Consider the following 72,089-nt stretch of genomic DNA (forward strand, 5'->3'; position numbering starts at 1 on the left):
CTTTCATTGGGTCCGACCTTCCTGTTTAACAACCAGCCGGCTTCCTGTCAGGGGCCCCATCGTTTGACACGTGTGAGCGACATTGACACCTCTTTGTCCATCCTCGACCTTCAAGGGAAAAACCTGCTCTACATTAATGCAAACATCCTGCCATCTTTTTCCTTTTCACCCACGCCTGTGAGATCAATACAGTGTGAAATAGTTCACAATTCAATTAAGTGGCATCGACAAATCTGAAAAGATAAAAGCAAAAGGACACTTGTCAGCATCTCAGAAATGACTGTTACTATCTTCAAGCAGCCTTACATTTGTTAGTGTCACGGTGACCAGAGATTGGAAGTAATTCGGCTGTATTTATCTACTGAGCTGTCATTCGGAAAAGACTGGCTTTCAGCTTGAGTGGCCATTTATTTCCGCTGCTTATTGAGCGGGGACTGAATGGTGGAAAACAAGCCTCTCCTGATGTGCTGAGGCCAGAGAGGATACTCTTAACATGGCATCCTGCTGAGTTTCACATGTAAGGGCAGACCACTGGAAGTAATGGAAGCAGAGAACAACAGATGCGGCTTTCTCAGTGAGTTTAAATGGGGATCCTTTATTAAAAAGGGGATGAAGTAACACTAAATGTATGCATCAGTGTAATCAAAACCAGAAGGTGGTGGGGAGCGGATGGCCTTCAGTGGAATATTCTCGGCTGCTGATTAGAGAAGCCATGTTAATGAGATTCATTGACAGCCTAATATGGAGAACAGCATGCCCCCCGCTGTGTCTGTCTGTGCCGTCCCTTTCTCTCGGTCGTCTTCCTTGTCTCATATTTTGCTATTTTTCACGCTTCCTCTTCCTGTTGCTCTGTCTCTTCGTCAGAGAGGGGATTATGTTTACACTGGACCAGAACAGCAGGGGAGGTCCGAACACTGTAATGATCACAGTTGTGGAGTCGTGCCTTTTTTTAATATTGTACGCTCTGCACAGACCTACTGTCTTTTATACCTGAGGGTAGAACACACACACACACACACACACACACACACATACGCACAGATAAAGCACCTTGGGACTTGGAGATGGTGGTGCCACGTGACAAGCAGGCAGCTGGCCCATATTACCAGAGTAATGACTAACGGGACACTGCTGTTGTTTTTTTTGCCTATAAGCGGTGTAACATATCCTGTCAGGTGCTGTCACTCAACAGAGCTTTTCGTTATGTGTGTGTGCGTGTGGGTACTGTATATAAGGATCCATCCCTGGGCTCAGTGGAAAGCTAAGCAGGGAAAGTAGTGGGCCCAGATGTTTTACCTAAATAATCTTAAGGATGAGTTCATGGAGAGAACATCTGAGGCAGAAAGAAACTCTTAATCCCGCCAGTTTGAGGACACGTGTACATATCCTTTTCATAGTAAAGAATGCTTGAGATGTGCGCAGATAAAGTGTGACCTAATTTCTTCTTTTTAGCACAAGAGCACTTGAAAACAAAGCTGGAGAGAGTCAAACATTGGCCAGATGCAGAAACAGAAACAAATGTGCTGGAATGGCCTGTGGGTGTGCTATGCAAAAATATTAGAGAGGGGGAGTTAAAGGGGGAGAATAAAGGGCGACAGAGAGGTTTCTAAAGAAATTGTTGAGACAATGATTGTGGATTGCAGAGAGGGGGGCTGGAGTTGTGGCCCCTATTAAGCAAAAGTGTGTCTGTGTGTAGGTGATCCTATTTCAGTACAAAACAAAGTTGGCCCGGTGATAATATCTTCCCCCAGGACACACACTTCCTCAGCCATGGTAGCTGAGCGGCTGCAGCATCAGCGTCGTGACGAAAAGAGAAAGGTTGGCAGGGGTCAGATGGAGGGATGGATCCCAGGAGGCTGCGTTTAAACTCTGCTCACACAACACTAAACTTCCCCCAGCTGAGGGTAAACAAGGCCACAGCACAAGCATCCTGGGAGAAGTCACACTTTGAGCATACCATTGCAAATGATAACAAACCATTTAGAGAATATGACAGTCTTTGTCTCGTCTTGACATTTCTATTTGTTTGAACTTATTGTTGTTTGCTCAATTTGATTGTGTCTACTGTCTGAGGCTGATGTCTGTTTGGATGCACTTATTTCTGCAATGCTCTCTCACTTGGGGAAAATAAAGAGCTGAACTACAACTCAGTATACAGTATATCATATTTGTTGTTCCCAGTTGGGTAACTCAGGGTTTGCTTAAATATACTTGGGTGTCACACTGGACTGCATAAGAATAAGGTCATACAAGTGTTGCTGATTTCAGTGCAAGCAGAGCATACATTTGTAAGTAGGAAAGTCCTCTGTCAGTGGTTTGAATGCATTATGGGTAATGTAGGAAACATGTATCGACCATGAAGAAGGTTGCTTGGCATAACACCAATACATCTGATTGTGTTGCGCCAATTTTGTTTTCCATTGTGAGTTTGACATTTTCATAGCAGTACAATGCTAAATCGATGAGTGAGATGAAGATGTTTGCAACCGTGAATTTAAACATTTCCAAATAATATTTTCACTTCTGTCTCCCTTGTCTCAGACGCAGCTGATGTTAGCTATCTCAGAGGAAACGCCCCTCTTCAGACGGACAGCAGGATGAGGTCAGCTGCGATCCACCGAAGTCCACAGCCGACCAGTTACTTGCCCTGCTCCTGAGGATCCAGCCTATCACTGCAGCAGTGGACAGAGAGGTCATGTGAGGCCAGTTAAGTCTTTTTATGAGGCCATACCAGACAGAGGGGGAGTGGGACGGAGGAACACTGTCTTTTATAGGCTACTGGGGATAGTGAGCTCCCATCTCAGGGCTATTAAAGGTCTCCCCTGCACGGAGAGTCTCACAGCCTGGGGGGATGGGGCGACACACGATGCACCTGGGGTCTACTGTATAGGGAGACAGAAGCTTAACCCATTCTCTCCTTAACCCTGATTTTCCCATACCTTTCTTTCCATCTCACCACTTATGCGTTTCCCAGTTAGCTTTAACAGCACCGACATTTTTTATTCTTTGTATCAAATGTATTCGAACTAAATGGAAGCAAAAGAAGAGGCTTTGCCCTCTCAGAGTAATAACTGAGATACATGATTCACTTATTTTAAATTCAGAATGACTTTACCGTCTCTATTATTAAATCCGGTTTCCAATGTCAATAATAAATATGGAAGGAAATACCCTTTAAGAAAAGACTGCTTATAACTCCTGAATCCTCAAAGTTTTAGTTTTCTTTGGTATTCCAGTTGTAGTTGTCTGCAGGCTATGTCTGGGTAAATGGTATTCAAACAAATACAGTCTAAAAAAAACGGTGCTCATCTGTAGCCCACATGTAGCTAACCAGCTTCATGGCATTATATTGTCTTTATTTTGTCTGTCTTCGTTCTTGTGACAGTTTATCTAGAGGCAGCAGAGTTGAACAGTGAAAGTGAGCTGCAAATATAAAGTATACTCTACCCTCTTGAGGTTATAGCTTATGGCTCTGGTTAGTTTTATACTCAACAGGCAGCCGCGGGGCTAAGTGAACTCACTCCACTTTTACTGACCTACACCATCTCCTCTGACAGGACTTTATGATACACCCACAGGAGGTGAAAGCCTGTATCTCTGGGGAGAATCCTTGTCTCATAAACCAGGATGTGATTAACTCTGAAACCGGTAAGGGAGATTGAGTGGTTGAGGCTACACCTAAATTCATTTTTTTAAATTTAACTCACAATTCTCCCCGCTTGTACTCCTGTATAAAGCCGTCCAGAGAGCCGAGCAGTTTGCTGCCTGCATGAGAGAATATTTGGCTAGATTGGCTTTGTCATTTTGATTTATATGGAGCTCGGTAGTGAGTGTGTTATTGTGCCATCCTGAGCCTGTTCTCCTGCCGCACCATGCTCTCCTCTCTGTGTTATTAACTTAGCATTTTTTGCAGTATAAAAAACGAGTAGTCACGGAGGAGGAACTCGGTAAATGATAAATTGTGGAAAGATTTTTTTTCTTCCTCCCCAAATCCTGCTGCTGATTGAAATCTCAATATCTTCAGCTTTTTTATGACAATGCGTGTAGCATAAGGTGGAAGGAGAAAAAAAGAGTGTGAGGAAGAAGGTACAAGGGAGAGTATCACAAACTCTTGATTTGGCATGCAGTGCAAGACACCAGAGAGCAGTGCATGATTGTCGAAGTAACATCCTCATGTTCACCTCTCGCTTCTCTGATGTTGGATGATCGCCCGCAACATGATTCCTCTCACCCACCCAAGAGAGTGATGAACACTGTTCACACAAAATCAGGTGTCTGATCTGTCAGCAACATTTCTTTCTCACATTGCAGCTCTGCCGTGTAACTATCTATGTTGCTAAAGCATGTTGTACAGCAAGATAAAAGGCATCTGGTTATTTTTCTCAGCATGTACAGTACACTGGAAGCAGGGGGGGGGGGGGGGTATCTGGCTCTGTTTCTGGCAAATAACCTGCTTAAAAAACGTGTTGGTAATAGAATAACTAATTTATTAACTGATGGGATAATAGATATAATCATTAGTTGCGTCAATCTTTTATATTGGTTCCATTTGCCAGTGATAACCTCTAAAAACAGCAAAACCACATATTTAATAAGGAACACTAAACGAAAAAGTGACACCGCTATCATGTGGTTATCTTAGCTTGAAAACAGGTGGAAACAGCTAACCTAATGTCAAGAATGACTGAAGTCACTGCTGCTATTTCTGATTGCTCAGTTTGAAATGCTTATGAACAGCGTAGGAGGGTACTTTATGTTTGATGTGTTACAGGCACAGTCTGTGCCTCGGTCATGTTTTATAGCTGGAATGTCTAAGGAGATGGATTTGCTCGTGTTTGCTTAAGGCATTGCTTGATATGCATGGAGGTGTATTTGTTCTTCTGCCTATGTTATTGCTGCTGGTTTTTATGTAGAGTCTTTTAAACTCATGTGGAGTGTTCCCCTCTTGATGTATGCATTGAAAATTAAATCACTTAACTAACCTTTTCAAGAAATAGTTCGGGATATACTGTAATCCTTTGTAAATCAGAACAAATCATTTTTGCATTTCTGTTTTTGTAGGTACTATAAAGCATTATATTATATAACTTGTTATGAGTGAGATTTAAAGGTGCAGGTAGTCTTTAGAAATAGCCATGCTAGCTGTGTCCTTGTTTCTAGCCTTTATGCTAAGCTAAGCTTGCAGTAGCTCTATAGTTACCGTACAGACGTGAGAGTGGTGTCGGTTTTCCCATCTATCTCTCGCCAGAAAATTAAGTGAGATATGTGTTGAATCAAGGAATCTCGCTTTCTCCAGTTCTACCAAGTCTCCAGTTGATCTTTTCCTATTTCTTTCTTTGTGCCCTCCCTTTCTGCCTCACTGCAGTCTGGACTTCTATGCCATGTGCTTTTGGGGTCTGTGGATCTCTTATCCACAGAGTGAAAGTGACAGGGCGGGACGGCGACTGTCCCCAGAGGGACTTGATGTCCTTCTGCCTCAGCAGTGTGCGAGAAGCGAGAGCCAGCCAATCCGAAATGAAAGCCTCAGCCCAAACTCACCATGACAGAGAGGACGGAGCCTCAGCCCAACCCTGATGGCGACTGGACTCTCAGACTGGTCTGATCAGGAGCCACGTTTACATGCAACACTGCACCCACATGATCCGAAAAAGTACCTTCAGGGACCTGAGTATGCTGGGAATACAATTTCCTCCACAAAGAGAGAGCATTATGTAAAACTGCTTTGATACTGCTGCATTCTCAACAGGTGCCACGCGTCTGGCTCCGAGCCACTGCCCAATAGTCTGTGGTGAGGAGATATAACATGGCAGCAGCTATAGAGTGTCATTGTAAATCACTCAGAGGAGTTTTACTGGCTCGTCTGCTGTAGTGCATATGCAGACGTGCTGGTAAACCTCAGAAGTCTGCTCTGTGATTGGAGAGAGAAATGATGGGCCCCTTGGTTAATGGCGAAAGCAACCGGCGGACGAAGCCTGTGTTTTTCTAGCTCATCTGGCTTAGATTAGAGCACGCCTGCACTCCACTGTCACAGTGAGAGTGGAGGGGAGATAGAGGCATTAAGGGAACAGAGAGTGAGGGAAGGGACAAAGGGGAGGGGGGGAAGAGAGACGGGGTTGGGGGGAGAAAAAACAATAATAAAGACAGAAAACAGCCAGGAAACAGAAAAAGCATTTGCAGCGGGTTTTAGGATTTGTGATGAGCTTCGGCTCTGTCACCCCGAGTGCTTAGCACAAGTCAGAGGCATAAACCCTTTAGATAAGCCTTGTGGAACAATGGAGGAGGAGAAAGCTCTTAAGACGAGACCGTGAATGAAAGCAGAAGGTCTGAGTTCAGGGAACAGAGCCAGGACGCCACTGCTTGCCCCTGACACGTCCTTGCCCGCTAACTGAGAGCACATGCCAGGTGAAGGAAGACAACATTCACCCTCTTCACCTTCAGAACATCCTTTTGCCGCCTCCTCCTCCTCAATCCTCCTCCTCCTCCTCCTCTCCTCCTCCTCCTCCTCCTCCTCCTCCTCCTCCTCCTCCTCCTCCCCTCCTCCTCCTCCTCCTCCTCCTCCTCTGCTAATGCACTCAGACACGACCCCTGACGACTCAGTTGCTCCCTGCACTGTCAGTGTAGGAAAGAAACACACACAGAGAAAAAGGTACGGGTGTCCATATCACTCTCTGCAGGTCGGTGTTGTTTACCAGCGTCTTCGCAGCATGCTGTACCTGCACAGTCACACAGACAAGTTAATGACATGCTGGAACTAATTGTCCCCTGTGCTGACAACTTCACAGAGAGCCATTTGAGAGGCTTTAAATTAGTTAACTAATTTCAGTGTTGGCAGTCCTCCTCCTCCTGTGTTATTTAAAGTGCTATTTTTCCTGTCTGTTTATATGTGTGTGAGAGTTAATTCAGGCTTTTAGAGAGTGAGCTGAGTGGAGGGATTTGGAGTGTTTTGAGCCCATCGCTCTGTTTCAGCCTGTTGTGAAGCCTTCGTGCAGACAGGCTTTCTAGGTCAGATCTAATTGACGACCTTTATTAATGACAGTGAGTTGCACGTGTGTGTGTGTGTGTGTGTGTGTGTGTGTGTGTGTGTGTGTGTGTGTGTGTGTGTGTATGTGTGTGTGTGTGTCTATTTATGTGTGTGTTCCTTTCCTGGTTTTTGCTGTCTCACTGTCCTTAAACACAGCTGAGACCCCCCACCACCCAGACCCTTAGAAAAAACCCCACCGTCCTATCCTGCTCCCGGGGTTCCTGCTGTTTTTGGGGCTGTGTGTGTGTGTGTGTGTGTGTGTGTGTGTGTTGTGTGTGTGTGTGTGTGTGTGTGTGTGTGTGTGTGTGTGTGTGTGGTGTGTGTGTGTGTGTGTGTGTGTGTGTGTGTGTGTGTGTGTGTGTGTGTGTGTGTGTGTGTGTGTGTGTGTGTGTGTGTGTGTGTGTGTGTGTGTGTGGGAACGTGTGTGGGAACGTGTGTGGGAACGTGCTGCTGTCACCACAGGCTGGCCAGACTTCGTACACACCCTTGTCTATTTTGCCTCTACATGGGGTATCTCCATCTCCCTCCCACTCCGATGGGGATGGGGGATGTTTGGGGTCGCAGTCTGAACAAATAACATCACCTCTAATGGGCAGACAGTACAGAGCAGTGTCCAATGGCAGTTTTCCAGAGTGCACAATGGATATGAATTTAAGTATATGGAAAAAATGAAAGCTTTAATAATATCAGGAATTACAGTTTTCAAACTAATTTGTCACTTCATTTCCAGCAATGGAGTTTGAAATGGAAAGAGCATTAGACAATTTAATCACATTAAGAATAATGCTACCATCGTTTTAACAGGATCCAGAAGGAGTGAGCACGTCATCATTTATACAACATTTTGCTCACCAGAGGTCTTGGAACGCAGTGATATTGCTAAAAATAAGTCAGATGTTTTAAACAATCTCATTTGTTTGCCAAACTTAGACTAAACATGTAAAAGAGAAAACAAAGGAGAACTGTAATCCCAAACTGTTATGAACATCCATCACAGTTTCTGGTGTACATGCATCGTTCTCTCCAATAAAGTGGTTTAGAGCATCTGGAAAAACTCTTTGTGTGTTTACAACTTGATTGTCTGCTTGTCTTTCTTCCCAAGATGGACCCAGATTTCAGCCGTTTAGTGAGTAAGATTTCCGTACTACTTTAGAATAGATACAGAAAACGTATAAAATGAAACCCAAACAGAAATGCATTAATTTTAGGAACAGGAGGGATGTGTTTCTACTTTGAATGCTGCCTTCTGAATGCGCTATAGTTGTCTGATGGTTATTTTTGGGCAAACCATTTTGGGGACGCTGAACAAGAACTCAACGTTTTCTTTAAGAAATCAAGGCAACAGGGAATGAGTGATTAAGAGGACACATTCTATTTTTGTGGGTGAAGTATTTCTTTGAATTGACCAAGGCTTAACCACTTTAAAGTCTCATTTAAAAACTAATTTTATCTCTGATTTACTTTAATCGACTTGATTTTCAATGCATCTTTTTTGCTTTAAAAGGCACTTTCAGTTGACTGCATTGAAAAGTGCTATAGATAAACTCTCTGACTCCTTCATGAGGTCATCACTGAGCTGGAAAGCGAAAGTCTTTGAGGAGGGCTGGAGGGACAGACCCTTGTCATTATAGAGGAATTCTCTAATCATGTGGAAAATGACTAACTGTATGATGCAAACCCTCACAAGCTTTTTTCATCAAGAAAAAACTCAACTTTTCCAGCTCCGTCTTCTGGTGGAAGATATTATGTATTTTCGTCACACAATGAGAAAAACTCCCTGTTAATCTTGCAGTACGCACCTAGAGTCAGTGCATGCATGCATGCTGATTCTCAAAGTAAAAAGATGTGTTACCTTGAAAGCTGAAAGTCAGTAAACTGTTCTCTCTGCAGCAAATAACTGCATCTGCTCAGCCTCCTAAATCCTCATGGAGCTGCTGTGTTCAACACACTTTAATAACCACACTTCTGCTTTCTGACACACGTCTCAGCTCTATCTGTGCTTCCTGTCTTTCATTTGTTTCTCATCCACCAGCTGTAGCTGGAAATACCCCCCCTTCATTCTCCATCCATCTTCTACCCCAGAGTAGTCGCTGCTCCCAGAGGAGATGTCAGTGCAAAGAGAAATCATGTGCGTGATCACAAAACTTCAATGCTCTGACAGGCCAAAGCCCAGAGCGCCAGCAACAACATGTGTGTGAGATGGATAGAAGTGAAGTAAGGCTGAAATTATTTGTTTGTTTACATGAGTGATAGTGTTCATATACATAATGATTCTTTCAAAATTACCCCTTCGACTAGCATCTGAAAGCAGGAGTGCAGTAAATCTCGGCTGCTTGTTAAGACAGTGTTTTGGACTCAGGCACACACTGGTCTGTGGAATGTGAATGTGATAGCTTGTAATTCCTCACATCTGCTCTGCTCATAAGCGGCCACATCTTTATATGGTCAAAGTATTCTGTGGCTCCTGCTATTTGGTAACAATGTCTCCAAGTGGCCTGAGATCATCTGATCATGTCCATATCCACATCTTGACATCAGTGGTATTCACAGGGGCAGCGTTGAGGCGTGTTGTGCGCACACTCTCTTGCTACAAACTCGTGTCCTTGTGACATTTTGATAACTACAAGTTTACATTAACATGCATATCTTCGCTAGAACACACTTAGAGCGCACATTGTCCCCGCTCTCCAGGAGAATAGCGCTATACTTTCGTCGTAGCAGCCTGAGCCTAAGTCCTGCTCGGCTCGCTCGATGAACTCTGTTGTCATGGCGACAGAGACGTTGTGGCAGTTGGAGTGCATCTCCTTGGAAAATAAGACCAGTAGCAGAGCATTATGCATCTACTCGTGCTGCCTATTTACTATTAATGGACATAAATATTGATGTGGTTTGGAAGATATTTTCACGGCGGAGGGGAGCGGAGGCCTGCGGTGCGCGCAGACATGAGCTGATGAAGTGCTCTGTGTCACGGCTGGGGCGGCGTGCTCATGTGTGGACGCACAAGTGCACCGCTCAGCACTCTTTAATCTCAAATGGCTGCAGGAATAATAATGTAGGATTTGATTGTAACACAGCAACAGGGCTTTTATTGTATTTGCCATGCATTGTAATCTCACTGATCTCCAGTGATGCTGTATATTAGGAGCATTCATCTCTCTTACAGAGCCCTGTGCTGCAGGATGGTAACTGAACTGGGTGCTCAAACACTAAAGTGCAACAAGGAAAACAATTTGTTGATGAATGTGTTAATTAGGTAATAAAACAACCCCTTCCAAATACAATATATTCAAAGACTTGAGTTTTATAAATGTAAGGATTTGCTGCTTTCCTCTGTTTTATATCACTCTAAATTATAATAAAAACAAAAGTAAATAATAATATTTGGTGTTTAGGCCTTCGAGTCAAACAAATCACGTATGTGACGATGCCACCACTTGTGACGGGAATTTTTCATGATTTTTTACATAAATACATGAATGAAATTAAATAAAAAGTAAAATATACATTTATTGACAATGGAAAGAATCATTAGTGATATAGATTTTTCCATGGTTAAATGTGTTACAGTTTTTCTCGATTGCTAACACACATTTTTTTTAATTGCTCAGTTTCTCAGAACACTAAACACAATTCACAAAACCCCACACCCAAAGTGCAAAACACCTCATTTCTGCACTCAAAACTACATAAACACTTTCCAAATGCAAACTTTTGCACCAAATATAACACACTTCATTCATAATACTAGATGGTTTGACCACCCAACTACACACTGCTGAGCATACTCAAGCAGTGGTTCTCAACTGGTCAGGCCTCGGCACCCACTTTTTCCTTTGTCAATAGATCGCGACCCGAAATTTTGAACCACTCAAATCTATTCAACAAAACATCGTGCTGTAATATATACGCTTTTCAGCATACAATATTAATTAAAATGAAGTACCGTGTATATATCCCTTCACAGAACTAAATAATGCTTTTAAATAACATAAAAAGGCACACATGCTAAAAACCCAACCCCAGAAGGGGGGGATTCAGCCCCAGGAGATTTTTTGAAATACTAACATATAAACTACCCATTCTGGTACACTGAGAAGAAAATATATAGATGTATTACTACCCGACATATTAATAATATGTTATACCATTGTTTGTTTTTCACTTTGTTCTGACAGCTGAACTTGCTGCTCCTCACAGAGAGAAGAGCAAAGAGGAGAGAGTCTGTGTGAATTACTTTAAATTGTGGGTAAGGGTAGATAGCCCCCATTGTTCTGTGACGTGTCAATCATCAAACCAGGGGTCATATTTCATTGTGTGTTAATTTGTATCTGAAGTTGTACCCATGGGTGTATAAAGAATAGTTCTACCGCAAAGTTATTCTCCATGGGGACTTCCGACAACAATCTTGATTCTGATTGGCCAGAAGAATCGAAAAAAACATCAGCAAAGATGTTTTATTGAGAAGATGATCACTACGTGACAAAAGTTTTCAAAACCGTTTATGGTCTCCCGTACTTCCAGTCCAACGCCTACTGCATGCACAGCGTTAGAAAATTGGGCCTTCAAAATAAAAGTTTGACTTTTTCCCCATTCACTCACATCTGCGACCCACTCGAAACGGGTCCGCGACCCACCAGTTGAGAACCACTGATCTAAAGCACTTTCATCTTTTATAGGCTATGCTCTGTACATAGAGGTTTCTGCAGAGAAAGATTGCTTGAGTATACAGAAATACAATAAAGGAAGAAATACAAATGAGTTGTTGAAAAAAATCACATTTTATTCAAAGATAACATTGTGCAACATACATCTCAGCACATAGTTACAATGCTTCGGTTCTCTCTAAGTGTGATGGCATTGTTTGCCAAAACCCAGTTTGTAACTGCTGCTTCCTGTGCCTCATTGAAAATCCCTACCCTTCCACCTCTTTGTTTCTCAGTCCTTCAGATAAACAACAAAGATATAGTGGTTGGTCAGTGTCTGTGTTGCATAAAAGTGAGTTTACCACAGTATATTGTGCAGGATTGTTGTAGTTATAGTATGCGACATGCCAACAATTCAATTACAGTAATGAAGTAAATACGTTTCACACAACAGATATAAGCACTGATATATCATGAGAGTATTCTTCTTTGTCCACGTCCTCTCCCTCCAGCTCTACCTCTACCTCTACCTCTCATTCTTCCTCCTCTCACTCTCACCCACCTCTTCCTCCTCCTCTCACTCTCAGACCAGCCCTTCCTCTTCCTCTTGCTTCCATGTTGGCTTCCATTGTTGCTGTAAGAAAGTACTCACCTGTGGTCTTTTTATAGTGCTAACATCCTGATTGTTGAGCCAACAATGATGCTACCAGGTGTTTGGTGAGGTGGAACGTGTTTCTTGATCATTGGTCCATGTGTGAGGCATTTTGAATATCAGTGTTTTAAACCTGCTAACACGTGACTTTACGTCAGATTCCTGTGTCTTACGTGGAGAAATGTGTGCAGTGGTTTTCAAAAAGTGCCATGTTGATTTGCAAATTGTGTGAAAAGCTGAAAACGTGTTTAGAGTTTTGGAGATTTGAGCTGATGTTTTGCTCTTTGAGTGTCAGTTAAAATAATTGTGCTTCATGTATAATTTTAGTGTGTTAGCAATCGAGAAAAACTGTAACTTAAACCCATTTAAAACAGCAATATAGCATATTTCATTGAAGTTATAATCATTTAAATATGAAGCACTTGGTGCTGGTATTGGATATTATTGCCTTTGGACAGATTCAGGCTAGCTTTTACCCTCTGCTTCCACTCTTTATGCTAACTGCCTGCTTCATCTGTACATTCATCTCAGTAGTAATCTTATCTTTTAAGTTTCAGTTATAATGTAAATAATCCTATTTCCCCATGTTGACCTATTCCTTTATCAATAACCTTGATGTTTGAGTTCTGATGTTGCTTACACTGATACTTCTTCTTTGAAAAACCACATTTGAAAGTTTCTCTTTCATTGTGACAGTGATTTTACAAGCCACCTTGAAAATCAAATCAAATCAAGTTTTATTTATATAACACATTTATAAACCATTTTTGGTCGAGCCAAAGTGCTGTACATAAAATAAAAATAGCCTATAGAGACACTTTACAGCAAATACAACAGCACAGATTGTTCAGAATATCAGTATGAGAAAAACAACACCCTCTGTCCTTAGACCCTCACATCGTACAAGGAAAAACTTCCAGAGAAAACCCACAGTTTAAGGGGGAAAAAAATGGGAGAAACCTCAGGGAGAGCAACAGAGGAGGGATCCCTCTCCCAGGACGGACAGACGTGCAATAGATGCCGTGTGTAAATCGAAGAGATAATACATTTTACAGACAGAATGTTAGGAAATGCATGTGTCTGTAATAAGAAGATGAATACACGAGGATGTCAGCTACAATCCTGTGGAAGCCATCAGGGAAGCAGCATGGCGAGACCCAAGGCAGGACCGCAGAGACAGGTTCAGCCACGACCCGAAGTCCACGACTTAATCCAGAACTCAGGATAGAGGATCCAAGACACAGGACTACAGCAAGAGGATCAGCCTCGACTCCGGATCCCGGCGTAGATAAAGATACAAAACAAGAAAAAAGATTTGGCTGGGTTCATCGGAACAAGAGAATACACAGACACAGACAGAGAGGGGAAAGGTCATTGGATAAAAGTTATTCTTGATAACCCTCTAGAAAGATCTCATGAACTTCCCCACTCAATCTATCAAGACCCGATCTATCTCTTCGTCAGATGCACTCCCCCTGATGCTGAAACAAAACAACGTTTAGACGGAGAGAGAGAGCAGAAAGAGTGATGCAGGCTGACATAAGATAAATAGAGTCCAACATAACTGTATTTGCTTTTCCTTTTTTTCCCCCTTAGCTTTTCATAAGTGGCACTCTCCGGATGCAAGGTCACCCTGTCACTTCAAGTGTTTGGGATCTATTTTTTATTGGCTTCTGTGCATCCTGTATTTCATTCATGTCGCCTTGTTCAATTTGTCTCTCTCCAGTAGGTTCCCTTCACACACACATCTTCCTTTGTCTCCGCTCTTTCTCTTAAGAATCTCTTGAATATGTGACATTATTTCTGGTAAAAGTATAGAATAGTGGGGCTCCTCCCTGAGGGCGTCCCACTGTGGGCTTTATAGCAGATTAGATCACAAGCAGAGGCTGTACAATCTACAGAGAGAGAAGACAAATTATCCTTTTTTACATTTCATTTGCATGCTTTTCTCATCTTTCCTCCAGGCCTTTGGGTTAACGTGACCCACCTCCCATGGCTGTCTCCCAATCTATCCTCTCCATAATGACTCATTTAAATGGCTTTGATAATCCGTTAGTACTTTGATTTAAATAGCCATTAGACGAGGGTTCACAGGGAATGAAGGCTGTGGCCCGAGTCTACTCTCCATCGCGCCTCTCGCTCTGCTGCAGAAAAGTATTTCTCTTTCATTAAAAGCATTATTCAAAAACAAAAGGAGCGCTCCCAAAAGGCTCAATTACAGCCTGATCAAAGCTGGACTAAGCATACGGTTTTATTTTCAGTATTATTAGAAAACAGAGTTAAATTATATGAATAGAACAATCAGTGACACTGAACGCAAAGTTAAAATGTATTTTCAAACACACAACAGTCCTTGTATTTCTTACAGCCTTACCGACTGTTATTCGCTTAATGATTACATGTGTTCTTAAACTATGTTTGTACAGGTTATATAAATACCACTAGCAGAGCCATGTTAGCTGTTATCCTCAGTTTGCAGTTGTATTAGTTATGTTAAGCTAAGCTAACCAGCTGGTTGTAGCTTTATCCAAAAATAAATGGGTGTCAATCTAATATTTGAAATCGGTGTACCTGTTAATCGGCTGACGATTGGTATCGTTATCATTTAACTAGTCAACTGAGAGAATAATCACTTTCCAAAATGTCAAACAAATCCTAAATAAAATGTTCAAATGCTTTGTGAGTTTTGCTACAAAGCACCACGGTACCTTATCTGGACGCTACAGGTCAGATCAGGTCAATGCCGTCATAAATTGTTTGAGTTTGAGTTGTGGGTGGTATCTTTTGATCAGTGTTTGTCTACAAGAAAACAAACAGTTATCTGTTCCAGTTTACAGTGTGCAGTTTGTCACATCCCTGTCAGCAGAGAGGAAACGCTTTTTTATTATTGAACAAAGCCCTCAGGCGCTGACATTTTCTTTTATCGTTAGCAGTAATTAATGCACTTTCTTCAGGATAAACAGTTAAATAAATAAAGGAGAAGCAGCTGAAGAGTTGAAAGCTCTTGACACGAGGTGATTGGTCGGAGCGGATTTACAAGACTCCTTGTAAATCTCAACCGAGTAAAAACAGAATAAATGGAGAGGGCTTGTGTTTTTATGTGCGCGGTATTCTCTAATCCACATCTCCCGTTAAAGTTCCATGTATCTGTCACTTTCAGAGTGGTATCGTGGAGTCTGAGCAAATTGAACATTCATCCTGAGGGAATATAAATATCACATCAAAGAATCAGATCCTTTTTTTATTAGGGAAATGTACACTGCAAACTGACTCAGGCTGCAATTATCTTCTGTTGGACTCGAGCTCATGACTTAAAAATGAGCATTTATATGGAAGACGGCAGTCAGGTGTTTCCACTGACACCGCCTGCTGAGTTTTGACATGAGAAGAAAATAAGTGTCGACCTCCATGCTCTGCTTTTCCTATTTGCTTTTTTTACCTCCTCTTTGCTTACCATATTCAGTCGGTCTTCCGTTTCATATGACATTTATTCTTCGATGCTGCAACAAATAGATCTTGAAGTACTTTGATATGACAGTATTTCGCAGCTCATTGGTTGAGCTTTGAATCACCACTGAGGGTGATCCAAGGTTAAATGTTCAATCAGACTCTCTACCTTCACCTTGTCGTGTCCTTGTGGAAATAATTACATCTGTGTGCTATTTCTCAAGATAGACCGTTCCGATCAATCGACTGGATTATCTTTGTTCACCAAAACAGACTGTTGAATAATGAGATTTATGAGTAAATTAATGTGTTGCATCATTCAGACGTGATGGGATCGTCTCTGCCCCGATGGACAAATAATCGTCCATTTTTTATCTATCACTACGGTTTCTGTAACCGACTTGTTGGCCACATGACCTTTCCAATCTATACAATACCATTATGATGTATTATTCACTGCTCTTTAAGAATGGTATGCATTTAGAAGATGCAGCCAATGCATTGTTATTGTAAGCAGGATAATGGATCTAATTAATTTGGAAGAAAGTATCTGGATGATTTAATGGTGAAGAAATTAACTACATTTTCTTCAGGGCCTATCTACTCAAACCTGGGAGATTTCAGCCTAATAGTTGCACAAGAAACACAATGTAAACACAACAAGGACATATTACCAACTTTGAAGGTTCCTATGAAATCTAAAAAGATATTTAAGTTGCTTTATCACTTATGTATTGCACTAATCGTCACCTATATGTATGAATCTGGAGTGGACCAACAATGATTACAAAAGTTGTTTAGTTTGTCAGATTTATTTCAATTTTGCATGGAAAAAGCATGATAGATATCTCTGGAGCAATGATGTGTTCCATGAAAAAGGTTTTAATATATGCACAAACCCATCATTGGGATGAATCAGCTCGATCACAGGGATAAGCCTGCTGCTTTTGAATGCAATGTTTTGGCTGCAGGGATTTTCATGTGATTACTGTAAAGCTAGTGCTGCTGACCTTGATGGCCATTAGGGGCCGGTGGTGGAGCCCACTTATTATGGGGGAAAGGAATCACTAAAGAAATACAGGGTGTATATTTATTTCTCTCTTTTGAATGACCAGTTACCTTATAGGCATACTCTGATATTTAAAGGCACAGTAACAATGATTTCTTAAAAAAAGACTACTACAAAAAGAACCCCTTGCAAGCATAAATTATGACCCAATAAAGGTTTGTGGCAAATCCTGCCCTCTGCCTCTATTCTGTGTTTTCTTTAAATGTTTTCCTGATCTTAAGCACGCCAAGAAGAGGCTGCAAAAATGGCAGCACGAAACCCAGAGCCAACAGAACTCGTTCCAAAAGATTAGTAAATCTGGGGTTAGCTTTAACCAGCTGGCAAGCACCATAACCCTTTCTGAGCTAGGGAAAATGTGCCAACCTTTAACGCTATACTTTAAGAACTGCATCTTGTTGTCTACTGAACATAAGTATCCAAATAAAACATAAATTGTCAAGGTGTCTCTTTAAGCATGACATCACCTTAACTCCACCCTGAGGTGTTTTCATCTATCCATGGAAACAGGACCAAAATAAAACATCCATTGAGCCCAATAGGTTTTGTTTTGGGCGCTGAGTTTTGGGTATTCCCTGCCTTGTGTGTTTGTCAATGGAAGCATGGCTGCAGATCCTGTGCATGTAGAAACAGGTTAGCAAACACTGCCGTCATACGGGGAGCACCTGAATCGTTTTTTATGATCTCAAATGAAATTATACTTGCGAGTTCTGGCACCTGAAACATGTTTGAGCAATTATTATTTCTGTCAAAAAGCCTTGATTAAATCCCTATCTGACAACATCTGGAGTGTGATGAGAAAAAGTCCTTTGTGTGTACGCTCAGATTTCTGTTTAGAGTATTGGACAGGTGTTTCCAAGAAGAGGGTCTTGTCTCCTTATTGTCCACAATGTGCACACACACACATGTAAGTCCCTGATGGTCTTCCTCAGGCCTGGTGAGGCTCACATAGAGTAGACAGTAATGAGAAAAAGGATAACTGTGTTCCATCAACAGCTGAGCCCTGCAGCTCCTGTCAGCGTTAAATGCACATATATAGCCGCTGTGCATGCAGTTGCTAAGGAAGTGATGGTATCCAAGCAGGATTTGGCAGGGAAACATCCCCAAAGTTGATTCAAGAGATTGGATGCCGCTGGAGTTGATTTCAAGCTGCATCCATATTTCATTTATTTATAGTGGCTCTCTAAAGGGAAGATGGAAAATTACCTAGGCATCTGTAAAAAAGGCTGCGTGAAGTGAAACGGGTCCAAAATAAACACTGGGAACGTCATTATCGGCTTGTGGACATAAAAAGAAAACAAGTTAGTGCTGGGATAGGACAGTAGCAAGAGTTATGGTTCTGAACGTCTCCAGCTCATACTGTATTAGCAGGTTTCCACATTAACTCTGGTCAGCGGATCTATAAGAAGGAACCACTATGACAGTTTTGTTTCCACACCTGGTTAATGCTCTACAGTTAAAAGTCCTTGAAACAATCTGGCCTTTTCAGACGTGCCACAAAAGTATTCTGTAAAACGTCAGACAAGAATATCAAAGTACATTTTTAAGATAATATGTTGAGCATATTATCAGACTTTACACCATGCATCTTCTGGAGGGTTAACTCTTCTAAGTCAATGTGTTACAAAGGTGTACATCTTGTTATCTCTGCCAAAAAGTTGTGCCTCATGGCTCTATTCGAGGATCACTTCTGTTTTTCATGCTGGCTTTTTTTCTTTTATGTATTACCCCTAAAACAAATAATGTTTTTAGTGACACAATTACATGCTTTGTTCTTATAACACTGTCTGCTTTGAGGTTGAAATAGTTACGTTTATTTTGTTTTGATTTGATGGTTTGTCTTTTTCACTTCAGTTGTTGTTCTGTATTGTTTGCTTTTTTTTTTGAGTGTATATTTTGGAATCATCTTCCAAACAGAAAGATGGAAGTCATAGCGCAACATGCTAAATACTTTACATTTTTCATAACCTTTTTCTAGTAGTATGGTGAAAACATACATGATTAATTGTGGCCTTTTATTACACATTAGGTACGCAATGTTTCATTTGATAATATTAAAACCGATTAAAACCTTGACGGTAAGTATTGTCTTCTGTCCCTAACCACATTGACACCCACATTTGATTGTTATGTCAGTGTGACAAAACAAATAAACTCAACACGTTAAGCTCACTGCAGCTTTCTTCTCTTTCCTAAGAGATTGAAATTCACTTTGCTGACATTCACATTTTGTTCAGTATTGTAAAAAGATGCATTGTCACACACTAGAGTATAGTTTGTTTACTATCTCAGCTGAGCGTTTACACAACCAAATGCAATGGCAGATACTGTTGAAGAGGACCCACTACGTTTTGAATATTTGTTTTGAATATACACATAAAACATAGTTAAGAATATTATATTCCATTCCTGCGGATATATCTCACTAAACACATTGCTCCTTTAAGTTCAACCAGCTCACAGTATATTTTAGTGCACCAGGCCACAACGCCCAAATCCACATTCATAATTCATCTTTGAAAATCTTTTATATGCCACATTTTAACTTCCAAGACTACCAGACCAGAAAATGTGTCTGGGCTTGACCAATAACCACGGACCTCTTTACTTGTAGTGCTGCACACAAGAAGACCAGACTCAGACCTGGTTGCGTTAAATTAAACAGTGATTTAAGAACACACTAAATATATAACACACCTACAGCAGCTGAGTGTATATGAGAAAAGGATCTACAGAGTAAATATGCATGTTCTCTCTGAGGTAAACAAAAGCCCCGAATGAAACAGAGAAGGAGAGAAATTGTGTGTGACAGACAAATGGATCCCCCCCTCTCGCTGAATCAGATATCTGGGGGAGGAGGGGATGCAGCGGTGGCTCCCCTGGCCTACTTTCCTCCATTCAACAGCCAGTAGATGCTCCTGGGAACACTGGAGGTACAGTATATGAAGGGAGCTCAGCTACGCTTCACTTGTCACTGCAAGACAGCAAAGTAATGGCTGCACTCAGGGGGGGTGGGTGGGAATGATGGGGGGGGGGGGGGGAGTCAGTCAGCACACTTACTGTACATAAAGAGGGAACAAGGGCGAAATGGTCAAACCATTCCTTATTTCCATCTACACTCCATTTCCTCTCTGGCTCTACAGCCCAGTGCCTCCTGTGTTTGCGCTGCTTGGTTAAGCTCAGACCCAGCAGATGTTTTTGTTGTGTGTTTTCCTGGTGTATAAAATATCAGACTGACATACATCTCTTCGCTCTACCCTCTACTTTCCCTCCCACTCTCCCTCCCTCGCTCTCTCTTGTATCCTCGGGCTCCTGTCACTGCCTGAGCTACAGCAGGTAGACAACCGTAATTATTTAGGAGGAGGAAAAGCTCACACAAGTGCCTACAGGTGTTTTCCAAGCAGGGGAATGCACTCAGAAATAGAAAAGGCAGTCTGAAAGACATGTTCAAGACAGAAAGTGTTAAATATTCTCATAAAAGCTTTCTAATTTCAGATTTAGCGTATTAATAATACTCTAATTGTCTTCTTTAAGCCTCCTACGGATTTGTACAATTATTCCTCTAAACAGTGTTAGGGGCTTGTTGCTAGGTTACAGCCAGGTAACATACATGAGTTGTTAAGATGTTTTTTTAAATACAAAAAAAATGATGTGTGTCATTTCGATTGTCGCCTTACTCTACCCCTTCTCTGTCAGCCTGGCCGTGTGACAGGCGCTGAAAGGCCCACTAAGCCAGATGGAGATGCATGAATTTACAGATGATTTCATGTGAAAGCTTGCTGATTTTGAATGATGTCTCAGACAAAGTCTTGAGGTGGAAATATGTTTGCGACTTGCCTCACAAGGATGGTTTCTGCTTAATTGTCTATGTTAAGGAGAGATCATTTTCTAAAGGTTAGCCTCAGGATGAATACGTGTTGAAGTTAAATACTGGAAAACAGACTTATGACTCAAGACAGCAAAGCCTATTCAGCAGCAGTGTAACCAAATGTATGTGTGTGTGTGTGTGTGGTTCCCCTAAAGGGCTTCCAGGAGATAAGTCTTGCTGGTCTACACCATGTCTCACAGTTTGATCATGGTCCCGGAGTGGAGGGGGGCAGGAAGCCCTGAGACATGATGGCATATTCCCCTGGGTGCTGGCTGATGCCCCCTGACAGATTGAGGCTGCGACAGTGTGTTCGACGTCTTTCTGTATTTACGTCTGCGAGTGTCTCAGGGGTGTTGCAGTTATCAGAATAATGTCACACAGTTGGAGACAGAAACCTCCATGGCTTTGTTTGTTAGTTCAAGCAAATTGAATACAAATTCTGAAATAAATGAATCATAAAAAGCAATCATCAGTGTTTTGTGACTGATCCTTCTTCTGTGATTTCTGCTCAAGCCTATTCATCTAATTTTTAATTGCCTTTTTCTTAACTTGAGCCTAATCCGCAAAGTTCATTTTCAATCAATGAGTTTGTTTTTCTTAAATGCCAGCAATAATTTTGTATTTCTAAATAAAGACAGGTTTGAGTTTGTGGTGGAAATATTGCAGTTTAAGTCTTTGTGAGGTTGGGTTGTCATTGACAGGTTTTCAGCCAACTAGTGGACTCATAAGTTAGCACTGTGTCTGGCCAATGGACTTCATGCTAAGCTATAGATCTATATCCATAAGTATATATACAGTTGTTTTTACACAATGCAAGTCAGTGTCAATAGAAAAGAGGCGGCAGAGAGCTTGTGGGCCATTTTTAACCTCACAACATAAACCACATTTCCACATGGGGAAATATATTTTTATCTCCGTGTAACATCCAAAGAATGGTATATTTACATTTCCTGTTTACAGGAACTCGAAATGTACATAGTTAAAAAAAAAACTAATTTGAGAAAAAACAATCCAACATCACATTACCAAAAAATGCGATATTAAATTACTCCTATGCTGTTGCCAGGGAAATTCCATAAGACTATATCCCATGTGTGTGTGTGTGTGTGTGTGTGTGTGTGTGTGTGTGTGTGTGTGTGTGTGTGTGTGTGTGTGTGTGTGTGTGTGTGTGTGTGTGTGTGTGTGTGTGTGTGTGTGTGTGTGTGTGTGTGTGTGTGTACAACAAGGCCTACTTTGTGGGAGCTTGTGAAGCATGTCCACAGCCTGTTTAATGAGATAGCATGTGGTATGATGCTATGTGTGTGAAATTGAAGCGCAGGCTGTGTAAATTGAATTAAATGGGTATGTGTGCGATAAGAATGTGCATGGGAGAAGGGCATGTAAGCTAGCATAGACTGCCTATGTTACTGTGTGTGATTAACATAGACATAAGAGTATCTTTTATCGCCGGCAGCATGGATTGAGAAGGACCAAGTGAGCTATACCATATCATGCCAAAATGCTGCGTGTCAAATGTATTTTTTGGGAACTTTTTGCCTTTAATTGGAAAACAGCTGTAGAAAGAGAGACAGTGGGAATGACATTCAACATTGGGTTTCAAGGCCTTATCTAAGTGGTCACCCTTTCAATTAGTTTTCATGTAAAAAACACATCTAAATGTCCCTATGCTTCAACATCCACAGGTCATTTGAAGTAGTTTGCCCTACTTGTGTCGTGCCATAGCAAAACCTTTCATCACTTCATTTAAATGCTTTTCTCATGTCATTTTTTACATTTTTAATTTCCTTGAATTATTGCAAAGTGGCTCCCATCATCACTAAAAGGTCAAGACCATGAGTCTGTATACTGATTTCTGAGCTGCGTATTGACTTGTGTTGTACATCGCGTGGTCGATAAAAATCACTGCATTTGTTGATCAATCACTGATTAGCTAAGAAAACAATTATTATCTTAACTGAACTATGTCAGGGCCTAAAGAGAGGTCCTCTCCCCAACACCAGTGATCCATGTGAGCGCTCCAAGGCAGGGGGAGGAGGCGTTTCAGTCAGTGATTCACCTCAGCCTTTCTTTACTCTGAGCCCTCTGAAAATACCCAAGGAGCCAAAAAGAAAATACCTCACAGCTGTTCCCTCGGCAGCCAAGCCATTCCTGTGATACTGTTCTTACACATGGCGGAGTCTCTCCGTCTGAAGCAAGCTCCTGACGAGTCTTTGAATCCAATACGCTGATCTCTGGCTTGTTTCAAACTTCACTTTAAGCTGCTCGTTGTCGTGTATTCTTGACTTCAGAAATGCTCCTAAAAGTTCAGGCTTCCTCAGGGCCAATAAGAAAGGGATCAGAGGACTGGGGGTTGGAAGTATCACGTATGCCACTGGGAATGTCAGTGTCACGACCTTAGAGGAGAAGGCAAAAAGATCAGTCTCTGGAGCGCTTATCTTGCCCTCCATCTGTAGTAGATTTTGTGACATGAGGAGCACAGAGGGGTAGAAAACACTTCAGCACCCCCTCCGAAGCCGAAACAAAAGCACTCCTCTTGTTTTCTGGCTGTGAGAGGGACACACAGCATGAATAATTAACAAGGGACAAACAATAACTATCAGCTGGCTATCTGAGAGTTGTCACTTATCTGTTGCTGGAATCAAAAACAGTGATGAGCCAATTCCTCAAGGAAGCAATAATCATTATTCTCACAAAGATACAATTACTCTGTGCCGTAGGGTACTCTCTAGATGCAGTCATTTGTTGTACTTTTTCATTAGTTTCCAAACAACTGATGAATACACATAATATATTGTCTCATCTGTATAAATAAGATGTTGTCTTCCAACATGACTCTGTTCACACAAAGATAAACACAATGACAATTGTGATGATTATGTGCCACACTTCCAAAGAAAAGGCACTTTCCCATTCATGGTCAAAACAAACTGTAGAAAAAGACAAGACACAGATGAAATTGAGTTCTGTGAGTTTCTAACTTAGTCTGTATTCAAAGGAAAAGATTAAAGTCAGAATTCAACTTAAAATAGTATGTGCTCTGCAACTAAAGTGGGAATTTGAGTTAAAAGATTCACACATTTTGACTTTATTATTACTTTAATTAAAAGTATTATAGTAACATTTGAACAGTAGCAATAGTTTTGGAAAGTGTATTTTCCTTCTCAACCAGAATTGTAGGGGATTATTATATCTTCATTGTTAATCAGGTAGGACATTTGTCTTCAGCTAACCAAACACAAGAAACAACAACATAAAAAGCCGACAAGTAGTAAATAAACAAACACATAGAAAAGGTCATGTTACACATTAAAGCAGCTCATGTCAAGGTCTATGGCCGATTGATTGTTACATGACTGAAGAAAATCCTGCATACTGTTGGACTACACTACTACTCCACACATTCATTTATTTATTTGAACCAACATTTGGGACTTTTACATGATGTTATATCCACCATTATAATGCACAGAGAAGCCTGTTCTGAGGATTGTATTTCGGGGTTAAAAGCTGGAAGAAGCTTGTGACTGTGAGTTGGAGTCCAGTTGTTATACTCATATTGATCTGAGTGCTAATTTAAATTGTGATGTAAACACAAGATTGCAATATTCAAAAAGTACTCCTTCATAATATTACACATCAGGTTGTCTGAGAAATTGCAGTTAGTATGTGCTTGTTACTATCAATTTATTATTAAGAAGACTTAATAGTGTATCACAGAATCTCAACGTATGATCTCATCACATATGATACCATTGAAAGACAGTAAATGATCAGATTTAGTTATTGCCCACTGTTTCCAGTCTTTTTTAGCTAAAAGAATAAATAAACTGGTTTGAATTGTATCAGCCAGTTAAGGTTACTTCTCTGCGTGACATATTTCATCTTCTACAATCTGAAAACCACATTTAATATTGCTCTATACTGAATAAAACAGATACATTAATTATTTTTTGGGAACCCTTTAGACTTAAATTTACAAGAATAAGCCTCCACTTCCTTTTTACTTGTGATTGACTGCCGAATAGAGATAATTAATTATTTTCAGCAGCACTCAAGTTTGTTTATCACACCGGAGTGACAATGGAGAAGGTAAACTGGAGGCGTGTCCTCTGGAGAGAGGCCCCGCCCCCCGCAGCAGAGCAGGCTCCACGATGAAGTGCTCCTCTTTCAGCCACTTCACAAAACTGTTTGCATACCAATCTCCCCTCAACACTGCGAGCCTGGCCAAACTGGGATCGCAGATCTAGGAGCGGTGGATTTTATTAGTTGGACGCTGCTGGGCATAATTCCTCTCCGTGGCTCATCGACATTTGTTCTTTTATTTGACTACTTTCCTCCAGCAGTCCCAGGCTTCTCACATCGGCTTTTAAGAAACATTTTCCCAGGGTCTTGTCACAGAGAGAGGTTCCGACACTGAGCTGCGTTTTGAGGTAAGAAACGTGTCGCTGCTACAAACTTAAATGTGTGTTGAAATGAACGATACGTGATCACAATTTGAATCCCCTGAGTGCTGTGTTGAACGGGCTCGTTATTTAGTGCAGATTGTCCAAGGGGCGATGTTGTGTTTTTGAAATCCGCTTACTTTGTTGCTTCAAGTTTCCCATCAGGCGAGCTGCAGGAATTAAATGAACAAAGGAGAAATATATAATTGTTTACTAAGACTTGAGTTAAGTTTAGATCAAGTCGGAGTGCTATTTTCCTTTTGAGAATAAATCAGAGTCCTGCACTAAAACTAAATATCCTCAGGTGATTGGATGTGCCATGAATCAGTCAGTGACATGCGGTTAATAGGCAGTCTACGGATAATAGTGGGTTATTGTATGAGAAACCTGCCATCAGGGGGAATCCGGGGTGATGTGTGTCAGTCTCCAGGCTGGCACCCTTCCCACGGGGCTCCAGGAGGAGGCTGTCTGCAGAGATGTATGGGGTCACCAGATGGATGTCTGACGGCGCTACCTCTGCTGGCAGGAGTTCACTGTCAGAGTGCATTAATCAGAGGGATACATCATCCAAAACTACCTCATCTCTCTGTGTGTCTGTCTGATATCCACTGAAGCGAGCATGACACATTCAAGAGCTCTGAAATAAAAGTCAATACTTTGTTAACATGCTACAGTTTCATGTGACTTTGGAGGGAATTCAGGGTTCATTTAAAAAGTTTGAGCAGCTAAAAAGTTTCTGCTCAACCATTTCTCTTACAGTTTTAAAACCAGGTTATAATCAGATTTCGCCTGAGGAGATTGGCTCCTAGGGACCCATTATCTCACACCAGTGTCCAGGTGAGTGCGCTGGATTTTCTTGCCTGGAGTTACAGTCACAGCCACTCACTCCGGCTCTCCATCTCCCTGAGGCTGGTGTGTCAGGAGAGAAGAATCATATCACGCCCCAGCAGCTTGGACACACTGACTGTTCAGCTCCTGCCCTGATTAATGAGTCGGGCTACTTTACTGTCTGCTGCATCATGTTGAGATCTCTCTCTTTCTTATTTTCCACCCTCTTGGTTTTTCCCAGACCCCAAATGACTTGGGAGTTATCAGTTAGTTGAGAGAGCAGCACACAAACTGGAAACAGAGGCATGTTTGTTCACTCTGTTGTGGGTGAACATTTGCCTTGTCAAGAAAGAAAAGGGAAAGAAACAGTATTGATGCTTTTGGAGCAGCTGCCAACACGGATGACTAAACTCCGCCTGAAGCCTTTCTGTCCTCAGCTTGATACACAAGACTGTTGTGAAATAGTTTGGTTGCAGAGACACACAAGTGATGTCTGTGGGATAAGTACAAATGCAAACAACAGGATATTTAAACCTGCATTGTAATGTATACAGGGAATAAAGGTTGGCAGCAACTATGCGGATAGTAGCAATTAGGAGGGAGCATGTTTGAGTGAATTCAAATATCCAAGCCAAACTGTTATTTATTCCGCCTACAGACACAAAACACCTGGTGTGAGACTTGCCACTGGTGTTCAGTGCCCTCATTTCAATAGTGCCTCTGATAATGTGTTGCTCTTAGTCACACATTCACAGTGCCAGCGATTACATTTTCAGCAAAAAAGAAATGGACAGGAAGGAAATTAAGTGTGAGGAAGAAATTTAAATGGAAGCTATGTGTGTGTGCGTGGTGCATTTACTGCTCCTCGGCCTCAATCCTCTGCAGAATTAGAAATGTGTGAATTTCAGTGTGTGGCAGCTCCTGCTGAGAGGGTGACTGACTTAATGCCGCCTGGCCTGGCAGAGCACCGCTCATTTGAGGCCTGAAATTAATCAATCTGCGGTTCCACATGGTTGGTTGCCTCCGATTTGTGTCTCTTTGCTCCTCTCACAGTTTCACTCGTCCTTTCAAATCAGCTGAAGTTCCTCTAAAATAACACTGCTGTTGCCTTGGCCGGTCATTTGATCACTCGCCCTGATTTCACATCCTTGATTCACCCTACCTCACCACAACCTCTCCCTCTGTATCCTCTCATCTATAATTCCTTCTTTCTCCTGTCCCCATCCTTTCTCATCTTCCCTGTATTTATCCCCCCCCCTCACCCAACCTGCGAATCACGTCTGTATCGATGGGTTCAGAGCAGCAAGGCGGGGAAAACGAGGCTTGGTCATCACTCCACGCTCGCTCTCTCCTGTATCAGCCCCACTACAGCAGCAGCGGTCCGTAGAGAGCCCGAAACTAAATGGAGTATCTATTGGCTCAATGAGAAAATTGCTTTTTTCGATTGCAAGAGGACCCTTCATTTAATGTGTGTGATGCGCGGGCCTCAGCTAGTAATGGGTTCAGCATCTTTGTTGTCAGGAGACATGAGAAAATTAAATTAGCTTTTCAGCTGGCAGAAATGATTTACTCTCTGAAAGGTGTATTTTTCATCAGCTGTTTAAAAGCCATGAAGGAGTGTTATTATTATTTATGTCAGCACTGTGTTGTCCAAACCCTGTGGTTTGATGCAGTCTGCTGAAGGGCGGTTTAAACTAAAAAGGAAATGCTGTATAATCCAGTTACATTCACGCATTCATGCATTCCTTTGGCCATTGCGTGCCATTTGGGCCAGGAAGTAGTGAATGACCTAAGAGAGGGCAGGAAGCTGAGGGGCCTCTCTCCGCTGATGCTTCCTTTTTATCAGGAGGAAGCAGGCCGGCTGTTTGTGCTCAACCCAATAATTATTTGTGCTTATCTTGCGTTGGCCCTATTTCCCTCAATAATGGCAGTGCTGAGCAGGTAATGAGGTAAAAGGTATGTATTTGACAAGCTGGGCTCTGCAGATAGCAGACTATCAAACGGGCTCTCGGCTTGGTAGGCGCTTAGTTGAGGGTACACTCAGCCCCATCTCGGGATGTTCAAATCACATTTATCTTGAAATCCGCCCCTAGCCATCTTTTTCTCCGCATAATGTTTTTCAGAACTAATAAACCGTGTCACTCAGGTGTCCATTAAAGGCTGCCATGAGTACCCGTTGGTCATTACACAGACAGGCACACTCGGTAAGTCCCTGTGCCTTTGCCGCAGGGTTTCTTCCTCGCCTTGTGCTCTTTTCATCCCTCAGAAGTAGTCAAAGCTCAGAGAGGTTAGGCTGGCCGGTCAGTCTGGCACTGATAGGTGTGTGACACATGGCCGACGTGTGGAGATTACCTGCTCTCCTCTGAACCACTGGATGATGCTGAAGTTAAACACATTTCTGTGAGAGTACTGTGGTACTGTGATATTACAATATAAATGAAATGGCATCGATTACTGTACACTATAATGAAATAAAAAGACTTAAAAAACAAACACATTTCTGCTTGAAAGAAGATTGAATAAGTGTTAAATTAAGGTATTTGTTGTTTGTTTGCCAGAAGAACAAGCACTTATGTTCCAGTAAGTTCACACAATAGCGCTGGGTTGACTCACATTGGGAACCATGTCGGACTGAGCAAGAGGAAGCTGATCAGCACCAGGGAGGAAGGGCTCATTTTATGGATGTGTGTTTGTTTCCCACACTCACTAACTAACACTGGAGCTTTTCACTATGGATGATTTTGGGTCACAGTTTTGTCATTTTATAGATAAAGAGCTCTGTGTGGGATTTCTTGTGTAAATTGCTTGCTTCCTGCTAAGGATTTAGATAAAGACTCAATGTTCAGAGGAATCATTTATCGACACAAATAAAGGATTGTATCTAGTTTGTGAATCACTGCAGAAGAGTGCATGTGCGTAGGATAAAGGTCATCACTGTTGTTTTTTCAAAACACAGTATGAATAGACCCCATGTTTGGGCACCAGTGTCATTCTGAGATGGTCTTCCTTTTATACACATTTTGGGGATCATGTTAACATGTCCAATTCTGCTTGATTGTTCTGTTTCAAACATGCTCCAAAGTTGTTTTGTACTAATAGCATGTGTTGTTGAGATTGAAAGGGTACACTTTACAAATGAGAGCTCAATACTTAAAGTCAATATACCATTGGTTGATGAAGATTGTATTTTTGGTGATTTTTAGTTAATTATTCAAGCAAAGATCGTAACATATTCTGGGTCCAGCTTGCAAGGATACTCTTTCTCTGTTTTAAATAATTGTACATTGAAAATATGATGCACAAAACGACGAAGCAATCTTAAATTGTCACCATGGGAAACTATAATCACTAGTTTTCATGATTTTTCATCCTTTTGTTCCCCAAACAATAATTGATATCAGATTCAGAGATAATTAAAATAACTCTGTTACCCATAACTCCCTTTTCTGTGTATATCTGCAGAGACATTCACGCAAGTATCCTCAGTCTCAGTCTCTCACTAATGAGGAGGCACACTACTGGAGATAAAAACATATTATATATTCTTTGTGGGCCATTGTTTCTGCCTGTCTGTGGCTCTTTGTTCGGGGATGGTACTGCGAGTCGAGCTCAGCCCAGATCTGTTTTTACAGCCTCTCCCTGTGACTCATTTGGCCTAATGGTTCTCTCTTCTCCTGACTCAGGCATTTTTCTGATGAAATGGGACTCTCTCCCGGCTTCTGGTCTTTCTCTTTTTCTGTTGCCCCAGCTATAACTGTGTCCCGACTCTCCTCCACACCACCCCTCGCTCCTCTCGCTCCTTCATTATTACCAGGTTTTCCGTTTCGAACACTCCTGCTCTTTCCATCCACTTTTCTCTGATGAGAGAAAATAGCTTTATAGGAATGCCCTCATTATTCGTATAGGGCTTTTTTTCTTTAACGTGACTTATTTCATTGCTTGAACAGCGCTGTGTTTTTATTTCATCTGCTTAGAGACCATCTAAATATCCTGTTTATTTGTAATCACTGATGATGGGCTACACAGTATAACGTGATATGGTAATTGTTACTAGCAAACACACACTTGCTCTCACCACAAATTAATTGGGTAATGTAAAGACCACAAATTGTTGTAGGAATGGACAGTAGGTTGGTAATGCTGACCCAGATAATTAGCCTATTATCATTTTAAAACAAATGAAGTGCATGTTGGGAGTTGGAGCTGGATGTTCGCTCATTAACTCACTTTCTCCTGATTGGTCGTTTTGGAGAGATGCTGCTACATCAGATTTATGGACACAGTGATGACTGTTAGTTGGTTTATATGGTCTTGTTTTTTTTACCATGGCTGAATTATAGAGCGCAGATTTATTTTTAGCATGATTTGGGTTTGCATCCCGGTCTGATAATAACACTTTGCCGTTACATTCAGTGATAACTGTACAAACCTAAAATACACAAACATAAATGTGCATTAAGCTTTCCCAGACACACATACAACCACTCACACACTCCCTGCAGCCTGTTTACTGCCGGCAGACCTCAAATTGAAATGGGGTTGTTTCATATTTATTGTATATAGGTCTCATATCTATGGGGTCAGAACAGTCTCATAATACACACATGCTCACAGAAGGATTCACACTTGTATTTCATGATCCGCAAAAGGATTCACACTTGTGTTTTTCAATGCACACACAAATGTATTCCGTTTCATATACATGTAAATAAAATCCAAATACAGAAAAAAGTTTTACATGTGTATTTTTGATCCTCACATATTTGTTTTCCATTTAAATCCTCTGGACCTGCAAACACAACCCGCTTTCTGTGCACGGATCGCTGTGCATTCGTGTGTGGGTTTTTTGAGACTCCCCTGACGGTCAGCCGATTCGTACTTGTAATTATTTCTATCTATAGCCAATCAGATGTCTCCTCAATTCTAAGCCAATCACATGAGCGCGCCCCCACGAGGGTAGATTTCTTGCGTTCATGACGTAGCGCTTCATGTACGCATTTTGCGCAGTCCGGCTAATCTCAGGACACCCTCCACTCGCAGTACAGCGCCACTTTCCGAACAGGAAATGCACGCAAATACAAGCCTTTATATTATTAAGGTACAGCGCCACTTTCCAAACCATTGATGAATGCTTGTGTACACAAAAACGGCAGGCAAAACCGTTTTAAATGTGTGTTTCCTGTATGACGAATACAGCTGCTTTATTTATGTTTGCATGAAGTTGTTGTGAGTGTGGAGGGAGCAGCTACAGGTTAGCTTAGCCTAATCGATCAGTGCACTACGAAGCCAGTGCTAGACAGTGACCTGTTAACGGGGGGGAGCCCCGCCGGTCATTATCGGCCGATATTCACTCTTAATAGTTTGATCCGTGCTCTCTATAAAGGCCGATCAGGAGAGCTGGATCTGATCGATATGGACATAAACGCGAGTGAAGTATAACCGGACGCGAGAGAGAGATCAGATCAGCTGCTGAGTCTGATGGAGACACGCTGCTCTGCATGATCACCTGATGCTCCGCCCTCTGTTTAGTGAGCTGACCGGACTGCGCAATATGCGTATATGAAGTAATCTTACCCTCGTGGGGGCGCGCTCATGTGATTGGCTTAGAATGAAGGAGACATCTGATTGGCTATAGATAGAAAAAATTACAAGTACGAATCGGCTGACCGTCAGGGGAGTCTCAAAAAACCCACACACGAATGCAAAGCGATCCGTGCACAGAAAGCTGTTTGTGTTTGCAGGTTCAGGGGATTTAAACGGGAAACTAATAAGTGAGGATCAAAAATACATATGTAAAACTTTTTTCTGTATTTGGATTTTATTTACATTTATATGAAACGGAATACATTTGTGTGTGCATTGAAAAACACAAGTATGGATCCGGAAATACAAGTTTGAATCCTTCTGTGTGCATGTATGTATTATGAGACTGTTCTGAGCCCATATCTGCTTGAATCTAGGTTAAATGTTTTGCATTGAACTTGTAAGCATGGCACAGAAAAACCTTCTCTAAGCAGAAATAGTCTTTGTGTTTAACTCCAGTAGATGTAACTGGGCTAATGTAATTCTCCTTTTTCTTCATTGCAATCTAAAATGTGCATTTATATTTAAATATAATGCCAGTATTAGAGTAAATGCCTCTAAAAAACCCCCATTATTTTTCTTTCTGCTAGACTGGCTGGCATTGCTGTGTTTGAAGCCCACACACCTTGTCTGCAGCGTAGCTCCCTGCAGTTCCTGTGGGATAACAGCGATGTTACAGTCACTCCCACAGAGCGAGACTCACCACAGGTCTATCAGACATATGGGCTCCTTGTCAACCTCCACAGCATCAGGGGGACAGATCAGTGTTTGATATTTTTTTTAAAACACAGCAGGGTCCAACTTTTACCTGGGGAAACTTGGGGGAAGGGCGGTCTAATGATGTCTCTCCTGCCAGGATCATACGCCTCTGAGATAAACGCCTGTGTTTCATTTCAGCTTGTTAAAGAACAGGAACTGAAAGTCTTTAGGGCTTATAAACTAATAGCAGTGTAGATGAGGGCCATCTGTCTGTTTGCATTTAGAGCGTCTCTTGTGGTTTGCTTTCCTTGAGTGATAATGTTATCTAATCTCACCTGTGGTTACGGCACATAAAATCCTCCATTGTTAGAGAGCGACACAGGTGTTGCTTTTTTTTCTCCAGGATTTTCTGCTTGTGTTCTTCCATTGTCATTTGGTTTATTGCCCACAATCACAGCGTTAGACCACATGTGGTTGAAGTGTGAAGCACAAAGGGGTGCTGAACTGTTACGGACAATGCAGCCTTAAAAGCTTATTGAGGTTGTTCAAGCAACCCCGGCATCCTCCAGCCATCCAGACCTGTGTGTGTGTGAAGATTTCAGCAGTAGTTATTGGACATCTTCCCTGTGTGCTCCTTATGGTGATGCCTCTTAACAGCAGTTCATATGTACACGCTGTAGACATTTATTTTTACTCCTCAAAGGGGAAAACAATTAGACATCCAAGACCGAGCGCCTCACTGGCTCATGATTATTTGATGGTGCTTTATGAAATTTTTAGCCCACCGCCACTTTAAAAATCGCTCCTCGAGACGGCATTTTTCGGGTCACTGCGCAAAAACACGGGCTCTGTCCTTTGGGCAAACAGTCGGTCAATGCCAGGCGATGTGTTGCGACCACAAGCAAACCACACTGCCATTACTGTATTACCAGTGGCTCTACTTTAACAAGACATTCTTAAGAAGCTATGGTTTTCTAAGAAGAGCAGAGCAAAAATAGTGGTGGTATTTTCTTCACTGTAAAAGTATTTTGCTAATAGTTATTATGGTAAACACATGCACACCATGAAGCATAATTCAATTTTTCCCTAATCCTCACTTCGCTCATCTTCTTTTCTTCGAAGCTTAATGAAAAAAGAAAAATCCACAGCATAGAAAAGCTAGCCTCTGTTTAACCATTTGAAGTATATTAAAGGGATTTTCATGAAAATGTATTTCAGTCCGTATGTGTCTAACAGAATTCAGGGATCATCTTCCCATGTGTTTTTCAGAGATAGCACCGGCACGGCAGGTGTCTCCGGTATGTGAAATTAAATTGGCTTCAGTGTTCATTGATTTAGCCCAGTGCAGATGCTCCTAGGAATTTTATTTTCAGTCAGACATCAGGTAATCTTGGATGGCTTCCCACTGATCTGTCACCTGTCCAACGTCAGGACGACAGGCCAGCACCAAAACCGCCCAACCTCATCTTGAACTGTGAAGTGTTTTTATCTAAAAACAGACAGGTCAGGCATTTCTCCAAGAGTTTGCGCCCAGATCATCTTTCCCGATAACGCTTGGCAGGAGTCAGCTCCCATGTGAACTGTCTCAGCAGTAATGTTGAAGCCAGAGTGATTTTGTGGGTGTCTCTCTGTAAGCCCATGACTTGTAAATGTTATTTCTGCTTTATCTGTCAAGCCAAAAAGCATGTTTTTTTTACTGGTGTTTCCCAACTGGTGCTTTAATTGGACAGATGACAAAACAGGATTTAACAGAAAATGCAGCTATTAGACTACTTCCTTAAAAATTGAGTCACGGTCAATAACCGGACATGATCTCATTTGATCTCTTCACATTAAAATAAGGCACAAAAGCAACAATGAAGAAGGAGAAAGCCAATGTTGTGAGCAATTACCAAAACCACTTTTGCTTATCTCTGCAGGCAGTTTGGGATTGGTCAAGCTTTTTTTTTTTACGTAATAGGAAACAGATGTCCATTATTTTCTTACTCAAAACATCAGCTTTCCATACATTTGCCACATCTAGAGCAACCCCAGCCTTACACAGCCACCCACCCTTGATACTTTCAAAACACCCCCTTCAAATATTTGGCCAGCTTCTCGTGTGTATATATTTATTCTGTTTCTCTTGGCCCGAGCCAAAGCTCTGTTGTGTTTCCAAGACGCTCGAAACTTTGCAGACAGCTGGAGATATCACAAAACCATTTAATATGTCTTACTGTTACTCCACAGCTCATTATACTGAATCTCTTCTGTTTTCTCCTCCTGCTTTGTTCATATCTTTACCATTTGGTGGATGGTATCAAAGTCTCATGTGGTGAAAATGTATCTTGTTTTCTTTGTTGTGTCGACTCATATGTTGCTCGTGTGAATTGTGACAGAATTCCTGAATCGCTATAAGCTATGGGGCATTGATTTATTTTAACAATCTGCCGCATTCATCTGTGACAATGTGATGAACGCAGCTTTAGTTAACGCTCCAGGTGATTATCACTTCAGTCACACAGAGCCTTGGCTTCAGCTCACAGGACTTCAATACGTGCATCTCCTAGACAAGTGCAAGGAAGAGAGCATTTCTTTCAAGTCACATGCAAATGTTTAAATAAGCAGAAGAGCAGTAATGTGTTTCACCATAAATATCCCAGCTGTGGTCACTCGTGTGGTCGTGTTACAGAAGTGGAGAGCATTAAATGGACTGTTTATTTATAACTCTTAGGCTGCGGTGGGCTGATGGAGATATTCTACCGCGCTAAGACTGCAGTGTACGCTTGAGTTAATTACTCCCAATTTCATCACTACAGCCAATTAATACTCGAGACGGCATCAGCAGCATCTGTTAGTTCGAGACAGTCATCAGCTCCCTAGAGTTTGGAGGATTGAAAGTACGCTCAGCAGCAGCAGCATTTTTGTGATTCTGAACTTGTCCTCTGCAAGTGCTCCATAAGCAGGTTCACAGAGAAGCTTCTGTACTACAATTATGGCCTTTTCCAAAGTTTTTTAGTCGTACATCAAAACTAATAACTTCAGATGGGTTTGACCCCTACTGTTCTGCCAGTGTTTCTCTGACCACATGCATCCCCACACAATTGTCTCCGATCCATCATGTTTTGTGGTGTAAACCTATTGACTTGTGTTCCTTCAGGGATCAAATGTTGGATCGCTTCCAAGCAGCTCAGTTTCCATCCTCTCCCCATCTATCCTCTTTCTCCCATAAATCAATGTGATGTAATTGCATAAACTCCCTTTCCCACAGCTTGTGCCTAGAGGCAGAGTATTCTCAGAGAGAAAGTGTTTCAGTGAGGCCAGTTAACCTTAACCCACTGACTCCCATAACTACAATGTCCCGGGCTTGTGAAAGTTTTAATGTGTACTTTAAATATCTGAGTTTCTTTTGCTAGTATTGTTAGATGTTTCACGGGTTGTTTTTCCAGGCAGCAGGGCTGTGGAAGTTAACTTTTCTCACAGCTGGTACTGACTGTTTACATCTGGCTAATACACTCTAAGCTCAGCAGATTAAATCTCATTTCTCTGAGTGCTTTTTGTGTTGAGCCAAGCATGATTTCTCCTGACGTCTCCCCTCTTGTGGCTCCCTCAGCCTATTGAAGGAATGTTTCTTAAAGCACTCCTCCATTTTCACAAGATTGTACCATGGAAATTGTCAAACCCTCTTTTTCCACATTTCAGTCTCTCTTGGCTTCCTCTTGGGACTCACTCACATGCTGGATATCTCCTCAAAGGATAGCTTTCAACTCCTTATCCCTGGAGTATCGAGTTTAGAGTGGACAGGAGCGTACCTTACGTTTTTGGGATTGGGCAGAAGTCTTACTTTCACAGTTCAGAGTTCTTGTCTATCCTGGCTTCATCTTCTGCTACTCCGGTAATCCTCCTGCCATCAGTCCCGCCCTACTCTGCTGAGGAACACAAGTAATAAAACCATTTTTTTCACCTCCTGCAGAAAAATATTTTCAGGGTATTTGGCCATTAGTGGGAGCATATTTGACAGTGTGAGAGACTAAAAGCATGAGTTATTTTCACTGCTGCCTCCCTCTGTGTTGTTGTGAGTCTGTCTCAGCTTGTTACCTGCTATCACCACAGCTGCCACATACAGGCTGACATAGATGAAGTCTTCGGAGGGATTGCGGGTTATTTCGCACATGTGCAGCTTTATGAGGAGGTCCCAGTGTGGAGCCCCACTGGGCTGAGGAAATGATCCAGATGCAAAGCTTCTGGGGCTCGTAACCCAGCGGGACACCTGCCCTGCTGCCACTGTACAGCCCCCTGCAAAATCCACAAAGACGCAGACCACCATCTCTCTGTCACCATCTCAACTCTGTTATGAAGTGCCGTTTCCTATTGGTTTTCTATGCAGCTTGTAAAATACTTCATTCTTGGCAAACAATGTTTTCATTCAAAGTGCCCTAGTTACCCTTAAATACACCTGAATGTAAATACTTTACAAAGCCAATGTTTGACATTTCTGCAGTTTTTTTATAAATAGGAAGACCTGCTGGAGGATCCAGACAAACAAACACAAACAATGTCAGAGACACATTTTCATTAACATGAGAAGGAACCAGCTAACAATTTGATCTAAGTTCTCATAAAAATAGTTCAAAAAGTTTAACTTTTGAGGTTAACAGTTATATCAGCACTACTACTGTCTGTAAAAGCTTTCATGCATACATTAATTTATGGTTGTGTGTTAACGTTGCAGGTGGTAGGTAGCATTGGTTCAACTGGGGGATAATACATTGGACTAACCTTTTTTATTATGGACTAAAGGCACAAGAAATTGATTTAGGCATGCACATAAGATCAAAAGTGTATTGATTTATACTGTAAACTACTTAGATGCGAGGCTGCAATCATCAGGGACCTCCTGATATGACATAATATTGATTCACAAGGTGCTGCTTTAATACCTTCTGCAATTCTTTCAGTGATACTCATAGGATCCCCCCAGGGAATTGATTAGCAAAGATGGAAGTCACCCATATTTCAATGCATCTTGTGTTCAATTTATTTAAGTATTAACAGAGTAATAGACACTCCCTGAAGATTAATGTTTTACTTTGTGTGTATTGATTTTTTAGAATGTGAGCCAAGGTGGTTTGCTATAAAACATTGTGGGAAACTCCAAGGAAGTTTGTCTTCAATGTTTTCCTGGAGTCTTTTGCCAGATTAAGCAACATGTTGCTTCATGTCTGTTCCATCTCCAGTTTTGGAGAGATTTTGGCTGTATTACTGCAACACTTAATACTGCCCTGACAAAGTTGTCAAACCAAAAATACCATCAGACTTTGGATATATACTGGCCAGCAATGCAGCCTTCTTCCTTATGTTTGTTTATACTCTTGTAGAATAATGTAACCCACATGTTTGTTCTTGTAAACAAAGGGATGTCAGTGCGTTGTTGCAGCCCAGGCTTCACAGTGTTGTTTTACATTGTCTGGAGATGATTGAAAACATAACTTCTACGCCTCACATATCAATCAATCAATAACGGTCAGTCGCCACTATTATCTTAATTCCAGGATGGAGCATGAATGAAGTAATTCGTTTTGGTTGGGTGTGCACAGTACGGTATGAAGTGAAAACGTTCAGCAATGAGAACCAGACCCACTGCACCGCAGAGTTTTGTCCAAACTGATGTGTCACTACCAGCGGCGGACTGGGGGGAAACATATTTTTTTAAATGCATCAATCTAGTGCACTTTGAGAGCAAAATTAGGGACTAAATCTATGGATACATCTCTCAACACCCATATGAACAGATTTACTTTTTCTTTCAACATTTATTTTAACAGCAAGTGGAGGCAAAAGTGACTGCACCCAAAACAATAAACCTGCTAGCTAACTAGCCTACTAAACTCAGTAACAGAATGTGGGCAACACGTTCTTCTCCACAGCTGTGCGACCTCTGAGTCAGACGTCACTTCCCCCTTTTCTATCCTACGGGTACAGCCACTCCCCCTGAACCCCGTTTCCCTGCGGGGGGGGGGGGGTTACGCTTTGCTTTACGCTTTGCTTTACGCTTTGTTTATCCATCTGTAAGCAACTGCCAGCTAGGTCTCTCAGTCACTCACTCCTGATCGTGACAGCTGCTACGGGCCTGATGTGTGAAAATGAAACTATCTGATAGGTAGCCTATCAAAACGGCCCAGCCCAGCCCAGTGGGGTGTGGGCCACACCCCAACCAGGGAGTGGCCGGAACCCTTACAAATGTGGGCCAGTAGGATTTAGGTAAGCAAAAAAAAAAAAAAAGGGAATGGCCGGAACACTTACAAATGTGGGCCCGGTAGGATTTTTTTTTTTTTTTTGGCCCTCCGGCCCACGCACAGCACTGGCCCACCGGGGAAACTCCCGGTATTCCCAATGGCCAGTCCGCCCCTGGTCACTACCAGGCAGCAATCCAACTGTCCCTCAGCCCATTTTGGTTATGTTGTCTTTAATGGGGATTTATTTTTTATATTTATGCTTGTTGTGTCAAAGATTTTGTTTTTAATTTACATTGCCATCCCGAAGTAGTCACAAAGTGAAATTGAGATTAACAAAAGCAAAACATCACTGCTTTAGCAAAGTATTCTTGTGGATATAAAGCAAACATTGCTATTTCAAAGAATGAGTTTTGCTTGTGGAATAGTCCAAACTCAAAGCCCCCCTGCTGGTTTTAGTTGAATCTGGTACCACTGAGCAGAGGATCTGGTTCCACTTCTTGTGTATCTTCTGCAGACGGATGTTTATTGCATTGTTTGTCAAACATCTTTCGAAAATATTATGCAGGGCATGGTGAGGGCATATTGAGGACAAAGATTCACAATGACAGATAACAAAACAGGTAGAGGGCATGTCCTTTTCACAAGGACCTGGTGGTATTGATCATGGTTGAATCGGTATTTGCTGCAGAAACTGCTTTCAACAAATATTCAGAAACGACCTTTTAGCAACATTTTAATGAACCCTAAAAATGGTTACCAGATATATTCTTAACACATGTTTAAGTAGCTGGTTTGACTTATAGGACAACAGTTACACATACATAGCTACACACGTTTGTACTCAATATTTTGTGGAAGACCTAACAATAACAATATGTTTCGTAGACAATAAACGAATAGACAATAAACATGTTCAAACTAACATACTTCGGTAAACATACTGGGCGTCTGTCATTTTATAGACTAAATGATAACAACAAAATAATCTAGTCTAGTTCTAATTTATAAAATATTTCATGGCCCATGTATTTTCTGCACTCGAGATGTTTGTGTTGAGGAAAACATCCTGAGGGAAGACTCAGACTTCCTCTTTGCGCCAGCAGCTTGGATCTTCATCTCAATTCCTTTCTTAGTTTGAGGCTCTGTAAGCTGCGTGATTCTCAAGCTTTATTTAGGATTTAACTGGGATGGAAATGGTTATCATGCGGCTGTTCGTCAGCTCGCAGGGCCTGTGGGTGGGGGGGGAGTCGACAAACAAACTGTGAGAGTTTACCAGCCCCAGTCCCCTCTGTGTTTGTAGTAATGAACTCTTACCTTGGTTTGGAAGGCTGCACTGCTGGTATCCTTGCTGTGTTTTTGTAACCCTTTGCTAAAAAAAGCCTTGCTCTTAATTGTATCCCATGGGGCCCTGTGCTCTCAGTATTCACAGCCCTTCCTGTCCCTCGTACTGATCCTCCCCCTCTCGCAACCTTAGCCCCATCATCCCAACTCGACAGGTCTCTCGTCTTTATTCGCTCGACTTCAAAGCGGCGTTGTGTTGCCCCTCGGGCCTGGGCTCCTCATAGACACGGGGGCCAGCCTTCAGGGCCTGGGAAGTAGGGTGAAAGTGTGGTGGAGTACAAGGCGGCTCGTTAAGTTTGACAGGCACGGGTTAAAGAAAATAACAACAAGTAGTTATGTTGCTGTTCCTCATCAGGGTGTCACCAGAGAGACGTTGGTGTTGTGTAATTAGAGAAGCAGGTTGAGACACATCTCACCGTTCTTTGATGAAGGCATCTTTGTGGCGGCGAAAGATACGAGCTGCTATGCTGATTGAGGAACCTGCTATAAAGAGAGAGGCCTGGTTAATGTTTGCCGCTGACTTACCAAAGAGGTGGACACATGTCAGCTTTCATCGGCATCAAAATAGCACCCTTGAAACACGTTTCCAGGGGCTGCTTTCTTATCAGGTCTCCATATATCTCAAAGCAATTAACACAGAGAAAACGAATTCAATCTGTATCTTTAATGAAATAATTGTGTGCTGCAAATGAGTGAATACACTCTTCCCTGGCGTGTGACCCAAGAGCAACACCTGTAGTGCAGAGAACAAAGAAAACATTGGTTCATCTGCGGCCAGGGAGGAAAGAGTGAGTGATTTAATTGAATGATGCCCTCTGATCGGAGTGGGGATCGTTTCTCCATCGTGGTGTTTTATCTTTATCTCTGGTGATTGACTCTCACTGTTCGATCAATAAATCCAGACGTGGTGAGGCGATTATTCTGCTTCAGCATTGCCCTCATTAAAGCGGCTGTTCAGGAGATATATGGCTGCAGGCAATTACCCTCTTTATCATTTATATAATATTATCCCATGATGTATATGGGCTGCTTGGAGATCTACAGGGCGAGCTGTCATTCAGATCTTTAGGTTTTTATTTTATTTGTGGTGTTTTTAAAAGGTTTGAATGAAGGCGTTTAAGGCCCCAAAGGTAAATAAATCTAAACTTTCCATTACTTCCACAGTTCTGAGGTTTGCTTTTATAGACATTGGTGAGAAATCACGGTCAAACACAGCTGCGAGGTGTAGATGGAAGAATTGTCACTTCCTCGCTCGTTTTCCTGCCCTCTTCCCAGAGGAAGAGTGGCTGATCAAACTCCTTGCTGTTCTCTGACCTCTGACATTTCATTCAAGGTTGACCAGCTCATTGGCAGGATATGGAGACGTATGGAGGCAAAGAGACAAACAGAAAGACAAGTCTCTAGCCACTAGTGAACAATAAGGTTGAGGTACACTTGAAATGTATGGCTGTTGCGAACTCAAAGATATACTTAAATCAGTTGGGCAAGGCACAAAAAAGTGTAAAAACTGAGATAACAGTGCACACTTTTAAAGTTAACTGGCGTTGCATTTGTGTAATAGAAGAAGTTGAGTAAAAAATGAGAGCTTGAGAGAGAAGTTAAAGTTCAGACGTACATAACCTTTTAAGAACGGACTGTAAAAAGACCAACAATTCAAAATGCCATCAACCGAAACAGAGCAGCACAGCATGTCAAAGCTCTATTTGTATCTACTGCATACATTATAAAAGTATTAATACCTTTCTCAACAATTTATTGTCTGAGAATCCAATTCAAAAACAAATTGAATTCTATGGCATAAATCGTTTTCACAGGCTGCTGATTTCTTAAAATCCTGCTTTGACTGTTATGTTCCATGTGATCAGAGACAGTAGTATGCTCAGATCCATTCAGATCTCCCTGTGTATCAGACATATTGACGCACAGATTCGAGACTTGTGGGAGTAATATGAGACCTAACCCGAAATGATTCATTTAGACCTGGTCCAAATTATGTCTGCTGCCCGAATGCCAAAAAAATATTTTATTTAAAGTATAATGACTCTCTCATTCCTCTTATTCCCTTATGGCCACTACATTTTCCTCTGCTATATATATTGTGAATTGTACTGCAGGGGATAACTACAGTACGGTCTGTAGGAAAGCATCATTTATAAAGTTGTACTGCCTTCCTCTCCGTATTGATGTTGGTGATGCAATAATATTGTCAGAGCTTGAAATATCTGCAGCGGGTAATCAATTAGCGGCTGCCTTGATGTTTAAATTGCCCAGAGTGCTCGTGAGCTTTAATGTCAACGACTAGTTGGCGAGAGAGATATATTTTAAAGGGAAAGCCATTCAGCAGATGAAGAGGAAACCTTGTCTCTAGTGTTGAGTTGTTCCCCGCTTTGTTGGACCCTCAGCGGCCTGCCCTTTCTGCTTTCCCTCGAGGGTTCTTCCTATTGTTGTGCTTTCTCAGCCGTCTGCGCTGATCTCTATTCTCACCCCCATAACCGATTCAATGAGGCTCTGCGATCCTATTGGTGCTCCATTTTTTTTCTCTCCAGTGAAAGCGTTTCCATGGAAACCAAAAAATAATGCAGACCCTCACCACTGTTGCTCTTCAACAGCTAATAGCTCTCTAAACAGTTTTCAGGAGAGACACCTCTGCAACAGGCTTCAGGGTGAAATGTGACCACTCAGAACTAGATTACAGACAGAGGGATGTAGCTATCTGCTGCTGCTGCTGCTGCTTTAATAGACTGGAACGCAATGGAAAGTGATTACAGTGTTGTACTGCCTGGGGGTATGTTTGCTAAACCATATGGTGAATATTTTCAAAACGACTCTTCCGTTGAATCCCGATGCATGTGTAGCCACTGTGGAGATGTTATTGATTCCCAGAGCTTGTGCTTTGTAGCGCCTGCATCCACTGCTCTGTGATAAGGGAGTGTATCATTCCAGTGCATCTAAACCACTTCTCGGATTCGTCCGTATCCTCACTCAGGCTTTAACTGCCTTTTTGGAGATGCTATCAGAGCCTGTGTGTTGTGTATGGGGGAGGGTGTGCTGCTGCCAGTTGGGTTCAGCGTCCTGGTGAATCTGATGTCTACTGGCATTATGGTGTGTCGGCGGGATGATGTGGCTGGCTCTATCAACCAGAATACTCCTGGGATATTCTCCATCCAGAGTCCCTGTCAGACTGAGAATAGCCTGTCTGAATATCACCATCTAATGTGGCTGGAGCTGCATTATGTTCATGCCTCCGTAGGCAGCTCTCACCATATTTGAAGCTTTGGTTGTCTGTGCCAACGCTTTGAATCCAGCTCCAAAGTGTTGTCAGTCTAAACAGTGCTGCTGACTATTTTTACACATTGAGGCTGGAGCAGTTTAATTGGTGCTCATTGCTATTTAATTATTTTCAGCTATAAGAGACACCCGTGGCAAAACAGTTTGGAAACAGGAAAAAGTTTAAAGCGTTTCTCCTCATTAGACACAGTCGATAGGAGACGCATAATTCATTGACAGTTTGAGACGGCAAGTGAAGAGCAAGGTATTCTTCTTTTAGTGAATTATGCATGAGTGCAGAGACTCATCAAGGTCATGCGGTATGAGGAGACTGCGGTGAGGTGGGTCTTCTAATAAAGGATAATTAACTTAGTAAGAGCATACACACATTCAATCACCTCAAGGTAGATATTAAAGTTTTACCTGCCAAGAACATCGTCTGGACTGCTGCTATTAAAGACAATACCTTTTTTTCTCTTCCTTATTCATTTTTGCCTTCCTGCTGAGCAGTGAAACATTCACACATAAAACACTGAAGCAGTCTTAAATTAGCTCGCTGCTAGGAGCGAGTGCTTCATACATAATAAATGCAAACTCTGTCATTTAAAGTGTCCTAGAATTTTATTTTCTGTGGGTTTTTTTTCAATCTCTGTCTTATTCTGCATTAATGAATTGTGCACATTAGGACAGATGTGCCATTCCTCTGTGTCCTGTGGCCTCGCTGTTTATTCATCTCATTTGCACAGTCGTAACCTCTGCTCCTTCCATTGTGCTTCTGTCCAACAGCCCATGAAAACAGGAGAGGAGGGAGAACCGAGAGAAGTAATCAGATTCACCTGAACGGAGGCACACGCAGATACTCATGGTATGGTATTATTTTATCCAGAACTAGACACACATGGTATTAAAGAGAAGCCATAACTGTTATCTTCAGTGTGAAGAAACACATTTCTGCTCTCAGCATCTGTAATGTGAATGATTCCCACCAAATCCAGCAGTGATGTACCCCAGCAGACACGCGTTAAATCAGCGAGAGAAACAGCAGAAAGCGCTTGTTGACAGTCTCTTTTCAGGAAGATGCTGACAGCAAAGGCGCAAAGCCATTGTTGCCGTCAACAGGAGGCGCGGAGCGGGCGAAAGCCAGAGCGTAAAGCCAGTCCTGCGAAGAGGCAGACAAGTGCCTTTGTCCTTTACCCTCCACAGCAGGCCAGCACTGGTCTTTGTTGAATTCTGATTTGCATTGGCATTTGTTATATTAGTATGCCAGGCACGGCTGAGCAGCAGACATGTATAGATTGAAAGGTTAAAGGGGAGTTTAGACCCAGACACATCAGCTGTAATCAGTCATAGCACATAACCATAAAGGCAGCCAAGCAGACAAATGTGTGTTACATCTGAAAGTGACAGTTAAGATAATAACCTGAATATTTATCCATTTGAATTTTATGAGAACTGACTTAAAGGACAATTCAGGTTTATAACAATTAAAGTCTTGTTTTTTTAGATGTTTGAATAAGATCGTATTTACTTAATGAGTTAGTAACACAACAACATGCTGAAAAAACGGAGAAAGAAACTGAACAGTCAGATGACCGTATGTGTGAAACAAATGTTAAGGAGGAAAAATAAAAATGCAAGATGTTTATATATTACCCAAACGTTTAGGTATTAACATCCAAAACAGTTTAAAGGCTAACATTTATTTGCTGCTCACAATTTGATTTTGATTCCCTGGCTAAATGTTTGGCTCATTGACATGTTTCTGTTTCTGGCCCCGTCGTACAAAGTTCTAATGACTTCAGAATATCATTTTTTTTACAGAGTCTTCATAGTTAGTATAGATTATAAAGAATTAAAGTGCCTTCTCAAGCTTTGAAACGGTAGTGAGCAAAGTTCTTCACCTTAGAAAAAGCTGTTAATGAAGCTGTCAGAAGGAAATGAACCTTTTTCACACAATTGCAAAGGGGCAAACTCCATATGCAAGAGTGCGTGATACAATTAAAGCCTCAGAACAACTAAATGGACCTTGTGGTGAGATGATTTGGTCAGACATAAATGAGAAGAAGATCCAACCTGTAATAAACCAAAGGAATCCTCTTAATGTCTTTGATAATTGCTTAGAGCAAGCATGGTGTTAGCCGGTTGCTCCTTAATCACACTGTCTCACAGTCATAGAATTACATTAATAACCACATACAGTACAAGGTGCCTCCGCTGCAGCAAATTGCAAGGTGAGATCAAAGAATCCTGCATTTTCTGCTGCTGTTCATGTTCAGGCATTAACACACTTTTGGTTTATTTCTATGGAGTTGTTATTTGCAATGGGGCCTCCAGTATATGAGGTTATCTCTTTCATCTGTGGCACAAATATTCACATGCTTGATCCTCGAGGCTTTTATTTTAATCCCTGCATTGTGCGTGTAAGAAAAAGGAGGTTACACTGTTCCTTTTGCTGTTTCTCCTTTGTTGAACTTGTGTTGACTGTATAAAGGTTCAGATTTGAGTTTTCTTTCACAAAGTCATCATCAGAAAGTGATGAAATGTACCACAGAGGGGAACTAGCTGAATTCAAACTAACATATGGCCTTGCAACAGGGTGTGAGTGATTGCTCATTAGACAAATGGCTGGCCAGGCTGTCTCCCAGTCGTAAAGTGCTCGGCCCTGCTCCCCTTTGTTTTCTAACAGGAACTACTGCTAAGTGGCGATGCCAAATACTGATCTGCAGACAAAGGCCACTCTCACCACATATCCGGGTTGCCTTGGAGACCAGAGTCCTTATTGGAGGGCTGAAGAGTTTCCAAAATCTGCTAAAAACAACCCATGGCAGATTTCCCAACATTGTGTATTGGAGCCGTCAGAAAGTCAACTCTTGATTATTTGTTTTATGCATATGCTTGTGTCCATTGTGCGGATTTGGTGACATTCAAGCACTTGTGTGTGTATTAAGTGATTCTGCTCATGTTTACCCTCCTAAGTTTCCTTTTGTGTCGAGTCCCCTGAGGCTGAAAGTGCTGTCTATTTTTGTTAAATCTGACATTGTTTACTTCTGCCGAGGCCATCTGTGATGTAAACTCGCTTTATATGGAGATTTGGCAAAGACAATAGCCTTGACTAGAACGGTTTAAAACAAGGTCCGGAGAGAACACCACTAACATTTTAATTGTCTCTTGCCTGAGGGTCCACAACACTAGAGTTGGTGAGATTATTGATTGGCTTGCAAACTTTTTGTCCAACTGGTATTGATTCAACTCCTCGTGACCCTGACATGAGAAGAGGATTCTGGCGGCAACTTGCAGAGAAAAAGGCAGAAATACAAGATTCAGGAAAATAATTATCCCTGTTGTCCTCATGGTAATTATCGAGCATTTGGTTTTGAATTGAGTTAGAGCTAATTTTTCTGGAAAGCCCCAACAGCAATATTTCATCCTCCAAGGCGTCCTGTGGGAAAAAACAGAGCTGAGATGAAGTAGACGGTTAGGTGTTTATGTGTTCATTGTGTGTCACTACCACATGCCCTCACTGCCCGACAACCACAGGACTAAGGGCCTGAACTCAAGGGGATCAATGCATCATTGACCATGTGCCTGAGTCTGGTATTGATCCAGCCTGCGGAGCCAGTTTATATCTACACTCAGCCAGATTGAGGTGGCAACACAATTAAGTGAGAATCTCTGCTTTGAGCGGGAACACACACACACTAGTGTTCAAAATAAACCAAACTCTTCTCCTCTTCTCAATCACATGTCGGCTGCCCGAGTTAACCAAGAAGCTATCGAGGCCCTTCCCCCCCTCCACTCTGTCTTATCTAAGCGGCTGGAGAATCGATTCCAGTGTATAAGTATGAGCAACTGTTAGTACTGAGCGAACAGCTGGACGTATGCCCAGCTGGGATGTCAAGAATGTGGCCTGCAGTGCAGTTGACAACACATGGTCAGTGAGTTTCTGACTGTGCATTTGTTCAGTTTTGGGAGCCTTTTCTGTTAATCAGCCTTTTGTTCAGGAGTGTGCCAGCTGCCTGGTCAGAGGACTTCTGCTCTCGGGGGTTCACGCAATCTCATTTCCAAACTGAATGGGTCAGGAGAGCGCCACTCTCAGGAACAGATAAGAACTGCTATGTATTCACTGCACGTATTGCAACAATGGTCTGAAATGATAAATGGCATTGCAAGGCAGAGCAAATTCATCAGAGACTTCTTTTTTTTGTGGTGAACTAGCAATGTGCAGAAGCAGATCATTTTTGCCAATCCTTTATATGCACTGTGAAAACTCATTAAGCTTAGCCGGTCTGAGGGTAGAGCATTTCAACGTCTGCACCAGAGCATCTAACCAACATTAGGACATTTGCCTCAAGTCTAGCAGTTCGTCCAACTTTCCAACCCGGCTGTTTTTCTGCGCTGTGCTTTCTGTGTGAGCTAAACCCACACACACTGTTCGCCCGGTCGCCTTTGAGCTACTTTCGTACACTTTGTCTTTGTGGTTGTTCACTGTTGTCTGCAAGCTGCATGCCCTCTAAAGCAGCATCGGTGCTATAGCTGCTTAGCATTCAGTACACTTCAAAGCTCCTCGTGTGACAGCACAGCCCAGGGCTCACTCTTTCCTAATTGGAGGTTCATTAAGGGACATGGTGCGCCTCAGGGGAGCCCTGCTCTCTGCCAGAGGAGAGCAGTCTTTATTCGGATGTTGGGATGTTTACTTGCTGCGGCTGATTTAGGAAGTCATGGAGAAATATGAAAATGGGATTTTAATTGAGATTAGGGCTGATCTGGCATGTGTGTGTTCCCTTAGTGTCATTGTCAGAGGGTATTAGCGCACCCCGGGGGGAGAGCTTTAGAGTGGCATACAGTAGATGAAAAACACACACCTGCTCGCACTGCACCAGGGCGCCAGAGGACGAAATGTGCCTCCCAGAGGGTTCAACTAGGTGATCATTTAGAGGGTCAACGGCATTTAAAAGGGTCAAGCTCCAACCCTTACACTCTCAACAGGGCCTTAATATTAATGGTTACTTTTTATGCAGGCTCACGCTCAAGATGAAGTGAACTGGCTGGTTGGTGGGGGGTTGGATGGTGGCGACAGTTTGGCGAGGAGCAGACGCAGTGTCCTTGTCGTGCTGATGCATTTGTCCGGGGCGGTGGCCGGTGAAGCAGGGGAATATGGACTCACTTCATTAATCGTGTCAACTTCAAAGAGAACAACCCAAGGGTGTCCTATTTATATAAGGAGTACTCTTAATGTAGTCCTATGTCTTTCTTATCTCTTAACCACAGTGAGCTAACAGGACCATCAGGGATGATAGTGAAGACGCCGGTGAAACATACCTCTGGAGTTTAGCACAAAAACAGGCCTGTGTGAATGTGTCATAATTCCTCATATTCATACTGAGAAGAATGTAGGTCAGACGGGGTTGCCCTCATTACAGAGCTCTGGCTTCTGTCGGTACTGTGAGGATAATTTAGGATCACTGCTCATTAATCCACTATCAAACTCAACCATGCCTGGCTCCACGGCCCAAGCAGGCTGTGGATTGATGTCTGCCAAGAGTAAACAAAGGGATCTAAGAACCGTGTGGCCTTTCATGATGTCAGTAACAAGAGAGGCTGCAGATGTAGATGGAGTTGGCATTTACTGGATACCTCAGGGCAAATACTGCCTCTTAGATTGTCAGATTGAGGACGTCCATACAATTTCCCAGCTAACAAACACATTGTCTGCAAATATAGCAGTGCTGTCTCCTTCACTGCTTTGGGTTTTGTTTGTTTTTAATGGTTATTTTTTGCTATAGTCAATACAAACACAATGCCACACGACTCCTTATCTTGACACATTGCTGGCTAAGCAGAGCAGCACACCTGAGGAAGATCTGCCTATAATCTATAGTGGTCATTTGTCGATGTTGTTGTAAGACACGCAGCTCCTGGGGTGTGAACCGCGTTTCCCTTGTCTACATAATGCACTCTGCAGAATATTCAGAGAAACTTAGAGGTCTGATCACTACAGCTGGCCTTTGATCGATGAGGTCCAGCGATCCCATGGGACTCATAGGGAAAGACCAGTTTGTTTATTCTGCACTTTCTCTAGGGTCTCTGTGGCAGTTTGATTTATACTTTGCTGGTTTGCACCATGGGCTTGTTATTTGGAGCTGGGAAAGGTCTGTATATTGCACTTCAATCTTAAGCATCCAATGCATTTTAATGTAGAAGAGAAAATTGGCTCCACATCTGACAGTTCGGTTGACCCTGTGATGGGAGCGAAGAGCTAAAGGGTGAAGCTGGAAGAGAAATCAGACATTTTGTTTGGAGAATGAGATCTGAGCTGAGCCCTGAGAGTTTTTCCATCCAACTTTTGCCTCCCCTTCCTCCCCCTCCTTATTCCGCCTCTTCATCCCCTGCTCCAATAAATACAGTCGAACTCTTCAGAGGGGCCCAGGACTAACAGTGCAGAGCAGGAGGGCTGAGAAAGGGTATTTTTTTATGCTTTTCCCTGTGAATATAGTGTATGCAAATCTCAATTAAGACCCCCTGTGCCCTTATTAGGCGTTTCAGTGGGGCTTAGGAAGGGGGGGTTAATTCAAATCCATCCCGGGCTACGAGGCTGCTGGTTGCTCTCAGAGTACCACAAGGAGGGTGATCAATACCTAAGCATATCATTATGATTTAGGGGAGGTGTTAAACCATAGCTTTAAATCAATTTCCTTGGGTCTGGGGAGGAAAGGAGGAGAGGAAAAAATAATAAGCTCTCAGGCTGGTGAGGGAGGGAAATGTTCTCATTCTACGTTAGCTCGCTCCCACAGCAGACAAAGACCGCCTTCTTCAGTTTTGTTTAATTTTATTGTCACGGCAACTTACACAAGCCTACAATAAGACAAAAAAACTGTTGGCTCATATCACATTGAAATTAGATTCAGGACGAAAAAGAAACCGGTGCAAGCACACCATAATAAAAGAAAAACAGACCAGGAAAATATATGGGTCACAACTTTCTTATTCCCACAATTGCCATGCCTCTGTGAAATTTGCAGCATGCAATGGAGCAGTTCATGTTAAATACAGTGAGAGTTGTTTCACCTAAAAATGTGAATTTCCGAGATGGTCAAGGCTGAATTACATTTGAGTGACAATAGGGGTCCTTCAAAGACGGACAGGAATCAAAGTTTGCGTCGATCATAACCACAGCTACAGCGGCGCCTCAGAGAAGCAGACAGAGCGCCCAGAGGAGTGACAGCACCTCACACATCGGAGAGACTGCCTGAAGATTATGAGATTATATCTGACGGACGTGCAGCAAAGCACAGACAAAAGAAGTGGACAAAAATGCATTTCGACTTTTTAGTTTTCAATTTGAGATGACAGTGTCGGGCTGCCTGGTTCCGTAAACCTATTTACAATTCCTCAGAGAAGTCACCTTTTAATCCGCTTGTTACGCAGCCTCAATCTTGGCTATCACTATGGGAGAGCTAATTAATAATCACAACTACAAAGCAGAGAGTGTCGATTCGTTTCTGCCAAATAATTAATTTTCTTCTATCACTGAGACTGCAATTATATCCTCCCAATGGATTTTTTTTATTCTTCAGTTTTGCATATTATATAGAGATGATTCCTTAGACAATTCCCATCCTCCCTGAGGCAAAAATCTTGTTCATTTCAAGCTTTGTAAGTTAAACAAATGCTTCAGTGAAGGCTTTGTGGTGCATCAAAGATATGTAGGTATAAAGGGTCAGGGATACTGAGGCCCCTATGTTGTCTCCTAATGCTGGAGAGGCATTATTCATTAGGCAGGAGTGCCTCCAGGACGGGCCCTCATCAGGGAAAGTGTGTTTATGTCAGATAGCGGCTGGCTGATGGGAGCACAGGGCTCCTACCTCTCATTACATTAAGTAGAAGAAGCTCCATGGTAAAGGCCATATGTTGACCGTTAATGCACATTGAGCCCCAGTCAGGACTCATATCCTTAAAACGCTCTGAGATAGACAGCCCCTTGAGTCATTCTGAACCCGAGGACCCCATCTGTCCAAAGATAGGAAGTGCTGATAGGGGAAAGCACGTTTTAAAATTACATAAGTTGTCACGGTGTGTGGTGAGATGAGTTGTGTCAGGTTGGGTTGACATTGTGTCGCCCAAACTTGTAGTTACTTAGGGATTGCTGAGAGACTATAGCTGATACCGTGCGCCTGAGGGGGTAGAACAAGGATTTTCAGCTGAAATTGGACCAAGTGTGTGTGTGTGTGTGTGTGTGTGTGTGTGTGTGTGTGTGTGTGTGTGTGTGTGTGTGTGTGTGTGTGTGTGTGTGTGTGTGTGTGTGTGTGTGTGTGTGTGTGTGTGTGTGTGTGTGTGTGTGTGTGTGTGTGTGTGTGTGTGTGTGTGTGTGTGTGTGTGTGTGTGTGTGTGTGTGTGTGTGTGTGTGTGTGTGTGTGTGTGTGTGTGTGTGTGTGTGTGTGTGTGTGTGTGTGTGTGTGTGTGTGTGTGTGTGTGTGTGTGTGTGTGTGTGTGTGTGTGGTGTGTGTGTGTGTGTGTGTGTGTGTGTGTATGTGTGTGTGTGTGTGTGTGTGTGTGTGTGTGTGTGTGTGTGTGTGTGTGTGTGTGTGTGTGTGAGAACTCATTAAACATGTGAGCAGGTTTTTGCAGAGTATTATTTTCTTGGCAGGTTCATGAATGCCTATCCAGAATGCAGCAGAATGGGAATACTGTGAGCATTTGCCAGGATTCATTAAGTGGCCTGTTTAATGTTTATGTTGTTTCTTTCAGGGGCAGGGAGAGGCTTCAGCGCGGGGGACAACCATGGAGGGGGACTGTCTGAGCTGCATCAAGTACCTCATGTTTGTCTTCAATTTCCTCATCTTTGTAAGTATTTTTCATCTCTTTCTCTGTGACTCTTAATCTGGCAATCTCTGAAGTTAGTGTCAATCTAATGATTTGAAATGGGTTTTTGGCTGCCCCCTTACTGACTGACTAATGGAGCCACATTTGCATTTCATTAAAGGGAGGCAATCTTGATTCTATCAAATTCTCTTTTGATTAGATTTTAGTGTGCTGACACACATCTGAGGCGCACCGTGCCATGAAGAGTTTGTGAGTGGCACCTGAGTTTATCAGTCCTGATCAGACAATCAAGGGTAATCCTGTTAGTCTGAGCCTGTAAAGGGGGGGAGGGTCTAAGTAAGAAGGTTTGTCTCTTTTCCTGCTTTATTAAGCGCAACCAAACCGTTTAGAGACTCTAGTCAGACGCAGTTGTTCAAGGCCGGGGTAATAATGCAACCAGCAGAGCAAAGAATGAACTTGACTGTTAGAATCACTCAATAACAACCACTGTTTTGCACTGACATCCGATTGTTTCTCTCTACCGACATTAATGACACACAACAGCCTTTTATCAAACCCAATGAGCTTTCAAAATGGCTTCCTCCTCTCCTCACGCCATCGCCTCTTCCTCTAATAGAAGTGGTGTTCATTTGTTGAAACCCAGGTCCCTCCCTGTGACAGGAAGGAGGGGATTGTAGTGGAAGTGTGTCAAGCTTAGATCTCTTCCACCCCCTACCTCAATACCTTCTTTCCTTAATCACATGAGTCACCCCACAGTGGCGGCAGATAGGGTTTTAGTGAAAGGGAGGATGGAGAGAATGGAGGCTGCAGTGATGTGCATTTCTTTAGCAGGCTGGGGGGTTAGTTAAAGTAGGATAGATATCTTCACCAACCCCCCACTGAGGCATTATGGCTCTGTAGATTTCTAGCCTTTTATCTGCCGTCAGCTCTCGCCCAACCTTTTAGAGATTTGCATTGCTGGTATTTTTTCCAGCAAAAAGCACACATTTATTTTCCATTATATGACATCTTGTTGAATGTTTTGTGTGCCACCGGGGATACCGACTGCATTCCCATAAATTTTTAAAATGCAGTCAGTTCCTGTTTTGTCTAACTCTTGTCTTCTTTCCCTTTTCTCCATTAGCTGGGGGGCTCTTTCCTCCTGGGAGTGGGAGTGTGGGTACTGGTGGACCCCACAGGGTTCAGAGAAATTGTCGCAGCGAACCCCCTGTTATTCACTGGTGTCTACATCATCCTGGGCATGGGAGGCATGCTCTTCCTCCTGGGCTTCCTCGGCTGTTGTGGAGCCATCCGCGAAAACAAGTGTCTGCTCCTCTTTGTGAGTTAGCCGACAAATTCAAAACGTAGTCCTGTAACTGATCCTGTTTGTGTGCATATGTGTTGATTATTCTGTCTGTCAGTTTTGGGACTGTCAAGCCAAAAGAGCAAAATGCTTTTCTATTTGTCTTTGTGCCACAGGCCTCATGCATAGTTAATGCTAAGTGAAGCGGGCACAGCCAGAATGTGATTTTTACTGACTGAATATTTCTGCCACTCATCCACCGTGTCCAACTCTCTCTTTTTTGGTTTGTCTTTTTGCAGTTCTTCATGCTCATCCTCCTCATCTTCCTAGCAGAGCTGGCTGCTGCCATCCTGGCCTTCATTTTCCGGGAGCATGTAAGTCTCCTCAGCACTCACCTCAACTTCTCTGATGTGAAAGAAACAGATATCCTCCCTGTGGTGACACTAACCTGTGCTCTCGCCGGCTATTTCCTTTAGCTGACCAGAGAGTACTTCACCAAGGAGCTGAAGAGACACTACCAGGGCTACAACAACACTGATGTCTTCACCTCAACATGGAACGCCGTCATGAATACAGTAAGGCCTCCGCACACATGGCAAACAGCTTTGTAGCTTTTACCAACTCATTCTCATTGCTTTCTCCAACAGTATGTGGAAACAGGAACGTTTCAGCCTGGCCTCAAGAGGCTATATTTTATACATAAAACCCCTAGACATTTAGGTCAATATTCATGCTAGGTTGTTACACGCATACAGTGGACCACAGGCCAGTGCACAAACAGGCACTCAGAAATAAGGGTTTCTTCTCCTATTCTCTCCTCTCCTCCCATTAGTTTGACTGCTGTGGGGTGAACAGCCCAGAGGATTTTAAGGACAGTCTGTTCAGGATGATCAACCAAAATCATATGGTGCCAGAAGCCTGCTGCCAGCGTGCCAGTCAGACCGGGGAGTTGGCCTATATCAACAAGGAGCAGTGCTTATTGGGCAATATGATGTTCCGCAATAACAAGGTAAGTTCTGACATCTACTACGACACCTTCTCTCTCGCATGTCCTCTCTCTTTCTCCCTCCTTCCAAACCACCTCCAGCCTTAATTAGAGCGGGAGACAATTGAGGGGTGACATCCAGGGACTTTCAGACTTCTCCATTGCTGATTAGTGCTCTTGGGTGTCATGGGAGACCATCTTACTATGTGTTATAGTGTGGAGACACCAGTGTATGTATGTGTTTGTGTACGTGTGCATATATTGGAACATTTGAATTTTCAAGAAGCGTATATGTGTGTGCAAGGATAGAGGATAATGATTGTATGAATATGTGAAAATTAGCTGTGCTTCACAGTTGCACACATACACACCCATATCCCAGCTTCCATCTGTGTAAAGAAAGCCTTAGAGTGAAATGTAATTACAGTGGAAGCTGATAGGAAGAGGCTTTTACCACACTCTCCACCTGTTGTCTCTTTAAACCACAAGAACAATGAGAGATGTCCCACAATGTGTGTCTCTCTCTGTTCACTCACACAAAGAGCCCTCATTAACAGGCATTGAGGCTTTGGAGCCCTGTTTCCCTCTCATTCAAACAGGCCTTTGTTCAGAGTCTCCCTCAATTAAAGCTGTGATGTTACTTTAATTGTCGCTGTAATTCTGAAAGTTTATAGCCGATTGATTTCCCTGCTGATCGTCGCTTCTTTGTGTGTCCTCAGGGCTGTTACTCTGCAGTTGTTGACTACTTCGAACTGTACATCTATGTGGCTGGAGCGCTTGCCATTGTGGTGCTGACCATTGAGGTATGAAGGTTTTTCATTTGAGTAGATTTATCACATATGCAGCCTTTTCTTTGTCTCTCCAGTGATGTGAATATTCATTTTAGAAATGAGGAATTCTGCATTAGGCTGAGGATATTTTCCTGAATATGTCTAGTGTTCTTCAAAAGCCCTTTGTATGGGAACATCTCCATCTAGTGGTGAGACTTGGTGCTACAGGAACATAGATAAGATTCTAAGGCTGAAGTCGAATAGTCCATTTATCTTAGGAACCTTCCTAATGGAGTGAAATGACCCGGAAGTCCCTCAGTGGCAGCCATGATAAGTGCCGTTCGGATTCTCTAGATGAAAGGAAAGGAGGTTTCAAACTTCCTTTATAACCTCCTTTAGCTGAGGAACCACTGGACCTCCCTTGACGAAAGGAGAGGAGAAAATGCTGCCCCACAATGCCTTGCAGCCGCAGCATTTGCCGTCACACAACAGTCGGCCGTTCACGGAAACAACCGATTATGACCGAGAAATTATATCATGAAAGTTACGGTGCTTATTAAGCTTTTTAAAACGTATGTGGTAAGTTGCCAAAGTGCTTTGTTTTGAACGTTCAACAGTATTATAATCAAAAAGAGAAATATGAACGTTAGTTTTTACTGAAATGATCAAATAAAGTCAACATTTCACAGTCTTTACTGAGCTGTGTGGGGTTTGTTCAACTTTTAAAAGATGTTTGAATGGTGATATACACAGTGATAGATGTTAAGGACTAACGTTTATAATAAATACATCTATATTGATTTTAAGATATTTTCATAGTTCATACAATCATACGTATTGGGATCATTTGTATTAATGTGGACCGGAGGGAGAGGGTGACGAGCATACGTTTCAGTTTCCTTTTTTATTTATATTCCAACTTTGGTCATGAAGAATATATTTCTCTGTTGTTCACGTTCATAAAGCATAAAGCAACCGCATCAGAGCACGGTGCAGAGTCTCTAGATGAGTTTACAGTAGTCCCTCGTTCTTATTATACATCCATGTTGGTTTCCGCTGTATAGAAAACTGTAGTTTCCATAGTTTCCCCACAGCAGCAGACGCACATTCATGACATCCGCTGGCGCATCATAAACACGTTGGATAGTGAAAGTGCAGTCGGATTCTCTAAAGTACCGCGGTCTCTTCTCCTAAATCCTTTTGAATTCTCCTATCCACTATCCCTTAACCCCGTGACGTTTCACTCAGAGGTCAAGGAATAGACGATAGGGTTAGACGTTAGGAGCTGATTTTTGGATTATCCGACCGCAACCTCAGTCTCAGGTTGCGGTCGGATAATCCAAAAATCAGCTCCTAACGTCTATCGTCTATCCTTTGACCTCCGACGTGTTTATGATGCGCCAGCAGACGTCATAAATGTGCGTCTGCTGCTGTGGGGAAACTATGGAAACTACAGTTTTCTATACAGCGGACTACAACATGGATGTTCAATAAGAACGAGGGACTACTGTAAACTCATCTAGAGACTCTGCACCGTGCTCTGATGCTGTTGCTTTATGCTTTATGAACGGACAACAGAGAAACATATTCTTCATGACCAAAGTTGGAATTGAAATAAAAAAGGAAAGTGAAACTTATGCTCGTCACCCTCTCCCTCCGGTCCACATTAATACAAATGATCCCAATACGTATGATTGTATGAACTATGAAAATATCTTAAAATCAATATAGATGTATTTATTATAAACGTTAGTCCTTAACATCTATCACTGTGTATATCACCATTCAAACATCTTTTAAAAGTTGAACAAACCCCACACAGCTCAGTAAACACTGTGAAATGTTGACTTTATTTGATCATTTCAGTAAAAACTAACGTTCATATTTCTCTTTTTGATTATAATACTGATGAACGTTCAAAAACAAAGCACTTTGGCAACTTACCACATACGTTTTAAAATGCTTAATAAGCACCGTAACTTTCATGATATAATTTCTCGGTCATAATCGGTTGTTTCCGTGAACGGCCGACTGTTGTGTGACGGCAAATGCTGCGGCTGCAAGGCATTGTGGGGCAGAATTTTCTCCTCTCCTTTCGTCAAGGGAGTTCCAGTGGTTCCTAAGCTAAAGGAGGTTATAAAGGAAGTTTGAAACCTCCTTTCCTATCATCTAGAGAATTCGAACGGCACTTATCATGGCTGCCACTGAGGGACTTCCGGGTCATTTCACTCCGTTAGGAAGGTTCCTAAGCTAAATGGACTATTCGACTTCAGCCTCAGTCTATAACAAGATCACGTTTTATTCACATTTTTCTGAGGTGCCATTCATTTTAAGATAATAATGAAATTAGAAAAAATATATATTTACTGTTTTGTGTTTCCTAGTAAATACAAACTTGAGTCCATTTATTGCTGTTAACACAAAGGAAATAGTAATCCAGAGTGTGAGAACTATACTGCTGCTGGTTTCACATGCATGTCACAATTTTGAAAGACAACCGTATGTCTCTTCTCCTTGTTAATAATAATAATGTTCTTCCTTCCTCAGCTCTTTGCCATGGTCTTTGCGATGTGTCTCTTCAGGGGAATCCAATAGAGCTGCTCCACCTGTGAACTTCTTTTTCTAAAAAGGGAATTCAGGAGAAAAGAACAAAATGGACATTTGTAAATTTGTTGATCTCCTTTTCTATTGGCTAATTGTTAGAAAAACAAACTCTCAAACTCTTGTACTTCACAGCTGGACTTTTGAGGTACTGGGTGCCAAAACAACACGTATACACACACACATAAATCATAGAGAAAGTGGGAGACAAAACTGATGTAAAAAGATTTGTGTGTAAAGTGGAAACAGTAATTCTTTTGGACCAGGTCTAGCACAGACTGGGTGTAAAGTGGACACGGCATGAGGACCAGGTGAAGCCTGAGCAGAAGGCACTGCACTGACTTTTGGATGAAGAATATTTATATTAAGTAAAGTTGGCTTAACTGTAAAAAAAAATGTGTGTTATGTACACTTTGGCTGTTTCCCTTTTCCTGCTCATACTGTATACTGTAACACTCCCTCTTCCTCCCTTAATATGCCTTTTATACAGCCACGCTTCTATAATGCTGTGTTACATAAGCCCTGTGTGTGAGTGAGTGTGTGTGGGTGTGTGTTTGTGTACATACTGGATGCTCTTTTTGAATGTGTATGAAATAGTTTGTGAGCATGTGAGCTCGAGGCTCTTAATGACCCCTCCTAAGCTTTGAAAGCCAACCTCTGATTCTTTTTCTATCTGTATGGTGCTGTTTACTGCAGTAGTGGTTATAATGTGGTTTTAGGTGGTGAAATGTATGTGTATGCATTTGTATTAGATTCTTGAAAAGTCAATGACATAAATGGCATTCTAAATGACTGTCCTTGTGTTTTATTTACTTCTCACACTGCCAACACAATTTCAGATCATGTTCATAAATACAATTATCCTTAAGTGTAGTGTTGTCGACATGGTAATCAATATCCAGCAGTTTTATTCATTATTAACAGATTTAATTGCTTCAATTTTATAAGAGGGAGAACAAAAACGTTCTGATTTTAGGAGAAAAACAAAGCTTAAACACTTTTTTCAAGCCCCATAAAATAATCTATTGCTATTTGTTGCAGCCTTGTGGCCTTAGCGTTTGATCTATCTTAAAGCAAATCATTCATCTCTGCTGCACTTTTTTGACATTTGAAGTATTGAAACACAAAATCTGACTTAATATATTGATGAGCCAAAGCATTATAAAATGTGATTATAGTCCACGTATGCAGGGACGGACCTGACCAATTTGCTGCCCTAGGCTAGATTTTAGCTGGTGGCCCCCCCCTTCCCCCAAATGCAGACACTCACTATGACTCGCGCGTGCACGGTTGTGGCATGACCACCAAAACAGAAAGATATGGACACAAAATGTGTGCAACTGTATTTTGTTTCCTATCCATTTGAACATGATTTAAGTGGGGGGGGGTGGGACCTCACCTCACCTCCTCTAGGGGGGTCCGGTGGCATGCTCCCCTGGGAAGACTTTTTTTTAATTTTGAAGTTAAAAGCATCAATCTGTTGCACTTTGAGAGCAACATTAGGAAATCTATGGATACATCTCTCCCATATGAAACAGAACTGTAAGCAGATTTTCTTTTTCTTTATGGATATTTTACAAATCACTCCCCTTTCAAACTGTATTCTTGTTTATTAATAACAACTTTTTTGTACCGTCATATAGTATTTTATACCTGTTTTTTACCTATTCTTTTATTTTTTTATAACTATAATGATCATATAAAGGTGTGCCTTTACCTCACTGAGCTGAGGTTATCAGAGCCGCTCAGTCTTTCAGGAGAGAGCTCTCTAAAGCTCTCCCCCCTGCGACCGCTTACACAGTAAATTCCAAAAAGCACACAGAAGCTGTGTACGTTTTTTGGGAGTTTGATTTATTTTAAATGAACACAAATACAAAATTAAAACCTATAATTGCACACTAAAACCATTATTTCAAAAAAAGAACAATTTCACATAAACCTCTGGTTTTTACTGGGGCTGGCGCAGTTCAACTTGATTTTGGGGCGGGGGGTGTGCCATAGTTTATGGGCGCTGTACGCAATATAGGCGTAGTTCTGTTAGTATAAGATAATAAGATGTATTTTGTTGATTCAAAATCGGGAAATTGTAAAAAAAAAAATTCTCCCCAATTTTCGGCGCCCCCTATGGGTTGACGCCCTTAGCATTCGCCTATACTGCCTATGCCGAGGGCCGGCCCTGCACGTATGTATGGCTCTTGGTGTTATTGTGATAATGGACTCAATTTCCCATTGAATGTATTACCGTATTGATTATTTTCCTGCAAGAAAAATCCATGATAATTTAAGACAAAATAAAGAAAGAATTAATAAACTATGGTTCCGAGTGTGGAGATGCCAAACCATCATATGGCGAAGTAACAGATTTTTGAAAGTAGAAAATGTGCCCCTGATTTTCAAGAAGTGGTTTCACAGAAGACACTTTCACTAGAATAAACAAAGAAAAACATGTCTAAACATTTCAGATGTTGGTTGTATAAACCTGTCAAGATTGTGGCACGTATAGTGTAAAGGAGGCCTAAACTAAAAACTAAATAATCTGACAGAGCTCAAGCTCCCACTTTGTTCACAGCAGCAACATGTATGCTTTCTGAACAATTTAACAGTCCAACGTTCTTTTGACATGTGAGGAAAAACACTAGGGAGGAAAATTAAATATAGGTAGGCCTACAGTAGGCTATATGTGGCCTGTAATGCTTTCTCTCTTCGGTAATTGTTTTTCTTAATTTGTCAGCTGGTTACTCTGATAGCTGCTGCCATGCTCACTGCTCAGAATTAGCCTGGGGACTAATGGCAAATGTGCTTTAAATTAACTATGTTATGTTTTCATGTGAATATGCAAACCTAATGCTGACTCAACTACACAGACCAGTTTCAAGAGATGTTGGCTGAATGAATCGTTTTATTAAATGTAGTGCTGTTGGAGCTGTTGGCCACTAGGAGGCGGGAAAACATCAAACAAGATGGATGCTGTCGTCCAATTCATCTGGGCCAGTCGACCTGTCCACCTGTAAAGATGTTAAATCTGACGTTTTATAAACAAATGTTTCACGTTCATTGGAAAACATTGACTTGGAGTCGTGTCTCTGTCCACCTGATGAATGTAAGTACGATGTTCACTATGCATTTCTGTTTCTGTTGAGCTTTGTTTGCTTGCACAGCCCGTGTGACTCAAACGCAAAACAAGTTAAAAGGGATTTGTTATAAACTCAAAAAAGATTGGATAACTTTAATACATTCTTATTTATCTTGACTCAAAGGGATTTGCTCATGCGTTTGCATTGTGGTCTGGATTAAGCTAATATTTAAAGATTGAGGAAGGCCTCAGCTACTACAATCAGTGACATTATTACAAACCTGGGATTCTGAACTGATTAAAGTCATTCCAAACCTTAACAGGGTTCTTCTTTTTCTTTTTCTGGATAAGTTTAAGTGTAAATTATGCCTTAATATCTTTGGGTTTAGGACAAACAATTTGGAGATGTCATCATGGCCTTTGCAGAAATGTGTTTGGCATTTTCCCTGTTTCTGACATACAATTTAAAATCATTATTACCAGAAATAACACTTTAATAAAAATGAAAACAGCTATTGCCCTTTGTTATTGTGGGCCACATGTTTGAATTGTATTGGGTGTGTAAAGTATTTAAACAGCGATGCAATATCAGAAGCTGTATTGTGCCACATAGATGCAATCATGCAGAGCACCTTCATCAGGTGAAATCATGATTTGAAGAGGTGCAGGGAAACTTGTGATAGATACTCTCAGCACTATGCAAGGTTTACTACTCTGCTTTACCCTGCTCTGCTCACTTTGGAGACACACCTACAGCCTGGATATGTAAAGTAGCTGGTCTGTAACAGTGAAATAGTGTGAGTGCAGGTTTAGGCGGGCCTGCTGAGCTGCAGGGCGGCGGGGGGCATACTGTATCTGGACTGAGGTTCAGTCAAGCTCAACAGGTGTTACTCATTCAGTCTCTCCTGGTTTCCCTTCATCCTTTCTCCTGGCTGCTAACAGGCAGGGATGGTTGGCGTGTTTTTCGACACCTCCTTCAAAATGTTCTTTTGGAGCTTGTTTTCTATGGGATTAGTTGTGTATCAAACGAGAAAGCTGCAGCGAGAGCAAAAGTCTGATCATTGAGAAACAAGAACTGCAAACAAAAACCTATGTTAAAACAAAGAAAAAAGACTTATAGTTTACATGATTACACAAATGATTTGTTTGCAACTTATAGTTTTATTTTTGAAATTAATTTTATTTTTGCTTGACTCAGTTTTTTTTTCTTTTAAACTCATAGTTTTGCTTTATTCTGAAAAAGTGTTGCTTTATCTTAATGATACAAAACTAATCCCATAGATTTCACTCCTCTCTCTGGAGTGGGGCTGCCATTTCAAAATGTATCCTTTCATGATTTTAGGCACTTTGTGGCGAACGATAAACACACGATTGAAAGCGTTGTTTCTTTGTGGAGAAAATGTAGCTCTACAGATGAAGAAAAAATTATCGATTAGTCGACTTTTCCAATTGGACTCAAATGTCTTTAGTTGAGGACAGCCCTGCTCTGTACTGTAGGTGTTTTCCATCTTTAATTTGTTTCAGGTCCCTTTGGAGTTTTTTTATTTAAACACACATTAAGGTTGGCTTATAGATCTAACAAAAAGTATGTCTATAGATTAAAAATGGGACTCTTTAAAAAGACAGAGCATGCTAAAGCTTCATGCTGCTCAGCACTGTTGACGAGTGAAGGAGTAGCAGAAGACAAAACGTCCCTGGGGTCTGTTACAAGTATTTTCAGTCTCACTGTTTGATCCAAAACTTTGTTTAAAAACCACATGTCGGATACATTTTTTCTGATATTTTCCAGCAGCTGACCGGTTGAATGGAAACACTTTGTTTATTTCTGGGAAGGCCAGACCTAGAGTGACTTAACTTTTAGGCTTTTAAAGAAAACATTTCAGACTTGCATTAGACTATTCTTAGAGCAAATATTTTTCACTTTTAACAGACCTCTGTGAAACCTGGCTTGGCACATACTCTTTTATCAATTTATTGTCTTCTTAAGGGGCAGTTTGTTAGTTATTGTGGTTCTTTGACAAATGTTTCTTCTACTTTTCCTCAAGAGTTATGGACAAACATATCTTGCAACAAACAGAGATACAAAAAAATAGGCCTACATTTTATATGTAGCTCGTAAAAAAGTAACGTTTTATCTACTAGGTGTTTTTTCATTTTCATATAAATATTACTGTTCTCTTTAATTTAAAATCAGGCATGCCCAGTATTGTTTTTAATAATCCTTTTTTTGTAGTATAAATTAAATTCATCTTCTTTGCTGTACCTCAACTTCCTTAAACACAACATAACAATGATTACTGTACTTCCAAAGTAGACTTATTCATTACCCTGTGTTTCTCAAATTAAAAGTAATTGTGACGATAAAACTTTATGAAACTGGCTGAACAAGCGAACCGAACATGTGATTACAATTTTCCCAACAGGGTTATTAATGAACACACTTTTATGCTTTGGGAATGTATGAATACTTGTTCAGCTCAAGGTGAGTCGAACAGCGTCCAGCTGACTTCTTTTAGCTTCCCTTCCTCCTTACAATATACTGGAGCTCATTACAGTCAGCTCAAATCAAAAGAGAAATGTGCAGCTCCGCTTCCCGTGACATACACGCTGAGGGCAGTCAATAATGCTCACAAACCATTGGAGGTAGTGAATTGTAACCAAACTTAATCATAAATCCAACAATCTGTCCAACATCTCACAAACGCTGCACTTTCTAACTTTACTGCTTACAGCTTAAAATGCTATGCTTTTTGTGTAGAGTACCATTTCATGTGTGTACAATATAAAGTGAATTATGATCATTTCAGCCCAGTTTGTATCAGTAGACTACAATGAATGTACAGTAAGAGCCAACAGTCCTTTAACTCGCCTCATGAGGGCGCTAGCAGTCCTAGTACTCCTCCATCCACTGCTTGTTAATGTATATTTTCTTATTAACATCAACAAGAAGGGACCTTCTTTTTTTTTGGACACTTCATATACATGAAGATTTAAGAAAGTATTTATCATTTTAGATGTTTATTTGTATGTATTTTTTTAGTATTTAATGATAGTCTATCAAGAACGTGCTCCTCATGTTATAGGTAAAAAAAGAAACTAATGGTGCTGTTTACCACACAAATATGATTCAACACTGTCTGTATGCATATCGTCCATTTTGCCCTTTCCATGACTCTGCAAATGTATTCTGAATTTCAAGAGGTCTGAGACTTTTATCCAACAAACTCCAAGTGTTGACTGAAGCAAATCTTGACACGACTGTAAGGCCGGACCCTCAAATTAAAACGGTGTGTTTCTGTCTGTGGTCACATCTCATACCAGTGATATTAAGGTCCCCTATTATACTGTTTTTCATCAATACAGGTCTCAGATATATACAAAACATGTCTCTGAAGTTTTTGGCTCGAAATACCAAACAGATCATTGCAGCATCCCATAATCCCCTCTGTTTCAGCCCTGTTTCAAAGGTGCTGATTCTCTGGCCGTTTCTCAATTGCGAGGATGCTTGCTTGGTAGCACATGTCTTCCGAGTCACTTGCTTCAGAAGCTAGGCAAGAATCCTTCCTGGCATTCGGAAAACGAAGAGTGGAACAGGCTAGCAGGTGTGCGTCATATGAGAGGCCCCGCCTTACATTTTCCGCCACAGATTTGGGGAAATTGGTCCGTGCGCAAAGCATTGTGGGGATTGTAAGGACGCAAAGTCTACCCATGTGCAGCCTCGAAATTACCCCCAAACCAAGGACGCGACCTCGGTGGAATTCCAAGTATACTGGAGATTGGAACAGTCCTTCGGCGGCACTCGATGACGTAGTATCCTTGAAATATTGGCTTGGAAGCCAATTTCCTCGAGATTGAGAAACGGCCAGTCTGTATCAGTGCTTCTCAAAGTGTGGTCCGCAGACCACTGGTGGTCCGTGAGCGCCCCTAGTGGTCCGTGAGTATATTGGTGAAATTTCACATTTGAAATAAATAAATAAATTAGAGTTTTCCGCACTCTCGCGGGAATATCTCCGCAATGGAGCGAGCTTAAGTTTCACAACACATGTTGCCACTTGTTTGTACCATTTTCAGGCGATTTGTAGACTGTTCTAGAAAATGTTGGATATTTGTGGAGTTAGGTGGTCCGCGAGTGTTTTTTTTATTGGTTAAGTGGTCCTTGGTATGAAAAAGTTTGAGAAACACTGCTTTAGATGAAAATAAGGAGCCACTCCCCACGCCCCTCTGAGAGATATTTGGTTGAAAAGAACACAATGGTGCTCTAGGAGGAGATTTCGTTGATACGGTGTGTGGGGGGGGGGGGGTTACCTTGGTTGTTTATTGGCAAAAAATCGTTATGACATCATAAAGTGGCCAAAATCTGATCAGCTAATTTTCAGACAGGTTTTTATATAAATGGATCAGGACAAAACGTGAGAGAATCTTTTTTCCTGAAACTTCAGAATCTCTTTACACATGTACATGTTTATGTAGAAAAGACATGGAAAAAGTGGATTTTGCATAATAGGTCCCCTTAAACACAGGCCCGAGGTGTGCAACCCTCCTGGTGGCGTCATAACAAAAGTTTACTCCAACAGCTTTTTTATAACAATGCTCCAAAATAAAATTAAAAGCAGTTTAAAAAATCAGCCTGTGTTGATACAATGAGGATTGTCTTTTGTTGGTTATATCATACACATTAAAGGCCACTCTCTTTTTACCAAAGAATTTTAAAAAATAAAGGATTTATTCTGTTTTGGATTTGTTTATAGGAATTGTGTAGAAAATGTGTAGTTAAACATTTCTCGGATCATATTTGATCATTCAGGGTTTTCATATTAATTACAGCCAGTATGTAAAGCGCTTTGAGGGGTCGTAAAGACTGGATAAAGCGCTATATAAGTACAGTCCATTTACCATGTAGTATCTCTTTGCTCTAGTGCTACATCTCTTCTTTCCTCATAAAAACTCCTAGCAGGGAAAAGGGATGTTTCAGAGAGGCTCCGTGTTCAGTTTGTTTTTAGCTAATTGGACATCCCTCTCGTGTGTCCCTCTCAAGGTTGAAATAGTTTGATATGGCTCCATTTATTTGTATTCTTGCATAAGGGTTGTCGTACAATCCTTGAACAGTATTAATAAAGATCTTGTGAAATCCAAACTTTTCAAGAACTTGGTATAAGAATTTCCAATTAACTCGATCAAAAGCTTTTTCTGCATCGAGGCTCAAAAGTACTGCCTGGAGTTTATTTTTTTATATATGTTCAACTACGTATATGTAGAGTTCTGCGGATATTATCTTGAGTTTGCTGTTGTTCTATAAAGCCTGTTTGATCTAGGTTTATTATCTGGGGGAGGATTTCTTCGAGTCTTTTTGCCAAAATGTGGTTAAAGATCTCATAGTCTTGATTTAGGCTTGGACTGTCGGGGGACACCTTACTTCTTCCTTCTGTCTGTCTGTACCTGTGTACTCATGTTCCGAATAACCCAGCTTCCCCCAAATTTATTTTTTGTGTCTATCTACGCCGGGATCCTGAGTCGAGGCTCATCCTGTTGCTGCGGTCCTGCCTGACTCTCACCATACTACTTCCCTGATGGCTCCCATTGTTGACATCCTCGTGGATTCATCTTCTTATTATAGACTCATGCATTTCCAAACATTTGGTCTACCTACGCTATAACATGTATTATCTCTTCGATTTACATACGGCATCTATTGCACGTCTGTCCGTCCTGGGAGAGGGATCCCTCTTCTGTTGCTCTCCCTGAGGTTTCTCCCATTTTTCCCTTTAAACTGTGGGTTTTCGCTGGAAGTTTCTCCTTGTACGATGTGAGGGTCTAAGGACAGAGGGTGTCGTATTGTCATACTGATATTCTGTACAAACTGGAAAGTCCACTGAGACAAATGTAACATTTGTGATATTGGGCTATTTAAATAAACATTGATTGATTGATCAGTAGATCCATAATTTCCTTGTACCATTCAGAAGGGAAACCATCTGGGCCTGCGGCTTTATTGGGTTTTAAGTCTGCGATTGCCTTTTCTACTTATTTTCCCGTAGTTTCTCTAATTCATTTATGATTTTGTTCATCCCTCACTTTAGGAAAAGTTATCAAATCAAGGAAGCTCCTGATGTTGGGTTTATCTATTTTAGGCTCTGTGTATACTGTAGGTTTTTATAGAAATTGACAAAAGTTTGATGTATGTCTTTTATCTTACTGTGTAATACTTGTTTCAGGGTCTTTTATTTTATAAATTGTGTTTTCTACCTGTTGTTCTTTTCTTTTGTAAGCCAATAGTTTCGCTGATTTACCTCCTACCTCATAATATCTTTGTTTTAGAAAGATCCTTTTTTTTAATATGTCGTTTGAGAGGATTTCATGGAGTTCGTTCTTTTTTTAAAATCTATTTCCATTTTAGTTTTTGTATTTAGGGTTTTCTTATGTATAGTTTCTAGATGTTTTAGTTCTGTTTGAAGCCGATTTGTTTTCTCTTTTATTTGCTTATTTATGTTTTCGGAGTATCCAATAATTTTTCCTCTTATAACAGCTTTGCATGCGTCCCATAAAATGATTGGGGACACTTCTCCATTATTATTATTGTTTCGATAATCTTTTATATCGGTCCTAATTTGCGGCCTTATTTGGTTAAGAATTCCTGTGTTCAGTCTCCAGATTGTGCTTTTCCTTTCTAGTTCAAGATTTAATTCCATGGAGACCGGAGCATGGTCCGATAAGTCCATGGTCCCTATACTGCAAATTTAAACCCTATTAAAATCTTTCTGATGCATACAAAAATAACCAAGCCTTGAATATACAGTGTGAGTGTGAATAAAAGGTAAAATCTTTCTTTAACGGATTTAGGTCTCGCCATATATCCGAGAGTCCCAGGTCTCCCAACATCAGTTTAATGTTCTTGGTGATTTATTTCCCTCCTGAGGAAAGAGGTTTTGATGTATCTAAAGTTGGATTAAGTGTAACATTGAAATCTCCCCCACAAATTAGGATTCCTTGGGCCTCCAATGTTATTATTTCAAAAATGAGTTTGTAAAATGACCATTCAGATCAATCAGGCAATTAATCAAACTAACGACTAACATAGAGCAACCCCATGTTTATTTTTAAGGGGAAAAGACCACAGGACATTTTATCCTTCAAAATGGATGGCAAGTTTAAGATTTATTTTTTACACTTGATAAAAATCAGTTCGGGCAAACCGAAGCATTTTTCTCTCGGAGGAAACCTATAGGTTACTTACGTAACCCCAGTTCTCAGAGTAACATGAAGTGAGATGTCTCACTATGGGATGCGCCTCATCGCGGAGCAAACAGAAGCATCAATCTCATTACGCCAATCCTGATTGGCTGGTGATCTTGACGTCAGCGTCAGGGAAATCACCCCCTATAAGTAGCTTGCGCCACGACGCATGCGTCATTCAAAATAAGCACCTCTTCTCGCTTCACCATAGCAAGGAGGGCCGTCTGGTGAGACATCTCACTTCATGTTACTCTGAGAACTGGGGTTACGTAAGTAACCTATAGTTCTCATTCATAACACTCCGTTCGATGTCTCACTATGGGAAATTGTAGCTCCCGTATTGTCAGACGAGCTTATCTCGGAAATCACCAAACCAACCAGAACTTAACAGGTAGAGCTCTGACTCAACCAGGTGCCCAGCACTGCTTGAGTCACACTGGGAGTAGAACGTCCAGCCTGTTAAGAGGCGGACAAAAGTGAGCGGCGAGGACCAGCTCGCCGCTGCACCAATGTCTTGGATGGGAGACATCCTGGACAGAGTCCAGAATGCAGCCAGACTCTGAGTCGAAAGAGCTCGCGGACCCGAGGGTGCCTGCGAACTCTGACTCGTATGGGCCCCAAAGCAATTGCTTCCACAAACCAGTGGGAGAGCCGTTGCTTAGTAACAGGCTTGCCCTTATAAGGGTTAGCCCAGGACACAAGGGGTTGGTCATTATGACGAAGCACCCTTGATCTGTCCCTGTACGTGCGTAAAGCACGGGCTGGACACGGCAAATCCAGCCGCTGTTCCCCGGAGGAATACAGTGGCGGTGAGGATGCCTCAATGTCAAATGTGGTACCTGAACCAACCGCCTTAAGATAAAGGCAGGGTTGGGCTTCAACCACACTCTGTTTGCCCTGGGGCGAACTGAGTGCATGAAGACTGTACATATAGTGCATGAGTGCCACTGGCTCGCTTGGCAGCTGCCAGGGTCAGCGTCATGTCACACTGTATTCAGATTGTACCACTCACGGGCCAGGCCCATAGAGCCAAGCGCTCTGGGTGTGGGTGAAAGATCGCCCCCCCCGCTTGGGACAGTATGTCCCTGCGTAGTGGGAGCTGCCATGGCTGCCCGCACAGCAGCTGATATATCTCCGCTAGCCAGTACATAGCTGGCCAGTGCGGAGCTATCAGGATAAGTGTGTGGCGTTGCTCTCTCACTCTGGCCAGAGTTGGGGGTATCAGAGCCAGGGGTGGGAACGCGTACAGAAGGCCCGGGGGCCAATCGTGTGCGAGTGCATCCAGGCCTAACTGTGCATTTAGATCACACATCGAAAAGAACAGCTGACACTGAGCGTTGTCTTTCGATGCGAACAGATCCACCGCGGCTCTGCCGTAATGCACCCACAGCTGGCTCACAATCCTTGGATGTAGAGTCCAGTCTGCATAAAGTGGTATACCTCTGGACAGTAGATCTGCCCCGAGGTTCCTCACTCCCGGTACGTGCGTCGCTCTCAGAGAGAGGAGACGTCTACCGCTCCATAGGATCAGTTTGCGCGCCAGTGTGTGTAACTGGAGAGAACGCAAACCCCCTTGGCGGTTAATATACGATATTGTGGTCGTATTGTCTGTCCTCACGAGGACGTGATGTCCCCTGAGGAAAGGCAGAAAGCGTTTTAGGGTAAGAAACACCGCTAAAAGCTCCAGGTAATTTATGTGCGCCCGCTGGAGGTCTCTGCTCCAGAGACCCCTCACCGGGCGACCTTCATAAATACCTCCCCAACCTGTCAGACATGCGTCCGTGGTGACCACTTTCCGTGAAAGGACAGCACCCATAGGCACACCTCGTACTAGAAAAGTCGGGTGCAGCCAGTGGCGCAGTGCCATTACGCATTTCACAGTAACCATCACTCTCTGCGCGCCATGAACATGATTTAGTTTTAGGGCGGCCACCCAGCGCTGAAACTCCCTCATGTGTAAGCGTCCCAGTCGTACGACCAGGATGGCTGACGCCATGAGCCCCAGCAATCGCAGGCATGATCTGAAGAGAACATGTTTGCGCAGCTGGAAAAGAGCGAGACAAGCTCTGAAAGCTTTCACTCTATCCGCTGACAAGCGAGCTGTAAAGGGCACCGAGTTCAGGTGTAAACCCAGGAAGAGTATAGTCTGCGCGGGGCACAACATGCTCTTCTCTGTGTTTATTATGAAACCCAGGTTGAGCAGGTGCTTTACGAGGACATTTGTCTGCGTAACAGCCTCCTGCTCCGACTGTGCGAGAAGCAGCCAGTCGTCCAGGTAGGTCGCCAGGCGAATACCCTGTTGTCTTAACGGGGCTATCGCGGCTTCCGTACATCGTACAAACACCCTTGGACTGAGAGACAGACCCAAGGGGAGTACTCTGTATTCATAACAGATCCCCTGAAATGCGAATCTCAGATATTTCCTGTGTGGGTAATATACTGGGATGTGAAAATACGCATCTTTCAGGTCGACTGATGTAAACCAGTCGTCTTGTCGCACGAGCCGCAGCAGAGATGTGTGAGTGAGCATTCTGAACTTATATCTTTTTAGATATTTGTTCAGAGCCCTCAAATCAAGTATTGGCCGAATTCCGTTCCCTCCCCGTTTGGGAACGAGGAAGTACTTGGAATAGAAGCCGCCCTGACTCTGCTCGGCGGGTACAATAGATATAGCCCTCTTTTCTAGGAGTGAGAGAATCTCTCTCTCCAGAATATGGGCTGACTCTCCTCGGGCCTGCGAATGCAGAATGCCCGAGAAGCGAGAGGGGGGTGACGGTGACTTGGAGTCTGTAGCCCCGTGTAACTGTCTTGAGAAACCCAAGCAGATGTCGTGAGCATCTCCCGCTGTATGCTCCTTAGAGCCAGCTGAGATGTCACGTCTCTTCCCCTCTGAGTCTCTATTTGTTGTGTTATGGGGCCCTCCAGTGTCTGAGCACTGTGGTGCCCCATTTCGACAATCCCCACCGACACAGCGCATGCGTGTGGCGGTGGTGCCCTTACGGCTCCAGCCGGCACTGCGCATGCGCGTGACGGTGGTGCCTTCACAACCCCAGCCGGCACTGCGCATGCGCGTGACGGTGGTGCCTTTACAGCTCCAGCCGGCACTGCGCATGCGCGTGACGGTGGTGCCTTTACAGCTCCAGCCGGCACTGCGCATGCGCGTGACGGTGGTGCCTTTACAGCTCCAGCCGGCACTGCGCATGCACGTGACGGTGGTGCCTTTACAGCTCCAGCCGGCACTGCGCATGCGCGTGACGGTGGTGCCTTTACAGCTCCAGCCGGCACTGCGCATGCGCGTGACGGTGGTGCCTTCACGACCCCAGCCGGCACTGCGCATGCGTGTGACGGTGGTGCCTTTACAGCTCCAGCCGGCACTGCGCAAGTGCGTGACGGTGGTGCCTTCACGACCCCAGCCGGCACTGCGCGTGACGGTGGTGCCTTTACAGCCCCAGCCAACACTGCGCATGCGCGTGACGGTGGTGCCTTTACAGCCCCAGCCAACACTGCGCATGCGCGTGACGGTGGTGCCTTCACAGACCCGTCAATTGTCCGCCCTTTGAGAGAGGCCGTAGCTGCTCTCAGAAGGGGAACAGTTGACGGACTGTTTATTGTTTTTATTGTTTTTCTTTTCATTTTTTTCATTTTTTCGAGCTGCGCCCTTGGCTCGAAGCCTGGATGCGTCAGCGGAAAATGTTTTATGACAGAAAAATCAATAAGTGTGTGACATGTGTTTATGCGGACTTGAGGATGGTGTTGAGGCATCTCTCGAGGCGGCGGGAACACATTTAGAGCTGGGGAACCGTACACTTCCAGCTCTGTCACAGAGGGGAGAAGGAGGGGCTGTCACGCCGCTCACTTCTTCTTCCTCGACTGCTGGCCGAAATTCTGGGTTGGCTGCGCCTGGGCTGCAGCCAGAACCGGAGATTTTCTAGGCCAGCTCGCCCTCGTCCCCTGCCTGGGCTGGGGACTCGGGGCGGATTGCGACCTCTGCGTTTTCGGTATTTTGAACCGAGCAGGGTTCGGGGCAGCTTGGACGAAGGGCTGCCGCTGCGAAGGGCTGCCGCTGCGAAGGCAGCGGCTGGGCCCTTCGAGGGAGGCAGAGGTGGAGGGCCTCGTCCTCCTTCTTTTTCGACTCGCATCTCCTCTGCATGGAGGCAAGAGCGGAGCCGAAAATCCCCTCGGGAACGATGCACATGTCAAGCACATCCTCCTTTTCCCGGTCTGGGAGGTTGGTGAGGTTGAGCCATCTAGCTCTT

At 42.4% G+C, this 72,089-nt stretch overlaps 1 protein-coding gene across 1 annotated transcript; it reads left to right on the forward strand.

Moving 5' to 3' along the window:
* Window positions 1-24,856: 24,856 nt before the first annotated feature.
* Window positions 24,857-58,323, forward strand: tspan18b (tetraspanin 18b). The gene is made up of 9 exons (XM_034204959.1): window positions 24,857-25,127; window positions 43,859-43,937; window positions 51,818-51,913; window positions 53,016-53,210; window positions 53,474-53,548; window positions 53,651-53,749; window positions 54,007-54,183; window positions 54,879-54,962; window positions 57,477-58,323. The coding sequence occupies exons 2-9, from the start codon at window positions 43,935-43,937 to the stop codon at window positions 57,522-57,524; spliced, it is 777 nt and encodes a 258-aa protein (XP_034060850.1). The 5' UTR covers window positions 24,857-25,127; window positions 43,859-43,934; the 3' UTR covers window positions 57,525-58,323.
* The last annotated feature ends 13,766 nt before the right edge of the window (window positions 58,324-72,089 follow it).

Source organism: Gymnodraco acuticeps, unplaced genomic scaffold (assembly GCF_902827175.1).
Source record: "Gymnodraco acuticeps unplaced genomic scaffold, fGymAcu1.1, whole genome shotgun sequence".
NCBI lineage: Eukaryota > Metazoa > Chordata > Actinopteri > Perciformes > Bathydraconidae > Gymnodraco > Gymnodraco acuticeps.

Excerpts from the sequence above, each read along its gene's own strand:
- tspan18b (XM_034204959.1), top strand. Across the intron at positions 53,750-54,006 it reads GGAACGCCGTCATGAATACA|TTTGACTGCTGTGGGGTGAA; the intron begins GTAAGGCCTCCG and ends TCCTCCCATTAG. Across the intron at positions 54,184-54,878 it reads TGATGTTCCGCAATAACAAG|GGCTGTTACTCTGCAGTTGT; the intron begins GTAAGTTCTGAC and ends GTGTGTCCTCAG.